At 43.3% G+C, this 72,089-nt stretch overlaps 2 protein-coding genes across 2 annotated transcripts; one reads left to right on the top strand and one right to left on the bottom strand.

The window, feature by feature from the left end:
• The first annotated feature begins 18,811 nt into the window (after positions 1–18,811).
• Positions 18,812–31,481, top strand: LOC139831882 (uncharacterized). The gene is made up of 3 exons (XM_071821240.1): positions 18,812–20,990; positions 27,100–27,860; positions 28,365–31,481. Exons 1-3 carry the CDS (start codon positions 18,812–18,814, stop codon positions 31,479–31,481), a joined length of 6,057 nt encoding a protein of 2,018 aa, XP_071677341.1.
• Positions 31,482–51,730: 20,249 nt separating this feature from the next.
• On the bottom strand, positions 51,731–52,618 carry LOC127329442 (valine--tRNA ligase, mitochondrial 1). Its single transcript, XM_051355961.1, is given in 6 exon segments — positions 51,731–51,734; positions 51,853–51,952; positions 51,955–51,958; positions 52,046–52,515; positions 52,518–52,545; positions 52,595–52,618. Coding segments are annotated over 6 exon segments (630 nt in total).
• Positions 52,619–72,089: the final 19,471 nt, after the last annotated feature.

The raw sequence follows: 72,089 nt of genomic DNA, 5'->3' as shown, positions 1-72,089 counted from the left end.
GAGTAGCATGTCATGGATGTTTGCTTGCATTGTTTTATTCATAAGTAAGTATGGCATTGTGGTATCCTCTTCTGAATAATTCATTTATATTGACTTGGCACATGCTCACGCATGCATATGACTGAACAAAAAGTCAATTAAGCCTCGATGATCTATATTGCTTCAGAGTTCTTGTATCACTTTTATGCCTCCGTTAATTTATTTTGCCGCAAGCATGATTATGACAGATTCTTGCTCTCTTGATTTGTCGCTCCCTAGTCTATTGCTAGCCTTCACTTGTACTGAGCGGGAACGCTGCTCGTGCTTCCAAACACCTGAAAACCAAGTTGTTCCAAAAGTGTCCACTATAAATACCTATGCATGGCATTTCAATCCATTCCAAGTAAATTCTCATGCGCTACCTTTAAAACCTTCAAAATGTTTCTTAATTTGTGTTTATGTTTCATAGCTCATGAGGAAGTATGTGGTGTTTAGCTTTCAACCTTGTCATTTACTTTTTACGGACTCTCATATGGACTAGTGGCACATCCGCTTATCCAATAATTTTGCAAAAAGAGCTGGCAATGGGATTCCCAGTCCCGAATTAATTAACTTAAATAGACACTCCTCCATGGTTTGTGATTGTTGGACGGCACCCGAAGGATTCGGTTAGCCATGACTTGTGTAAGAAAAGGTTGGGGGGAGTGTCATCATCATAATGAAAATAAAATAAAAAGGCACTCCATCATGGTATGAGATTGTTGGCAGGCACCCGAGGATTCGGTTAGCCATGGTTTGTGAAAGAAAGGATGGAAGGAGTGCCAAATAAATATGCAATAATTCATGGGAGCCGCTCTTGAAAGTCCGGTTGGCGAGGTAGTTGGTGTACCCATTACCATTCGTTGACAACAACAAACACCTCTCAAAATAATTTTACTCCTGTCTTTATAAAAATGAAAAACTCTAGCGCATGTTAATCCCTGCTTCCCTCTGCGAAGGGTCAATCTTTTACTTTTATGTTGTGTCTCCATTATTTCTTTGAGCACTATCTTGAGAGCACAACTGTCATTCTTAGTATAATATGCTTGTCTCAAAATATGATTGATTGTGGTATAACTTTGATGCATTTATCTTTTGACAATCACTACTTCTAGTCTTTCTATAAACTCCAGAGGTGCCCGGGCATTTATGTTTTGCCAATCAAATACAGGCAAGCGAGATACCACTTTATCATACTCTCTTATGAACATTGTAATCTTGCTTATATACATGATTCATGATGCTTATTATTAATTGTTGGTACCTCTTCATGATTGACATAGCTGTTAGATGATCTTATTTGCATGTATCTCATTATGAATTGCTTAAGTATTAGCCATAGCATGAGAATATATACATCATATGAGCAACTGTGTTCGTGAAAGTTCTTTTATCGCTCAGTTGTTAACTGAATTGCTTGAGGACAAGCAATAAGCTAAGCTTGGGGGGAGTTGATACGTCCAAAACGTATCTACTTTCCCGAACACTTTTGCTATTGTTTTGCCTCTAGTTTGTGTATTTTGGATGCAACTAACACGGACTAACGCTGTTTTCAGCAGAACTGTTCTGGTGTCTCATTTTTGTGCAGAAATCCAACTTTCGGGAAAATCCTCGGAATTTATGCGGAAGGCCCTATTTTCCCAGAATAATGACGGAGCCAGAAGGACAATTAAGGTGGAGGCCCGAGGGCCCCACACCATAGGGCGGCGCGGCCCAGGGGGGGGCCCGCGCGGCCCTGTGGTGTGGCCCCCTCGGCCGGCCTCCGACGCCCTCCTTCGGACTATTTATCGGCCTCGACCTAAAAACGCATGGGGAGAAGTCGAAGTCGCCAGAAACCCTCCAGAACGCCGCCACATCACGAAACTCCGTCGCGGGAGCCAGAAGTCTCCGTTCTGGCACTCCGCCGGGACGGGGAATTGGAGGAGATCATCACCGCCATCACCGCCAACGCCTCTACATCAACCAGCCATGTTTCCCCCATCCATGTGTGAGTAATTCCCCCGCTGTAGGCCGAAGGGGATGGTAGGGATTGGATGAGATTGGTCATGTAATAGCATAAGATTGTTAGGGCATAGTGCCTAGTGTCCGTAATTGGTACTTTGATGATATTGTTGCAACTTGTTATGCTTAATGCTTGTCACTAGGGCCCGAGTGCCATGATCTCAGATCTGAACATGTTATTGCTTCATCAAGATAATCATTGTTTATGGTCTTACCTATAAGTTGTATACACATGTCGCTGTCCGGAACCAATGGCCCCGAAGTGACAAGAATTGGGACAACCGGAGGGGATGGTAGCGATGTGAGGATCACATGTGTTCACGGAGTGTTAATGCTTTGCTCCGGTACTCTATTAAAAGGAGTACCTTAATATCCAGTAGTTTCCCTTGAGGCCCGGCTGCCACCGGCTGGTAGGACAAAAGATGTTGTGCAAGTTTCTCATTGCGAGCACACACGACTATATATGGAACACATGCCTATTGATTGCTTTGTACTTGGACACCGTTTTATTATTATCTGCAAATGCCCTGCTATGATTGTTACATGAGTTTCTCTCATCCATGCAACGCCCGTCATCCGTCCCCGTGCCTACAGTATTTTAATCCTGCTGTTTACTAAAATCACTACTGCTGTCTTTGTTACTCTGCTGCTGTTATTTCACTACTGCTACTGCTATAAAACTGTTACTACTGATAAACTCTTGCGAGCAAGTCTGTTTCCAAGTGCAGCTGAATTGACAACTCCGTTGTTAAGGCTTCCAAGTGTTCTTTGTCTCCCCTTGTGTCAAATCAATAAATTGGGTTTTACTTCCCTCGAAGACTGTTGCGATCCCCTATACTTGTGGGTCATCAGTGTGTTGGGGACACAAGAGACTTCTTGTATCTTAATTGCAGGGTTGCTTGAGAGGGATATCTTTGACCTCTACCTCCCTGAGTTCGATAAACCTTGGGTGATTCACTTAAGGGAAACTTGCTGCTATTCTACAAACCTCTGCTCTTGGAGGCCCAACACTATCTACAGGAATAGAAGCGTGCGTAGACATCACCGGTGAGAATCTCATATGGTGTCTTCTCTAGACCTTTGCAAAAGTAGAAATGATTAGTAGCATGGCATGCGGTAGAGATAGCTTCCGTCCAAAAATTGTAGTTGGACTTGTACTCCATCATCATGGTTCGAGCGGCTTCGATCAAGGTTCGATTCTTCCTTTCGGCGACCCCATTTTGTTGGGGAGTATATGGCGTGGAGTATTGATGTTTGATTCCTTCTTCGCTGAGGAAGTCATCCAAGGTGTAGTTCTTGAACTCCGTTCCATTGTCGCTCCTTATTGCGAGGATCTTGGTGTCGTACTTGTGTTGAACTTGATTGGCAAACTCCATCATGGTCCGTTGAGTCTCACTCTTGTACTTGAATAAGAATACCCAACAATAGCGTGAATACTCATCAACAATGATGAGGCAATACTTCTTCCCTCCAAGTCTTTCATGAGACGGTGGACCGAAGAGATCAACATGTAGGAGCTCCAAGCATCTTGTGGTAGAGATGATTGTCTTGGCCTTGTGAGGAGCTCCATGCATTTTTCCTTGTACGCAAGCCCTACAAACACGATCTTTGCAAAAGGAAACATCTTCTTTTAGTCCGAGAATGTGGCCACCCTTGTGGAGACTTTGCAAAGTCCTCATGTTGACATGGGCTAGTCGGCGATGCCATAACCAACCCTTGTCACCTTTGGCGAATAGGCAAAGAGCGGAAGATGTTGTCTTTCCGGAGAAATCAACAACAGACAATCCGTTCTCTACATATCCAACAAAGGCTACACGGAGTGTCTTGCTCCACACGAGGACCACCATATGTTCATCAAAGAAAGTACATAGACCCATACGAGCAATTTGATGAACGGAGAGTAAATTGTAACCAAGGGTCTCAACAAGGAGGACATTCACAAGTGAGATGTTGGGTGTTACCACCACCTTGTCAAGACCCAATACCTTAGAGCACGTGTTGTCGCCATATGAAACGGTAGAATGAGATGGCTCGAGGTCGACAACAATATCCTTGCTTCCGGTCATATGACTTGTGGCTCCACTATCAACCACCCATTTAGCGCCACCGAAAGCATAGTCCTACAAGGAATCAAGTCTTGGATTTAGGTATCCATTTTTCAATGGGTCCTATCATGTTAGTAACAAGGGGTTTGGGAACCCAAATAGTCCAATCAACATTGTCCTCTTGAGGACCAATAAAGCGAGCACGAATATGTCCATAGTAATCAACAAAAAGAACATGAGAAGGGTTGTTAGAGTCGGCGAAACCCTTCGAGGCGGAGTTGGGTACTCCATCCCTTCTTGAGCTAGCATCACTTTCCTCATGGTTGATCTCCATGTTCTCCTTGTTCTTCTTCTTCTTGGTCCTCCTATTCCTCTTCCTCTTTGGCTTGGTAGCCACTCCTCCTTCATTGCAAGAGCCCTCTTTGGCTCCATCTTTGGCTTCAATGACTCCTTCCAAGTACTTGGCTTGAACTTGGAGTCTATCAATTTTGGCCTTCAAACGATTGACCTCATCTTCATGCTCCGGGTGAGGGTGAGTGATATCAAACACTTGAACTTCCTTTGCCTTGTTCACCCGGAAATGTTCCATCAAAGCTTCTTCTTGGAGAGAGTTCATCTTCATGAGTAGACGCTTGTCATTCTCCATCTTGGCAATGTCACTTTCATGGTTGCAACACGCACGGTCCTTGCTCAAAGGAAAGTACTCCTTCAATGCTTCATCTTGCATGGAATTGACCTCCATGAGTTTGGCTTCGCTCCTCTTCAAAGCGGCTATTTCTTCCTCATGATCACAACAAGTGACCTTCTCTTTGCTCATGCGGAGGCATTCCACCAAAGACTCTTCTTGCATGCTACTCAAACTCAATAGCTTGGCCTTGGTGGTCTCAAGAGTGGCAATTTCTTCTTCATGATTGCAACATGAGGCCTTCTCCTTGCACAAGCGGTAATACTCATCCAAGGCTTCTTCTTGAAGAGCATTGACCTCCAAGAGAAGAGCATTGTGCTTCCTCAAGGAAGCAACTTGATCAACAAGCTCGTCATGACAAGAGTTGGGGTCTTCCTCATCTTTCTCATTGTTGGCTTCCTCGAGAGAAAGCATCTTCTTCTTGAGCTCACCCATCAAGCCAAGAGCATGGTCTCGGTCCTTGGTGAGTTGAGAGATGATGTCATTGTTGGAGTCTCCGAGGGTGATAACACTAGCTTCAAGAGACATGCACAAATTTTGTTCCTCCTCGAGTGCTTGATTGAGAGAGGCAATCTCATTTGCCACCTCCCTTTCAAGCCTCTCCTTCTCCTCTATAAGGTCTTGAGTCGCACCAAGTTGGGCCAAGAGAGCCCCAACATGAGTCTTGGTATCCCCTTGCATGTTAGTGAGAAAAGAATCCAAACCCACAATCTCACGCTTAATGGTGAGACTAGTGGCATCATCAATAGATAAAGCATTAGTTGAAGATGAGAGTTTGGAAGGGGGTTCTACCTCCGAGGATACCTTTGCCATGAGGCAATGGGCGTTGTTGGTGATGAGGTTCTCATTTGGAGAGTCGAAGAGGGAGATAGAGGGAGTGGTAATGGCGATGGCGGCCACTCCCTCTCCTTCCTTGTTGGAGCTCTTGTCCTCATGTTCTTCATCCTCATCGGAGGAGTACTCTTCTCGAATGATAAAGGCTCTTGGCTTCTTGGTGAAGGAGACCTTGTCGTCATCGGGCTTGGAGGAGAACTTGGAGAATCCTTTGGAGAGTGACTTGAACTTTTCCTTGCGGACAAGCCTTCCACCATTATCTTCTCTTCTCTCAAAGATACAATCCACAACAAAATGACTCTTGTCGCTGCAATTGTAGCATGTTCTCCCCCTTTGCCCCTCTCTTGGGCTCTTGGAGAAGCTTCTTGGAGAATCACGTGATCTTCTTGGTCTTGTGCTTCGGGACTTGTTTCCCTCCCAAAATTTCTTGGCGGCGAGAGCCATGTGCTCATGATAGTTGGTTTTGAGATCATCCGGATCCCACTCAATGGGATCCTCATTGCTTTCACTAGCCTCATGAACCTTCATCTTCAATGCAAGGTTGGGCTTGCGGGTGTTGTGGGCGCGAGCAATAAGATCCTCCGCATTCTTCTTGGAGATGTCCAAAGCGATGACTTCGCTAAGAACTTCATCGGATGTCATAGCACGGAAGGAGGCATTTTGGCGGATGGCTGTCAACTTCACTTCCTCATAAGGTAGGAGAGCGTTGTAGAACTTGCGCTTGATCCAATGATCATCCACAAACGTTGCTCCAAGATCTTGCATTTGTACGGCAAGAGCGATGAGGCGCCGATACATTTCTTCGGGGGTCTCTCCTTCATTCATGACGAAGTTGTCGGCCATTTTGTTCACTTCATCAAAACGAGAGCTTTGGATGCTCTCATTTCCGAGGAAGAGCTTGTCGAGTTTATCCCATGCTTCCTTGGCGGTCTTGAGCGAGCAGATATGAGCATGTTCCTTGGGTGTGACGGCCATGTGGATCATGTTGATGGCGGTGGCGTTGAGTTGGTCATCCACCACTTCCCTTCTTGTCAAGTTCTTTGGGTCTCGTGGTGAGTAGCCCTCCTCAATGATGCGCCAAAGCTCGGTAGAAGCGCTGCGCACATGAGAACACATTAAGAATTGCCAATTTTCAAAGCTATTTGATTCAAGTAACGGTGGTGAACCATGCGACAAGATATGTGGCATAGGTATTGGAACGTTTATGGTGTAATCACTTGGTGGTGGTACCGTATGATTACCCCCTAGACGTCCCGCAACCGGTGTCTCATCCTTCCCCTTATTTGAAGTGCCGGTCTCCCCAAGCCCTTCCTTTTGTGGATCTTTTGTCGATTGCGCGACAAAATCAACAAGAGGAAATTGGTTAGATTTTGGTGGGGGATCCTCGGCACTTTCCTTAGGATCTACGATAGGGGTTGGCTTTTGAGCAACCAACTCCATCATCATTGCCTTCATTTGGTTAACGATGGATGACTCCAATTTCTTGAGGTCATCCAACGTGGCCGTTGTGCTATCGATGGGAGATGATGGAGCGGGTGGCTCAAGGGAAGGTGACCCATTCACAACCGTCTCTTGTTCGGCCATTTCTTAGGCGGTAAAGCCTGAGCAAGAAAACCTTGCTCTGATACCAATTGAATGGATCGTAGCGAACAAGAGGGGGGGGGGGTGAATGGACGCTACATTAAGTTTTAGCCTTTTTCAATTTTAGTGGTGCGGAAGGTAAAGATGATTGCTTTAGCGGTGGCGGTGTTCCTACTATGATCCAAGACAAGTGCAACAAGCAAAGGAACAAGCGATATAGTAAGAGTAAGGAGCGGGACAACCGGATGGCGCGGAGACGAGGCGAGGTTTTTTCCCGCAGTTCCTCTCACAAAAGAGAGTACGTCTGCGTTGAGGAGGTGCTAGCCTCACACAAGAGGTTAGGCGGCTGATACGTCTCAAACGTATCTATAATTTCTTATGTTCCATGCTAGTTTTATGACAATACTCACATGTTTTATATACACTTTATATCATTTTTATGCATTTTCCGGTGGTAACCTATTAACAAGATGCCGAAGCGCCAGTTCCTGTTTTCTGCTGTTTTTGGTTTCAGAAATCCTACACAGGAAATATTCTCGGAATTGGACGAAACAAAAGCCCACGGCCCTATTTTCCACGGAGGATTCCAGAACACCGAAGAAGAGTCGGAGGTGGCCAGCAGGGGGGCCACCCCATAGGGCGGCGCGACCCACCCCCTAGTGTGCCCAGGTGTGGGGAGGGAGCCCCCTGGCTCCCCCGACGCTGCCTCTTCGCCTATATAATCCTTCGTATCGAAAAACCCTAGTACCGAGAGCCACGATACGAGAAAAGTTACTGAGACGCCGCCGCCGTCAACCCCATCTCGGGGGTTCTGAAGATCACCTCCGGCACCCTGCCGGAGAGGGGGAATCATCACCGGAGGGCTCTACATCACCATGCCCGCCTCCGGACTGATGTGTGAGTAGTTCATCCTTGGACTATGGGTCCATAGCAGTAGCTAGATGGTTGTCTTCTCCTATTGTGCCATCATGTTTAGATCTTGTGAGCTTCCTATCATGATCAAGATCATCTATTTGTAATGCTACATGTTGTGTTTGTTGGGATCTGATGAATATGGAATACTATGTCAAGTTGATTATCGATCTATCATATATATGTTGTTTATGATCTTGCATGCTCTCCGTTGCTAGTAGAGGCTCTGGCCAAGTTCATACTTGTAACTCCAAGAGGGGGTATTTATGCTCGATAGTGGGTTCATGCCTCCATTGAATCTGGGACAGTGACAGAAAGTTCTAAGGTTGTGGATGTGTTGTTGCCACTAGGGATAAAACATCAATGCTTTGTCTAAGGATATTTGTATTGTTTACATTACGCACAGTACTTAATGCAACTGTCTGTTGTTTGCAACTTAATACTGGAAGGGGTGCGGATGCTAACCCGAAGGTGGACTTTTTAGGCATAGATGCATGCTGGATAGCGGTCTATGTTCTTTGTCGTAATGCCCTAAGTAAATCTCATAGTAGTCATCATGATATGTATGTGCATTGTTATGCCCTCTCTATTTGTCAATTGCCCAACTGTAATTTGTTCACCCAACATGTTATTTATCTTATTGGAGAGACACCACTAGTGAACTGTGGACCCCGGTCCATTCTTTTACATCTGAAATACAACCTACTACAATCATTGTTCTCTGTTGTTCTTTGCAAGAAAACATCATTCTCCACACCATACGTTTAATCCTTTGTTTACAGCAAGCCGGTGAGATTGACAACCTCACTGTTAAGTTGGGGCAAAGTATTTTGATTGTGTTGTGCAGGTTCCACGTTGGCGCCGGAATCCCTGGTGTTGTGCCACACTACACTCCTTCACCAACAACTTTCACGTGGCCTTCATCTCCTACTGGTTCGATAACCTTGGTTTCTTACTGAGGGAAAACTCGCTGTTGTACACATCACACCTTCCTCTTGGGGTTCCCAACGGACGTGTGCTTCACGCGTCATCAAGCACTTTTTCTGGCGCCGTTGCTGGGGAAATCAAGACACGCTGCAAGGGGAGTCTCTCACACCCAATCTCTTTACTTTGTTTATTGTCTTGCTTTATTTTATTTTCTATCTTGTTTGCTTTCTTTATATCAAAAACACACAAAAAATTAGTTACTTGTTTTACTTTATTTAATTCGGTTTGCTTTACTTATTTTTATTATTGTTAAAATGAATACTCCTGAGAACACTAAGTTGTGTGATTTCACTAGCAACAATAATAATGATTTCATATGCACTCCTATTGCTCCACCGTCTGCTACAGCAGAATTTTATGAAATTAAACCTGCTTTACTAAATCTTGTTATGAGAGAGCAATTTTCTGGTGTTAATACTGATGATGCTGCTGCCCATCTTAATAATTTTGTTGAACTTTGTGAAATGCAAAAGTATAAGGATGTAGATGGGGATATTATAAAACTGAAATTGTTTCCTTTCTCCTTAAGAGGAAGAGCTAAAGATTGGTTGCTATCTTTGCCTAAGAATAGCATTGATTCATGGACTAAATGTAAAGATGCTTTCATTGGAAGATATTATCCTCCTGCTAAAAGTATATCTTTGAGAAGTAGCATTATGAATTTTAAGCAATTGGATAATGAACATGTTGCCCAAGCATGGGAAAGAATGAAATCTTTGGTAAAGAATTGCCCTACCCATGGACTAACTACTTGGATGATCATCCAAACCTTTTATGCAGGATTAAATTTTTCTTCAAGGAACCTATTGGATTCAGCTACTGGAGGTACTTTTATGTCCATCACTTTGGGTGCTGCAACAAAGCTTCTTGATGATATGATGATCAACTACTCTGAATGGCACACTGAAAGGACTCCTCAAGGTAAGAAGGTAAATTCTGAAGAAACCTCCTCCTTGAGTGATAAGATTGATGTTATTATGTCTATGCTTGTTAATGGTAGATCTCATGTTGATCCTAATAGTGTTCCTTTAGCTTCATTGGTTGCTCAAGAAGAGCATGTTGATGTGAACTTCATTAAAAATAATAATTTCAACAACAATGCTTATAGGAATAATTTTGGTAACAACAACTATAGGCCATATCCTTCTAATAGTGGTAATTATTATGGTAATTCTTACAACAATAGTAGGAGTGTACCCTCTGGTCTTGAAGTCATGCTTAAAGAATTTATTAGTACACAAACTGCTTTTAACAAATCTGTTGACGAAAAGCTTGGTAAAATTGATGTTCTTGCTTCTAAGGTTGATAGTCTTGCTGCTGATGTTGATCTTTTAAAACTGAAAGTTATGCCTAATGAAGCTAAAGATATTAAGTCATTTGCTACAGCAAATGCTATCCAAGTTCGAATTAATGAAAATATTAGAATGATGGCTGAATTGCATGCTAGGTGGGAAAGAGAAGAAAAACTTGCTAAAGAGAATAATGTAGCTAAAGTTTGGACTATTACCACCACTAGTAATGTTGATGCTTCACATGTTGCTAAACCTCCTACTATCAATGGTAAAATAATTGGTGTTGGCAATGTTTCTACTTCTAATACAAAGCATGCAAAATTGCCTGAAACTGCTGAAATTGTTTGTGATAAAAGTGCTGAAATTTTTCAGAATATTGGGGACAATGATCCCATTGCTTTAGATCATAATGGTTTTGATTTTGATAATTGTCATATTTCTGAAGTTATTAAGTTCTTGCAAAAACTTGCTAGAAGTCCTAATGCTAGTGCTATAAACTTGGCCTTTACAAAACATATTACAAATGCTCTCATTAAAGCTAGAGAAGAGGAATTAAAACTTGAAGCTTCTATTCCTAGGAAGTTAGAAGATGGTTGGGAGCCCATCATTAAAATGAAGGTCAATGATTTTGATTGTAATGCTTTATGTGATCTTTGTGCAAGTATTTCTGTTATGCCTAAGAAACTTTATGATATGCTTGACTTGCCACCTTTGAAATATTGTTATTTGGATGTTAATCTTGCTGATAATTCTATAAAGAAACCTTTGGGGAGGATTGACAATGTTCACATTACGGTTAACAATAACCTTGTCCCCGTTGATTTTGTTGTCTTGGATATTGAATGCAATGCATCTTGTCCTATTATTTGGGAAGACCCTTTCTTCGAACCGTTGGTGCTATTATTGATATGAAAGTAGGAAATATTAAATATCAATTCCCTCTTAAGAAAAGTATGGAACACTTCCCTAGAAAGAGAATGAAGTTGCCTTTTGATTCTATTATTAGAACAAATTATGATGTTGATGCTTCTTCTCTTGATGTTACTTGATTTACACTTTCTGCGCCTAGCTGAAAGGCGTTAAAGAAAAGCGCTTATGGGAGACAACCCATTATTTTATTTCTGCAATTTTTGTTTTATATTTGAGTCAAGGTGCTTGTTACTACTGTAGCAATACCTTTGTATCTTTACTTTATTGCATTGTTGTGCCAAGTAAAGTCTTTGATAGAAGGTTGATACTAGATTTGGATTTCTGCGCAGAAACAGATTTTTAGCTGTCACGAATTTGAGCTGTTCTCTCTGTAGGAGAATCTAAAAATTCTGAAAAAATTCATGAGTAATCCTCAGATATGTACTCAACTTTCATTCAATTTGAGCTTCTTCATCTGAGCATGTTAAGTACCTCGAAAAAATTCGTCTTTACGGACTGTTCTGTTTTGACAGATTCTGCCTTTTATTTTGCATTGCCTCTTTTACTGTGTTTGAGTGGGTTTCTTTGCTCCATTAAATTTCAGTAGCCTTGGGTAATGTCCAGAAGTGTTGGGAATGATTGTTTCCTCGCTGAACATGTGAATTTTTGATTATGCACTAACCCTCTAATGAGATTGTTTTGAGTTTGGTGTGAAGGAAGTTTTCAAGGATCAAGAGAGGAGGATGATATAATATGATCAAGAAGAGCGAAAAGTCTAAGCTTGGGGATGCCCCCGTGGTTCATCCCTGCATATTTCAAGAAGACTCAAGCATCTAAGCTTGGGGATGCCCAAGGCATCCCCTTCTTCATCAACAACTTATCAGGTCACCTCTAGTGAAACTATATTTTTATTCCGTCACATCTTATGTGCTTTATTTGGAGCATCTGTGTGATTTTATTTTTGTTTGTGTTTGAATAAATTCGGATCCTAGCATTCCTTGTGTGGGAGAAAGACACGCTCCGCTTTTTCATATTGAACACTGGTGTTCTTAGTTTTACTTTTAATGTTCATGACGAAAGTTGAAAGCCGCTTCATTTATTGCTATTTGGTTGGAAACAGAAAATGCTTCATGTGGTAATTGGTATGTTGTCTTGAATAATTTGATACTTGGCAATTGTTTTGAGCTCTCAAGTAGATCATGCTTAAGCTCTTGCATCATGTGGCTTAAACCTATTAGTGGAGAACTACCGTAGAGCTTGTTGAAATTTGGTTTGCATGATTGGTCTCTCTAAAGTCTAGATATTTTCTGGTAAAAGTGTTTGAGCAACAAGGAAGACAGTGTAGAGTCTTATAATGCTTGCAATATGTTCTTATGTAAGTTTTGCTGTACCGGTTCATACTTGTGTTTGCTTCAAACAACCTTGCTAGCCAAAGCCTTGTACTGAGAGGGAATGCTTCTCGTGCATCCAAAACCTTGAGCCAAAACTTATGCCATTTGTGTCCACCATAACTACCTACTATGTGGTATTTTTCTGCCATTCCAAGTAAATTGCTTGCGTGCTACCTTTAAATCCTTTCAAAAAAATTCATTCCTTGTTTTTGCAATACATAGCTCATGGGAAAGTAGCCTAAAAAACTATTGTGGTAAGGAATATGTCGCTTGTGTATCTTAGTTCTTATAAGTTGCTTGTTGAGCGGTAACCATGTTATCTGGGGACGCCATCAACCTGTCACACCTTTGTTGAATATCATGTGAGTTGCTATGCATGTTCGTCTTGTCTGAAGTAAGGGAGATTTTCCATGATTTGAAATGGTTTGAGTATGCATATTGTTAGAGAAGAACATTGGGCCGCCAACCAAAGCCATGTATCATGGTGGAAGTTTCAGCTTGGACATTAATCCTCAAATCTCTTATGAGAATATTATCTGTTGTTGAATGCTTAAAGCATAAAAGAGGAGTTCATTATCTGTTTTCTATGTTGTCCCGGTATGGATGTCCTCAAGTTGAGATCTATCAAAATCGAGAAATCAAATGCGATTTATCTCCTTGGACCTTTGTATAGGTGGCATAGAGGTACCCCTTTGTGACACTTGGTTGAAACATATGTAATGCAATGATAATCCATGGAAATCCGAGCTAATTAGGACAAGGAGCGGGCACTATTAGTATTCGATGCATGAGGCTTGCAACTTATAGGAAGTTTTATACATAACTCATATGAATTATTACTACCGTTGACACAATTGTTTCCATGTTTTCAAAATAAAAAGCTCTAGCACATGAGTAATCCCTGCTTCCCTCTGCGAAGGGCCTTTCTTTTACTTTATGTTGAGTCAGTTTACCTACTTCTTTCTATCTTAGAAGCAAACACTTGTGTCAACTGTGTGCATTAATTCTTACATACTTGCTTATTTTCACTCATCATATTACTTTGTGTTAACAATTATCCATGAGATATACATGTTGAAAGTTGAAAGCAACTGCTGAAACTTAAATCTTCCTTTGTGTTGCTTCAAAACCTTCTATTAAGAATCTATTGCTTTATGAGTTAACTCTTATGCAAGGCTTTTTTATGCTTGTCTTGAAAGTACTATTCATGAAAAGTCTTTGCTATATGATTCAGTTGTTTAGTCATTATCTATTTGTTAGTAAACTATAGACCATTGCTTTGAATCACTTCATTCATCTCATATGCTTTACAATAGTATTGATCAAGATTATGATGGTAGCATGTCACTTCAGAAATTATCCTTTTTATCGTTTACCTACTCGAGGGTGAGTAGGAACTAAGCTTGGGGATGCTTGATATGTCTCAAACGTATCTATAATTTCTTATGTTCCATGCTAGTTTTATGACAATACTCACATGTTTTATATACACTTTATATCATTTTTATGCATTTTCCGGTACTAACCTATTAACAAGATGCCGAAGCGCCAGTTCCTGTTTTCTGCTGTTTTTGGTTTCAGAAATCCTACAAAGGAAATATTCTCGGAATTGGACGAAACAAAAGCCCACGGCCCTATTTTCCACGGAGGATTACAGAACACCGAAGAAGAGTCGGAGGCGGCCAGCAGGGGGGCCACCCCATAGGGCGGCGCGGCCCACCCCCTGGCGCGCCCAGGTGTGGGGAGGGAGCCCCCTGGCTCCCCCGACGCTGCCTCTTCGCCTATATAATCCTTCGTATCGGAAAACCCTAGTACCGAGAGCCACGATACGAGAAAAGTTACTGAGACGCCGCCGCCGTCAACCCCATCTCGGGGGGTTCTGAAGATCACCTCCGGCACCCTGCCGGAGAGGGGAATCATCACCGGAGGGCTTGATACGTCTCAAACATATCTATAATTTCTTATGTTCCATGCTACTTTTATGATGATACTCACATGTTTTATACACATTATATGTCATTATTATGCATTTTCCGGGACTAACCTATTGACGAGATGCCGAAGAGCCAGTTGCTGTTTTCTGCTGTTTTTGGTTTCAGAAATCCTAGTAAGGAAATATTCTCGGAATTGGACGAAATCAACGCCCAGGGGCCTATTTTTACACGAAGCTTCCAGAAGACCGAAGGAGTCACGAAGTGGGGCCACGGGGCGCCGCCACACTAGGGCGGCGCGGCCTAGAGGGGGCCCGTGCGGCCCTAGCGCGTGGGGCCCCCGTGACGCCCCTTGACCTGCCCTTCCGCCTACTTAAAGCCTTCGTCGCGAAACCCCCAGTACCGAGAGCCACGATACGGAAAACCTTCCAGAGACGCCGCCGCCGCCAATCCCATCTTGGGGGATTCAGGAGATCGCCTCCGGCACCCTGCCGGAGAGGGGAATCATCTCCCGGAGGTCTCTTCATCGCCATGATCGCCTCCGGATCGATGTGTGAGTAGTCCACCCCTGGACTATGGGTCCATAGCAGTAGCTAGATGGTTGTCTTCTCCTCATTGTGCTATCATGTTAGATCTTGTGAGCTGCCTATCATGATCAAGATCATCTATTTGTAATCCTACATCTTGTGTTTGTTGGGATCCGATGAATATTGAATACTATGTCAAGTTGATTATCAATCTATCATATATGTTGTTTATGTTCTTGCATGCTCTTCGTTGCTAGTAGAGGCTCTGGCCAAGTTGATACTTGTGACTCCAAGAGGGAGTATTTATGCTCGATAGTGGGTTCATGCCTCCATTGAATCTGGGGGAGTGACAGCAACCTCTAAGGTTGTGGATGTGCTGTTGCCACTAGGGATAAAACATCGATGCTTTGTCTAAGGATATTTGTGTTGATTACATTACGCACCATACTTAATGCAATTGTCTATTGTTTGCAACTTAATACTGGAGGGGGTTCGGATGATAACCTGAAGGTGGACTTTTTAGGCATAAATGCATGCTGGATAGCGGTCTATGTACTTTGTCGTAATGCCCTGATTAAATCTCATAGTACTCATCATGATATATGCATGTGCATTATTATGCCTTCTTTATTTGTCAAATGCCCAACTGTAATTTGTTCACCCAACATCTGTTTATCTTATGGGAGAGACACCACTAGTGAACTGTGGACCCCGGTCCAATTCTTTACATCTGAAATACAATCTACTGCAATTGTTCTTTACTGTTCTTCGCAAACAATCATCATCTTCCACACAATACGTTTAATCCTTTGTTTACAGCAAGCCGGTGAGATTGACAACCTCACTGTTACGTTGGGGCAAAGTACTTTGATTGTGTTGTGCAGGTTCCACGTTGGCGCCGGAATCCCTGGTGTTGCGCCGCACTACACTCCGCCACCATCAACCTTCAACGTGCTTCTTGGCTCCTACTGGTTTGATAAACCTTGGTTTCTTTCTGAGGGAAAACTTGCTACTGTACGCATCACACCTTCCTCTTGGGGTTCCCAACGGACGTGTGTCAACTGCACGCATCAAGCTCTTTTTCTGGCGCCGTTGCCGGGGAGATCAAGACACGCTGCAAGGGGAGTCTTCCACATCCAATCTCTTTACTTTGTTTTTGTCTTGCTTTACTTTACTTTATTTACTGCTTGTTTGCTCTTATATCAAAAACACAAAAAAATTAGTTGCTAGTTTTACTTTATTTACTATCTTGTTCTCCATATTAAAAACACAAAAAAATTAGTTACTTGCATTTACTTTATTTACCTTTTTGTTTATTTCATCATGTTTCCTCCTAAGTACACTCTAAAAGACATACCGATAGGACGAGGGTCTATAATTGGAAGAGATAATATAGAAGACTTTTTCACTCATGTTAGTACCGCTGAAGATTTTGAAGATAGACACTTGGTAGAACTTGCTCCTACTTATGAAATTGTTGTTGCTTCTTTAGTATGCATGTTGGAAACTAAATTTTTTAATCTCAATCCTATAATTCAACACATGTTTCTCACACTCTGTGATATGGAGGAAGGGGAAAAGAAAGATTTTGTCTTAGAAACCCTTCTTAAAGAATTTGGTGGTGTAGCAAGAGGGGCTAGAAAGGTCTTTATTAAATATAAGATGCTTGGCTCTTATACCAACTTTGCTAGTACCCTTGAAAAGATGGACATGGAGAGAATAAGTTACACTAATAATGTTAATGATGGAGGGAAGATTAAAGTACCGATACCTAGTAAGCTCCTAGGAATGCATGACGCTCTAGAAAATAACTATGGTTGGCTTGTTCCTGAAAATTTGTTTGACGAGGATAGCAAGCCTAAGAATAATGAAAAAGGAGCCTCTGAAACTTACATAGATAAGATAAAATGCATAGTTGATGCTTCATCTCTTGACAATACTTGATTCACACTTTCTGCGCCTAGCTGAAAGGCGTTAAAGAAAAGCGCTTATGGGAGACAACCCATTATTTTACTTCTGCACTTTATTTTATATTTGAGTCTTGGAAGTTGTTATTACTGTAGCAACCTCTACTTATCTTTATTTTATTGCATTGTTGTGTCAAGTAAAGTCTTTGATAGTAAAGTCAATACTAGATTTGGATTACTGTGCAGGAACAGATTTCTTGCTGTCACGAATTTGAGCAGTAGTCTCTGTAGAAAATTTATAAAAATCTGCCAATTTACGTGCGTGATCCTAAGATATGTACGCAACTTTCATTCAATTTGGGCATTTTCATCTGAGCAAGTCTGGTGCCTCTTAATAATTCGTCTTTACGGACTGTTCTGTTTTGATAGATTCTGCCTTTTATTTCGCATTGCCTGTTTTGCTATGTTTGATGGATTTCTTTGTTCCATTAACTTTCAGTAGCTTTGTGCAATGTCCAGAAGTGTTAAGAATGATTATTTCACCTCTGAATATATGAATTATGCACTGACCCTCTAATGAGTTTGTTTTGAGTTTGGTGTGGAGGAAGTTTTCAAGGGTCAAGAGAGGAGGATGATACAATATGATCAAGAAGAGTGAAAAGTCTAAGCTTGGGGATGCCCCCGTGGTTCATCCCTGCATATTTTAAGAAGACTCAAGCATCTAAGCTTGGGGATGCCCAAGGCATCCCTTCTTCATCGACAACTTATCAGGTTCCTCTAATGAAACTATATTTTAAGAAGAAACCGTCTGTTGAGAAGACTCAAGCGACTGCTGAGAAACCGTCTGACGACTCTAAATGGCTCATTATCGGTGATTTCAACCTCATCTATCAAGTGGAAGACAAGAACAATGATAACCTAAACTTCCGGCTGATGGGTCTTTTTAGAAGGGCCCTGACTACATGTCAACTCAAGGAGTTGAAGCTTCAGAATAGGAATTTCACTTGGAGTAATGAAAGGGAGAACCCAACTTTGGTGCGTTTAGACCGGGCCTTCTGTAACGCCGATTGGGACTTGGTCTTCGAGAATCATGTGCTTCACGCTCTCTCGTCATCCCTCTCGGACCACTGCCCACTACTCCTCTCCAACCAAAGTGGGCCACGGAGGCCGCCTTCTTTCCGTTTCGAGTCTTTCTGGATCAAAATGCCGGGCTTCAATGAGACCGTCCAACTTGCGTGGTCGACACCCTCTTCTCACACACAGCCGGTACACAACCTTAATCACAAGCTCAAAGCTACTGCGTCTCGGCTAAAATCTTGGAGCAAAGGTCTCTTCTCTGATTGCAAACTCCAACTTCTCATGGCTTTGGATGTCATCTTGCAACTGGATGTTGCCCAGGAGACCCGAACCCTCTCCCCGGAAGAGCGAGGTCTCCGCGCTGACCTCAAAAGAAGGGTTAAAGGTCTAGCAGCTCTAGAACGGTCCCGCAAATGACAAGCTTCCAGGATTAGATACCTTCGTGAAGGCGACGCTAACACAAAGTTTTTTCACCTTCGCGTCAATGCAAGGAAGCGCAAGAACCACATCATTAGACTCAAACTTAATGATGGTTGGGCTACAGCTCATGATGAAAAGGACAAGTTGATCTTCGATCATTTCTCCAGTACCCTGGGCCGACCCCCTCCACGACAGCTGGACTTCAATTGGGACGCTTTAAATCCCACGGTCCATCCCCTTGAAGACTTGGGTCTTCCTTTCTCCGAGTTTGAGATAAAAGAGGCCATAGACGACATGCCAATAGATAAGGCCCCGGGACCTGATGGTTTCTCTATGGATTTCTTCCGCTCCTGCTGGGATATTATAAAGGACGACCTTATGGGTACTATAAATGCCTTTTCTGAGCTCTCGGCGCAGTACTTTCACGTCATCAACACCGCAAATTTGGTGCTTCTACCGAAGAAGGATGGCGCTGATTCCATTACCGACTTTCGGCCAATTAGCCTTATTCATGTGGTCCCAAAGATTATCGCCAAAGCTATGGCACGTCGGCTCAGCCCCAAGATGAATGAGATCATATCCCGCAGCCAAAGTGCTTTCATCAAGAATAGAACTATCCACGACAATTTCATGTACGTCAGAAACACGGCCCGGAAGCTTCACCGCAGCAAAATGCCATCCCTTCTCATCAAGCTGGACATCGCCAAGGCTTTTGATTCTGTTCGATGGGATTACATGCTTGACCTCCTGCAGCGCCTTGGGTTCCCCCAGAGATGGCGTGCCCTTATAACTACTTTGTTCTCCACGGCCTCCTCCATGGTGCTTCTCAATGGGATTCCGGGAAAGAGCATCTCTCATGGACGCGGCCTCAGACAAGGAGACCCCCTCTCGCCTCTTCTGTTTGATATTGCCATTGACCCGCTTCAGAAAATTTTGGATGAGGCAACGAATTCTGGGCTTCTTCATGCTATGCCGGGCGGTTTAGAGGGTCCCCGGGTCTCTCTCTATGCGGATGACGCGGCCATCTTCTTGACCCCTACAGAACTTGACTTATCGGGGCTTGCCAATATCCTTCGCCAGTTTGGAGAAGTCACGGGCATGGTGACTAACGTGATGAAAAGTTCCATTGCTCCTATCCAATGTGCAAATATGGACCTACCGGAAATCCTGACGAACTTCCCAGCGGCGATGGCCTCTTTTCCCATAAAATATTTGGGTTTGCCTCTTTCCCTTGGACGACTCAAGAGGGCCGATCTACAGCCATACATTGACAAAGCGGTGGCATGTCTGAACCCTTGGAAAGGCAGGTTCCTTAATCGTGCTGGCTGCACCGCTCTTGTTAAATCGGTGCTTTCTTCTATGCCTATTTTCCTGCTTACGGCCCTAAAGGCAGACAAGGGCATCTTAAAGGCGTTTGCAAAGATTAGTCGTGGCATGCTATGGGCCTGCAAGGAGGCGGTTAGTGGGGGGAAATGCAAGGTTAACTGGCAAAAAGTTTGTCGCCCCAAGGAGCTAGGCGGTCTTGGAATACTAGACTTGGAAAAATTTTCTCGTGCCCTGAGGCTTCGATGGCTTTGGTATGAATGGACGGCACCGGAAAAACCTTGGGTTGGCTCGGAAACGCCTAATGACGCCTCTGATCTAGATCTCTTCAACGCTGCAACGCGGGTCACCATAGGCGATGGAGAAAAAGCCTCCTTCTGGTCTTCTTCCTGGCTTAACGGCGCCCCACCTAAGGACCTCGCTCCTCTGATTTTTTCGGCGTCCAAAAGGAAGAATCGGACCGTGCGTGATGCCCTTGATAATCAAAATTGGGTGGCTGACATTGCGGTTCAGGCCTTCACCGTGGACCATATGGAGCAATATATCCGCCTCTGGGAGCTTGTCTCGAACGTCAATCTAACTCCTGGAACTGATGACTTCATCGTCTGGACGCTGACTCCCAATGGATGCTATTCGGCCAAATCCGCCTACAAGGCTCAGTTCATGGCAGCTTTACCCTGCCCCTTCGGCAACATCGTCTGGAAGACTTGGGCTCCCCCAAAATATCGTTTCTTCGCATGGCTTGCCGTCCAAAATCGCCTATGGACCGCTGATCGTCTTGCCAAAAGAGGCTGGCCGCACCCTACTACTTGCCAGCTTTGTAGATGTTGCCCGGAAATGGCCTGGCACCTCCTTTTTGAGTGTCGCTTCTCCAAGAGAATATGGAACGCAGCGGCTTCGTGGCTATCTTGCCCGGACCTTATCCACTGTCTCGGCACAGGGAGACCTAAGGTGCTGGAGTACTGGCAAGCCATCGCCAGAACCCCCACCTCCTCTACCAAAGGTCTTCGAACTGCAATCGTGCTGATCGCCTGGGAGATTTGGAAGGAGCGAAACGAGCGTGTTTTCAACAATAAATCCTCCTTACCCTCGGAGATCATGCGTAGAATCAGGGAGGAGGGCAAGGACTGGATCCTTGCCGGTGCCAAAGGTCTAGCAGAGCTCGTGGACTGACCGTGTTGTACTGTTTCGGGGGAGGGGGGTACGTTTCTTTCCCCCTTCCCCCCTCATCTTTTTAATTTTCATGGCTCTTGCCATCCCCTTGTTTGCTTCTCCTATATTAATATAAGGCAAAAGCTTTTTTGCCCGTTTCAAAAAAAAAAAGAACTACATAGAGCTTGTTAAAATTTGGTTTGCATGATTGATCTCTAGAGTCTAGATATTTTCTGGTTAAGGTGTTTGAACAACAAGGAGATGATATAAAGTCTTATAATGCTTACAATATGTTCATATGTGAGTCTTGCTGCACCGTTTTATACTTGAGTTTGCTTCAAACAACCTTGCTAGCCTAGCCTTGTATTGAGATGAATTCTTCTCATGCATCCAAATCCTTGAGCCAATAACCATGCCATTTGTGTCCACCATACCTACCTACTGTAACACCCCAAATTTCAATGAAAAAGAAAGTTAGAGAATTCCAGAAATACAAATTTTCAAACCAACAAAAACTTTTCTTTTGCATATAGTACCATGCATAGGACTTGTGCATTTGAGTGATATGCCATGATGATTGTTATTACTTGTTATTGATATGCTCTAAAACCCTAGAGTGATCATGTGAAGATCACCAACCAAATAAATCAAAAGGGAAGAAATTCCCATAATTGAAAAACCCTAAAAACCCTCACATATGCCCTATGGCATTTTTCGAAATTTTAACCCTAGACCTATTTGGTCTTCACCATTAGTTGAATAATGTTGTGAAACACTTATTACAACTTTTGGAATCAAGGGTTCACCATTCAAATGAATTTCCAACACTTTTCCCACTCACATGTGATGATGACCAAATCTGCCAATTTCAGTCTGATCACCACTTTGAGCCCCTGCAATTCAATTTTCCCAAACCATTCTTTGCTAACTCCTTGCACCATTTCAAAGTCAACATCAAGGTGAACAACTTTGATGAAGACCACCCTGCCAAATTCATCTTTGATCACTAGCTATGCTCACCCAAAGGGGCAACTTTATAATGAGTTCAACAATCTTCACTTAGCCATTTTGGGCCATTTTTGAAATCCAATTTTTCCACCACCACCTCAACTCATCTCTGGTCAAGTACAACTTATCTCAACTTTCACTTTTCAAAAACATTCACCATTTGAATTCTTTCCATTTTTGATATTTTTGTATTTTCCAATTTTGAACCCTATTCACACACTATTGCAAATAGTGATCTACCTCACATAATTCAAACCAAAGCTACACTACATGGTTCCCCTGCCCCCTCTAACCCTAAGGGAAGCATAGTGGAGCTAAGGAGGAGGAGCTAGATTGCATGGCATGGCCATGCCGGCCATGGCATCACCATGCCGAGCCTCCCCCTCTCTCCCTTGCTTGCCAACCTTGGCCCCCTCGCCACAGCACGCCACCACACTGCCTAGCCTCGCCTAGCACAGCCCTGGTCGAGGAGGAGCTCGACAACGCCGAGACCAGCTCGCGTCCATGGCGCCCTGGACGCCGCGCACGTCGCGCGTGTGCACGCCGCGGGCACACACTGGCCACGCGCCGCGCCGTCACCACAAGCACGCCCTGGACTCGCTGACCAGCCGTTGAGCATCGCCGTGTCGCCACGCAACCACCAGACATGCTCTCGACCCCGACCCGTGGCCGCCGTCGCCGGAGATGACAACGCGATCCCGCGACCAGCACGGCAGACACGGAAGCAATGCTTCGCCCACAGACGCCGCCCGACCGTGCCATCGCCACCTACAGATTCGCCTGGACGAGGAGAACACCGTAGCACCCTCGCCTAGCCCAACACCTCGCCGGAACCGCCGCACCTCGGTCGACTTCTTCACGGCCACGCCGCACCCTTGGCCATCTATAAATACCGTGTTCCCTGGACGAAGCTGAGCACACCACCACGTTCACCACCCTCCACTGCTTCTCCTCCACCCAACCACTCGCTCGATTCTTGCCGGAGTTGCTCCAATTTGAAGCCCGGAGCCCGCCAGTACCGCACCTCGCCGCCGTCGATTGGAGCCGATCCAGGAGACGCCGCCGGTGCCAGGAGCTTCGCCGTCGTCCACATCGACATCACGCACATTGCCAGCCACCGCGGGAGCCCTGGTTAGCTCTCCCACCCCCTACCCGAGCCGCCGGCGAACCTCTCTCTCGCCGGCGAGACGATGCACCTCAGCCGTTAGATCCCTCTCTAATCCTACGCTCCACGTCGCCCCGTACCGCTTCGGCGTTTAAACGCCGCTGACATGCGGGACCCCCTGTCAGGCAGCCCACGCGGGCACAGACGCGTGGTGGGCTGGCCTTGGGCCTGTTTAAACCATTTCAGCCCGTTAGCTTTTCCCGCCGGCCTGTTTAATTCAAATTCGTTTTAAACATTTTCCAAACATTTTCAATACTGCCCAAACTTTGAAATTAAATAGTTTCCAATTGGCTAAACCAAATTTAGTGAATTTGATATTGTTGGAAAGCCACTGAAATTCTCTATCCAATGCCACTGGCCTCAGGGTCAAATTCTTGGTAGAATTAATGTGACAAAAATAACAAGCCAGGGACTTTTCCCTATTCAAATAATTCTTAAAAATCAACCAAAATAGATATTAAGTTAATTCCAACTCTAATAGCTCACATTTGACTTACACTAATTGTTTATGCAATAAAATGGTGTGGTCACTTTGCATGATCATGCCATGGTTTAATGAATGGATATTTTGACTAGTTTAACTAGTTGATATTATCCAAAACTATTAAAGTTAAATTGTGTGAAGTCTTACACTTCATTTAAACTTGTCTCACATGAATTCATGGGATGTTTGGACCCCTGGTTCCAAACTCTCTTATATGAATTTCTTGAGATTTAAATCAAATATAGTGTTATTTAAATGGCATGAGGTGTTCCACCTCATTTAAATCATTCTACCAAATGATGATGATGATGAACATTTGATCTAGGTCAAGATGAGTTCATCCATGATTGTTGGAGAAATTAAATCTTAAGAAGATTTCAATGAGAGGAAATTATTTCTCAAGAACCCTATGGAAACTATCATTTACATATAGAATACAAATCCTATTTAAATCCCACCACCCATGCACCCTAGTTTATTTATGTGTGTGCCTAGAGTAGTGGTGTGTTGATTTGTGATGTGTGGAATAGCCCTGGAATTAGTGAGTAATTATACTCGTATTCAAATTTAGACGGTAGCACCGGAGAGTACGCCGAAGAAGAAGGTTGCTACCCGGAGGAGGAAGAGGAACAGTTTGAGAACTACCAAGGCAAGCTAAATTACTATGCAAGCTTTTATTCTTGCCAAGTGCAAAGCCCCTTGGGGCAAGGCACCATGTCTTACCTTTTCTTATGTGAACCCATCCCAAGTTTTTACTTGTTTTCCAAATGATTTCCTTTTATAGTTAACTTTGGTCAAAACACAAGTTGGTTTTAGAGTAGTGAGTTAGCCTTTTCCAAGCAAAGCAAGGTGGCACCTCTCATGAATTAGAGCTAGTGCTAATGAACTAAACTTGACTACTCTAGATGGGAACTTTGTGATTTTGGAAGGATTTTGAAACCTTGGAATGAAGATGCATTCCATTGAATGAGTTTTGAAGGTGAATATGACCAAGAGAAGATGGTGATTTTTGATAAAACATGATGTGGGTTTGAATGCGATACCTTTCCAATTCTCAAGTACCCCCACAATACCTGATTATGGGTAGGGCTTAACTGGAAGTTTATGCGTCTTAGTATGGGTTCCCTCTAAACAAGCGTCATCGGGGTTATGCCGAAAGCTGCCTCTACCACAAAAGAAACGATACGATATGATGCGAAAGGAGGTGAATGTCCGGCCCAAGCCTGTGCGGTTCCCAGGTTGTGAGTTGGTCTTCACCGGGAGGCCAAGCTCATGGGGAGAGGTGCTCATACTAGGATTCGTAAGTGAAAGGTTATGGTTGATGATCCGCGTGCGTGTTACGATTATTCGGGGAAATCCCGACGGATGAAATCAAATGTTGTGGCACAAGTGTGCAACCTCTGCAGAGTGTAAACCTATTCGAATAGCCGCGTCCACGGTTACGGACGGTTGGAAAGGCCATACAGTTTCCGATATCATATCTTTGAAAATGATGTTGAAAGGTGATGGTGAATTGACTTGTGGTGAATTGAATTAAAATCACCACTTGAATGGGGGGAATGACACTAATGTTCTCCCTTGGGTTAGTTAGCACTTAAATAAGTTTTTCTCAAAACTTTGTGAACCAAAACTAGCTTTATGCAAATAAACTAGAGCTTAGCAAACCCTACTAGAATGTCTAGAACTTTTTCTTGAATTAGTTTGAGAGTACTCAACGTACTAACTGCTTTTTCACTGGCTATTCAAATGGCCAGTATGAAGATGAACAAGGAGATGACCAGCAGGCAGCCTACAACAACTAAGCGCTTTCCGACGTCAAGCGTTGGCCTGTGGACTAGAGAGTCCTTGTATCTTACGCTTCCGCTATGTTGAACTATGAACTTGTGTTTGTTCGTTGATCAATAGATCAACTATTCGTGTAATATGGATCATGTGATTCCAATTTGTAAGACTTATGGGTTGTAATGAATGATGACTGTGATACTTAACTATTATGCCTCGCAACAACAATATTCCTGGGATTGCGATGTATGACATAATAGGCATTCGGACTTAAAAATCCGGGTGTTGACAAGTTGGTATCAGAGCCATTGTTTGACCTTAGAAGACCTTAGTTAGAATGGGCGTTCTGAAAAATTTAACTTTGAAATCAAATGAAAGGACTTATTTGTGAAAATTTACTACACTCTTGCCTTCGAGACTTTGCCAAAATTTGATCATGTCTATCTTTTTAAATCAACTTAAAACCTTGCCACACTTTGCACTCTCTAACTTACTCATCCAATTCTCTTTCAGATGGAGCCGAATGAACCCCTCAACACCAAGTTCTATCAGCTTGGAAACGGAGGAAGCTTGATCTTCGAGCATGACCTCGACTCCCTGTCGGATCACCTTGGCCGCCCACACCCCGAGTTTCACGGGATTCAGGTGGACGACCAGCCGGGAGGGGAACTGCAGTGGATTATCACCGCCGACTTGAGGGGCCAGCTGGAGCCTCCCACCTCTGAGAGGATCCTTTTCTCTTTCAGGGACAGCAAGAGGCTCGACGGGCTGGCACGTGCTCTTCAGAAGCACTTGCTCGTGCGTGCGGACAGAATATCGAAGCCCTTCGTGAGGAACGCTTTGCGCATCTCGCACGGCGTAACTCTGACGGAAGACCCATGGATGTGCCACTCCACCCCCAGTTGAGGCACCATGTGGATCACTTGGACTTCATGCTCTACCAGACTCAGAGGGACCTCGACGCCTCTCGCGCTTACGCGAACCAGACCCATGCTCACATCATCGAGCAGGGTGAGGCGATCAAGCTACTCAACAACGACCGCAGGAACCTTCGCCAGCAGCGTGCCAAGAAGGACGCTACGATTCGCCGCCTTCGCGACCGGATCGCGTCACTTGAGGCCACTGTCACGGCCCAGGAGGATCAGATTCGTCACATGGAGGAGGACGATGAAGGCATCGATATTCAGGGAGGAGACGCCTTTCTGAGCGATGACGATGACTTTGAGGAGGACGAGAACACCGAGGAGGAGGACTACGAGTTCCTGGAGGCCGGACAGGATGACTACGTCCCGATTGATATCGACGATGAGGAGTAGTTGCACTAGTTTCACTTATAGTAGGTGTGAGTTGTATCCCGTCCTTTGTATCGTAGCATGAGAATGGTTCTTAAAACCATTGGAGTATGTGTGTAGTTTGTACTATGTGTTGCATGAATGAATGAATGTTATGTTTGTCATGAAAAGATTACAAGTTTTCAAATGTTTTTCAAACTTAAATGAACCATAGAATGTTCCCTCTTATCTCATGATCTTCTATACCTTCAGATGGCCCCTCCGAATCGCACCAACGACGCGATGATGCAGCTTCTGCAAACCCTGCTTGCAGACCGGGAAACCGAGAGAGCCGAGCGCCAAGCCAACATCATCGCCTTGCAGAACATCGCCCAAGGCCATGGAAATCATGACCACCCCGGATCCAAGCTCAAGAACTTCCAGAACACCAACCCTCCGGTGTTTAGCAAGACCGAGGAGCCCCTCGACGCCGACGATTGGCTCCAGACTATGGAGAACAATCTGGAAGTAGCTGGAGTGGAAGCCAACGAGAAAGTGTTGTTCGCCACTCACTACCTCGCTGGACCAGCTCGCGCTTGGTGGACAAGTACCCGTGCCATGAACGGAGGTCAATTCATGACTTGGGAGGATTTCAAACTCAAGTTCAGCAAGTACCATGTACCCCCGGGTCTTATCAAGAAGATGAGGGATGAGTTCCGTGAACTGAAACAAGGTCGCATGACGGTGGTTGAGTACCGCGACAAGTTTCTCACCTTGTCAAGGTATGCCCCTGATGAGACGGACACCGTTGAAAAGAGGAAGGAGAGATTCCTGAACGGGCTGCATGATGAGATGCAGACTGTCCTCGTCAACATCCCCTTCGCCGACCTCGAAGCCCTTGTTGACTCCGCCATCCAGATGGAGGGCAAGTTGAACCAAGCCAATGAGAACCGCAAGCGCCGCATGGCAAATCAGAGTGGATCAAGCCACCCCCAAAAGTTTCGCCCTAGCTCAAGCGGAGGTTTCAATCCGAGACATAACAAACCCCCGATGCAGAACTCTCGCCCCGGTTATCAGAACCGAAGTGGAGGAAACTCCAAGCCAGGAGGCTACAACCCCAACTACAACAACAACAACTACAACCGCGCTCCACCTCGAGCCCCGAACACCAACAACACCCACACCAACACCAACCCCAGAACCGGGAGCAATGCCATTCCCGTGGCGAACAAGCAGGACAAGAGCACTATCACTTGTTATGAGTGTGGTGTAGTGGGGCACTACTCCAACGAGTGTCCCAAGCGTCTTGCCAAGCTCGCCGGCAACACCGCTGCTCCTGCTCAGCAGCAACGCCGTGTCTCCACCGGCAAGAAGTTCGCCCCCAACAACCCCAACAACCGCAACGGCCGCCTCTACCACATGAACGCCGAAGAAGCCCAGAAGCCCCGGATGTGGTGCGGGTATGTTTTCATCAACCACACCCCTGCTAGAGTGTTGTTTGATTCCGGAGCATCGCATTCCTTTGTCACCGAAGATTTTGCATCAACAAGTAAAATTCAACCCCTCAGTTTGAAGCATGTGATGATAGTTCAAATCCCCGGATCAACCACCAAAGCCAGAAAATTTTGTAAAAATGTGCCAATCAAAATCCATGATGTTGATTTCTTTGCAAATCTCATCATACTTGGAACCAAAGGTTTGGAAGTTGTCCTAGGAATGGACTGGATGTCCAAACACAATGGATTGATAGACTGCGCCAAGAAAGCCATAACCATGACTAGCAGTACCGGAATCGTAGTTGAGCACGTCTCTGAAAAACTACCCAGAAAATTTACCTGCAACCAAAGTGTATCCAAGCCTACTCTGGATCAAATCAGGGTCGTTTGTCGCTACCCTGATGTGTTTCCGGATGATCTACCCGGTATGCCCCCGGACCGGGATATCGAGTTTATCATCGAGTTAATCCCCGGAACTGGACCCATCGCCCAGAGAGCCTACAGCATGAACGCAGCCGAGCTTGTGGAGCTGAAGAAGCAAATAGATGACATGTTAGCCAAAGGTTTGATCAGACCAAGTGCATCCCCCTGGAGATCCCCCGTCTTGTTTGTCGACAAGAAGGATGGTGCAAATCGTTTATGCACCGACTATCGTAAGCTTAACGATGTCACCATCAAAAACAAATACCCCTTACCCAAGATCGAAGACTTGTTCGACCAACTCACCGGATCCCGAGTTTTCTCGAAAATTGATCTTAGAACTGGATACCACCAACTGAAAATCCGAGCCACCGATATTCCAAAAACTGCCTTTACCACCAGATATGGGTTGTATGAGTACAACGTCATGTCATTTGGACTGACCAATGCTCCCGCTTATTTCATGAATCTCATGAATAAGATCTTCATGAACTTCTTGGACAAATTTGTCGTTGTTTTCATCGACGACATTTTGGTCTACTCCAAGTCCGAAGAAGAACATGAACAGCATCTGGAGATTGTTCTAGAAACCCTGAGACAGCACCAGTTGTACGCCAAGTTTAGCAAGTGTGAGTTTTGGCTGGAAGAAGTTGGATTCCTCGGACACATCTTGTCTGCAGGAGGAATTGCCGTAGATCCCGCCAAGATCAAAACTGTTATGGAATGGAAAGCTCCGACCACACAAACTGAGGTCCGTGCTTTTCTTGGATTAGCCGGATATTACCGCAGATTTGTAGAAGGTTTTTCGAGCATCGCTCGACCAATGACCCAACTGCTGAAAAAGGACAGAAAGTTTGAGTGGACCGACAAGTGTGAAGAGAGCTTTCAACAGCTCAAGAGTAGACTGACAACAGCCCCAATCCTGATCATGCCAGATATCGCAAAGCCCTTTGACGTATATTGCGACGCCTCCAAGACTGGACTTGGATGCGTGCTTATGCAAGAAGGAAAGGTTGTATCCTACCTTTCTAGACAACTCAAGCAACATGAGCAGAACTACCCAACCCACGATCTCGAGCTTGCAGCCGTGGTCTTAGCCTTGAAAGTTTGGCGTCATTACCTCATGGGTAATCGATGCGAGATTTACTCCGACCACAAAAGCCTCAAATACATTTTCACCCAGAAGGAGTTAAACATGAGACAACGCCGATGGATCGAATTGATCAAGGATTACGACATGGAGATTCACTACCACCCCGGCAAGGCCAATGTGGTAGCGGATGCCTTGAGTCGACTGCCGTGCCAGTTGAACTCCATGCTCGCAACCGAACAGCCCAGCTTGCATCAAGAGTTTGAACAGTTCAGACTTGAACTTGTAAGTGAAGGATTCCTAGCCAGCATCGAACTGCAACCCACCTTGATTGGTCAGATCAAGGAAGCCCAGAAGGATAACGCTAGCATTGATGGAATCAAGAAACAGATAGCCGCAGGAAAAGCCCCCGGATTCACCATTGACGAAGCCGGAGTGCTTTGGTACAAAGAACGCCTCTGCGTACCATCGGACTACGACACGAAACAAGTCATCCTGCAAGAAGCCCATGACACCCTTTACTCAATCCACCCCGGAGGTACCAAGATGTACCAGGACCTGAAAGAACAATTTTGGTGGCACGGAATGAAGAGAGAGATCGGTAGCTATATCGCTAAGTGTGACATCTGCCAGCGAGTTAAGGCAGAACACCAGAGACCCGCCGGACTGTTGCAACCCCTTCAGATTCCAGAATGGAAATGGGACTCCGTAGGAATGGACTTTATCACCGGACTGCCCAAATCCAGCAAAGGCAATGATTCCATATGGGTAGTGGTCGATAGATTGACCAAAGTCGCCCATTTCATCGCCGTCAAAACCACCTATCAAGGCCCCAAGTTAGCTGAACTCTACATCTCCAGAATAGTCGCTTTGCATGGAACCCCCAAATCGATAGTGTCAGATAGAGGATCACAGTTCACCTCAAGGTTCTGGCAGAAAGTGCATGAAGGACTAGGCACTCGCCTAAATTTCAGCACCGCCTATCATCCTCAGACCGACGGACAGACTGAGAGAGTAAACCAGATACTGGAAGACATGCTTAGAGCATGCGTACTGGAATACGGATCCAAGTGGGAAGACTGCCTACCTTACGCAGAATTCTCATACAACAATAGTTATCAAGCCAGCCTACAGATGGCCCCCTTTGAAGCCTTGTACGGAAGGAAGTGCCGTACCCCCCTGAACTGGTCAGAAGTCGGAGAGAGTCAAGTTTTCGGCCCAGACGTTCTTCGTGAAGCCGAAGAGAAGGTTCACAAGATCCGTGAGTACCTCAAGACTGCGCAATCCAGACAGAAGAGCTACGCCGACAAGAGACGTCGGGAGATGACCTTTGAGATCGGAGATTTTGTCTATCTCAAAGTATCCCCCTTGAAAGGGATGCAAAGGTTTCAGCTGAAAGGAAAGCTTGCACCTCGCTACGTGGGACCTTTCCAAGTCCTCAGCCGCCGAGGTGAAGTATCTTATCAACTGGAGTTGCCTGAAGAAATGTCGGCTGTGCACGACGTTTTTCACATCTCACTTCTCCGGAAATGTCTGGAAGTCCCTGAGAAGACCGAAGTGTTCAAGAACATCGATCACCGATCGGTGGATATCAACAAGGATCTGACTTACCGCGAAGTGCCGATTCGCATCCTAGAAGAAGCATACAGAACCACCCGCACCCGAAGCATCAAGTTTCTAAAGATCCAATGGAGCAATCATACCAAGGATGAAGCCACCTGGGAACGCGAAGACTTCATGAAGAAGGAGTACCCAGATCTCTTTAGTACCTAACTTTCTTTTTGATCTCGGACGAGATCTTTTGTAAGGGGAAGGGTTTGTAACACCCCAAATTTCAATGAAAAAGAAAGTTAGAGAATTCCAGAAATACAAATTTTCAAACCAACAAAAACTTTTCTTTTGCATATAGTACCATGCATAGGACTTGTGCATTTGAGTGATATGCCATGATGATTGTTATTACTTGTTATTGATATGCTCTAAAACCCTAGAGTGATCATGTGAAGATCACCAACCAAATAAATCAAAAGGGAAGAAATTCCCATAATTGAAAAACCCTAAAAACCCTCACATATGCCCTATGGCATTTTTCGAAATTTTAACCCTAGACCTATTTGGTCTTCACCATTAGTTGAATAATGTTGTGAAACACTTATTACAACTTTTGGAATCAAGGGTTCACCATTCAAATGAATTTCCAACACTTTTCCCACTCACATGTGATGATGACCAAATCTGCCAATTTCAGTCTGATCACCACTTTGAGCCCCTGCAATTCAATTTTCCCAAACCATTCTTTGCTAACTCCTTGCACCATTTCAAAGTCAACATCAAGGTGAACAACTTTGATGAAGACCACCCTGCCAAATTCATCTTTGATCACTAGCTATGCTCACCCAAAGGGGCAACTTTATAATGAGTTCAACAATCTTCACTTAGCCATTTTGGGCCATTTTTGAAATCCAATTTTTCCACCACCACCTCAACTCATCTCTGGTCAAGTACAACTTATCTCAACTTTCACTTTTCAAAAACATTCACCATTTGAATTCTTTCCATTTTTGATATTTTTGTATTTTCCAATTTTGAACCCTATTCACACACTATTGCAAATAGTGATCTACCTCACATAATTCAAACCAAAGCTACACTACATGGTTCCCCTGCCCCCTCTAACCCTAAGGGAAGCATAGTGGAGCTAAGGAGGAGGAGCTAGATTGCATGGCATGGCCATGCCGGCCATGGCATCACCATGCCGAGCCTCCCCCTCTCTCCCTTGCTTGCCAACCTTGGCCCCTCGCCACAGCACGCCACCACACTGCCTAGCCTCGCCTAGCACAGCCCTGGTCGAGGAGGAGCTCGACAACGCCGAGACCAGCTCGCGTCCATGGCGCCCTGGACGCCGCGCACGTCGCGCGTGTGCACGCCGCGGGCACACACTGGCCACGCGCCGCGCCGTCACCACAAGCACGCCCTGGACTCGCTGACCAGCCGTTGAGCATCGCCGTGTCGCCACGCAACCACCAGACATGCTCTCGACCCCGACCCGTGGCCGCCGTCGCCGGAGATGACAACGCGATCCCGCGACCAGCACGGCAGACACGGAAGCAATGCTTCGCCCACAGACGCCGCCCGACCGTGCCATCGCCACCTACAGATTCGCCTGGACGAGGAGAACACCGTAGCACCCTCGCCTAGCCCAACACCTCGCCGGAACCGCCGCACCTCGGTCGACTTCTTCACGGCCACGCCGCACCCTTGGCCATCTATAAATACCGTGTTCCCTGGACGAAGCTGAGCACACCACCACGTTCACCACCCTCCACTGCTTCTCCTCCACCCAACCACTCGCTCGATTCTTGCCGGAGTTGCTCCAATTTGAAGCCCGGAGCCCGCCAGTACCGCACCTCGCCGCCGTCGATTGGAGCCGATCCAGGAGACGCCGCCGGTGCCAGGAGCTTCGCCGTCGTCCACATCGACATCACGCACATTGCCAGCCACCGCGGGAGCCCTGGTTAGCTCTCCCACCCCTACCCGAGCCGCCGGCGAACCTCACGCGCCGGCGAGACGATGCACCTCAGCCGTTAGATCCCTCTCTAATCCTACGCTCCACGTCGCCCCGTACCGCTTCGGCGTTTAAACGCCGCTGACATGCGGGACCCCCTGTCAGGCAGCCCACGCGGGCACAGACGCGTGGTGGGCTGGCCTTGGGCCTGTTTAAACCATTTCAGCCCGTTAGCTTTTCCCGCCGGCCTGTTTAATTCAAATTCGTTTTAAACATTTTCCAAACATTTTCAATACTGCCCAAACTTTGAAATTAAATAGTTTCCAATTGGCTAAACCAAATTTAGTGAATTTGATATTGTTGGAAAGCCACTGAAATTCTCTATCCAATGCCACTGGCCTCAGGGTCAAATTCTTGGTAGAATTAATGTGACAAAAATAACAAGCCAGGGACTTTTCCCTATTCAAATAATTCTTAAAAATCAACCAAAATAGATATTAAGTTAATTCCAACTCTAATAGCTCACATTTGACTTACACTAATTGTTTATGCAATAAAATGGTGTGGTCACTTTGCATGATCATGCCATGGTTTAATGAATGGATATTTTGACTAGTTTAACTAGTTGATATTATCCAAAACTATTAAAGTTAAATTGTGTGAAGTCTTACACTTCATTTAAACTTGTCTCACATGAATTCATGGGATGTTTGGACCCCTGGTTCCAAACTCTCTTATATGAATTTCTTGAGATTTAAATCAAATATAGTGTTATTTAAATGGCATGAGGTGTTCCACCTCATTTAAATCATTCTACCAAATGATGATGATGATGAACATTTGATCTAGGTCAAGATGAGTTCATCCATGATTGTTGGAGAAATTAAATCTTAAGAAGATTTCAATGAGAGGAAATTATTTCTCAAGAACCCTATGGAAACTATCATTTACATATAGAATACAAATCCTATTTAAATCCCACCACCCATGCACCCTAGTTTATTTATGTGTGTGCCTAGAGTAGTGGTGTGTTGATTTGTGATGTGTGGAATAGCCCTGGAATTAGTGAGTAATTATACTCGTATTCAAATTTAGACGGTAGCACCGGAGAGTACGCCGAAGAAGAAGGTTGCTACCAGGAGGAGGAAGAGGAACAGTTTGAGAACTACCAAGGCAAGCTAAATTACTATGCAAGCTTTTATTCTTGCCAAGTGCAAAGCCCCTTGGGGCAAGGCACCATGTCTTACCTTTTCTTATGTGAACCCATCCCAAGTTTTTACTTGTTTTCCAAATGATTTCCTTTTATAGTTAACTTTGGTCAAAACACAAGTTGGTTTTTAGAGTAGTGAGTTAGCCTTTTCCAAGCAAAGCAAGGTGGCACCTCTCATGAATTAGAGCTAGTGCTAATGAACTAAACTTGACTACTCTAGATGGGAACTTTGTGATTTTGGAAGGATTTTGAAACCTTGGAATGAAGATGCATTCCATTGAATGAGTTTTGAAGGTGAATATGACCAAGAGAAGATGGTGATTTTTGATAAAACATGATGTGGGTTTGAATGCGATACCTTTCCAATTCTCAAGTACCCCCACAATACCTGATTATGGGTAGGGCTTAACTGGAAGTTTATGCGTCTTAGTATGGGTTCCCTCTAAACAAGCGTCATCGGGGTTATGCCGAAAGCTGCCTCTACCACAAAAGAAACGATACGATATGATGCGAAAGGAGGTGAATGTCCGGCCCAAGCCCTGTGCAGTTCCCAGGTTGACAGTTGGTCTTCACTGGGAGGCCAAGCTCATGGGGAGAGGTGCTCATACTAGGATTCGTAAGTGAAAGGTTATGGTTGATGATCCGCGTACTGTGTTACGATTATTCGGGGAAATCCCGACGGATGAAATCAAATGTTGTGGCACAAGTGTGCAACCTCTGCAGAGTGTAAACCTATTCGAATAGCCGCGTCCACGGTTACGGACGGTTGGAAAGGCCATACAGTTTCCGATATCATATCTTTGAAAATGATGTTGAAAGGTGATGGTGAATTGACTTGTGGTGAATTGAATTAAAATCACCACTTGAATGGGGGGAATGACACTAATGTTCTCCCTTGGGTTAGTTAGCACTTAAATAAGTTTTTCTCAAAACTTTGTGAACCAAAACTAGCTTTATGCAAATAAACTAGAGCTTAGCAAACCCTACTAGAATGTCTAGCACTTTTTCTTGAATTAGTTTGCGAGTACTCAACGTACTCACGGCTTTGTCCCTGGCTATTCAAATGGCCAGAGTATGAAGATGAACAAGGAGATGACCAGCAGGACGCCTACAACAACTAAGCGCTTTCCGACGTCAAGCGTTGGCCTGTGGACTAGAGAGTCCTTGTATCTTACGCTTCCGCTATGTTGAACTATGAACTTGTGTTTGTTCGTTGATCAATAGATCAACTATTCGTGTAATATGGATCATGTGATTCCAATTTGTAAGACTTATGGGTTGTAATGAATGATGACTGTGATACTTAACTATTATGCCTCGCAACAACAATATTCCTGGGATTGCGATGTATGACATAATAGGCATTCGGACTTAAAAATCCGGGTGTTGACACCTACCACATGGTATTTCTCCGCCATTCCAAAGTAAATTACTTGAGTGCTACCTTTAAAAATTCTATTCTTTGCCTTTGCAATATATAGCTCATGGGAAAATAGCCTTCAAAACTATTGTGGTGAAGAATATGTACTTATGTGTCTTATTTCTTAATAAGTTGCTTGTTGAGCGGTAACCATGTTTCTGGGGACGCCATCAACTCTTTTACCTTTGTTGAATATCATGTGAGTTGCTATGCATTTTTGTCTTGTCTGAAGTAAGGGCGATTTTCATGATCAAATGGTTTGAGTATGCATATTGTTAGAGAAGAACATTGGGCCGCTAACTAAAGCCATGATCCATGGTGGAAGTTTCAGTTTGGACAATCAATCCTCAATCTCTTATGAGAATATTAACTGTTGTTGAATGCTTATGCATTAAAGAGGAGTCCATTATCTGTTGTCTATGTTGTCCCGGTATGGATGTCTAAGTTGAGAATAACCCAAAGCGAGAAATCCAATGCGAGCTTTCTCCTTAGACCTTTGTACAGGCGGCATAGAGGTACCCCTTTGTGACACTTGGTTGAAACATATGCTATGCAATAATAATCCATGTTAATCCAAGCTAATTAGGACAAGGTGCGAGCACTATTGGTATACTATGCATGAGGCTTGCAACTTATAGGATATCTTATACATAACACATATGGTTTATTACTACCGTTGACAAAATTGTTTCTTGTTTTCAAAATGAAAAGCTCTAGCACAAATGTAGTAATCAATGCTTCCCTCTGCGAAGGGCCAATCTTCTACTTTATGTTGAGTCAGTTTACCTACTTCTTTCTATCTTAGAAGCAAACACTTGTATCAACTGTGTGCATTGATTCTTACATGTTTACCTATTGCACTTGTTATATTACTTTGTGTTGACAATTATCCATGAGATATACATGTTGAAGTTGAAAGCAATTGCTGAAACTTATATCTTCCTTTGTGTTGCTTCAATGCTTTTACTTTGAATTTATTGCTTTATGAGTAACTCTTATGCAAGTCTTATTGATGCTTGTCTTGAAAGTATTATTCATGAAAAGTCTTTGCTATATGATTCATTTGTTTACTCCTTATCTTCATCATTGCTTCGAATCGCTGCATTCATCTCATATGCTTTACAATAGTATGATCAAGATTATGATAGCATGTCACTTCAGAAATTATCTTTGTTATCGTTTACCTACTCGAGGGCGAGTTGGAACTAAGCTTGGGGATGCTTGATACGTCTCAAACGTATCTATAATTTCTTATGTTCCATGCTAATTTTATGATGATACTCACATGTTTTATACACATTATATGTTATTATTATGCATTTTCCGGCACTAACCTATTGACGAGATGCCGAAGAGCCAGTTATTGTTTTCTGCTGTTTTTGGTTTCAGAAATCCTAGTAAGGAAATATTCTCGAAATTGGACGAAATCAACGCCCAGGGGCCGGAGGAGTCACGAAGTGGGGCCAGAAGTGGGGCCGCCACACTAGGGCGGCGCGGCCTAGAGGGGGCCCGCGCGGCCCTAGCGTGTGGGGCCCCCGTGACGCCCCTTGACCTGCCCTTCCGCCTACTTAAAGCCTTCGTCGCGAAACCCCCAGTACCGAGAGCCACGATACGGAAAACCTTCCAGAGACGCCGCCGCCAATCCCATCTCGGGGGATTCAGGAGATCGCCTCCGGCACCCTGTCGGAGAGGGGAATCATCTCCCGGAGGTCTCTTCATCGCCATGATCGCCTCCGGATCGATGTGTGAGTAGTCCACCCCTGGACTATGGGTCCATAGCAGTAGCTAGATGGTTGTCTTCTCCTCATTGTGCTATCATGTTAGATCTTGTGAGCTGCCTATCATGATCAAGATCATCTATTTGTAATCCTACATGTTGTGTTTGTTGGGATTCGATGAATATTGAATACTATGTCAAGTTGATTATCAATCTATCATATATGTTGTTTATGTTCTTGCATGCTCTCCGTTGCTAGTAGAGGCTCTGACCAAGTTGATACTTGTGACTCCAAGAGGGAGTATTTATGCTCGATAGTGGGTTCATGCCTCCATTGAATCTGGGGGAGTGACAGCAACCTCTAAGGTTGTGGATGTGCTGTTGCCACTAGGGATAAAACATCGATGCTTTGTCTAAGGATATTTGTGTTGATTACATTACGCACCATACTTAATGCAATTGTCTGTTGTTTGCAACTTAATACTGGAGGGGGTTCGGATGATAACCTGAAGGTGGACTTTTTAGGCATAGATGCATGCTGGATAGCGATCTATGTACTTTGTCGTAATGCCCTGATTAAATCTCATAGTACTCATCATGATATATGTATGTGCATTGTTATGCCTTCTTTATTTGTCAATTGCCCAACTGTAATTTGTTCACCCAACATCTGTTTATCTTATGGGAGAGACACCACTAGTGAACTGTGGACCCCGGTCCAATTCTTTACATCTGAAATACAATCTACTGCAATTGTTCTTTACTGTTCTTCGCAAACAATCATCATCTTCCACACAATACGTTTAATCCTTTGTTTACAGCAAGCCGGTGAGATTGACAACCTCACTGTTACGTTGGGGTAAAGTACTTTGATTGTGTTGTGCAGGTTCCACGTTGGCGCCGGAATCCCTGGTGTTGCGCCGCACTACACTCCGCCACCATCAACCTTCAACGTGCTTCTTGGCTCCTACTGGTTCGATAAACCTTGGTTTCTTTCTGAGGGAAAACTTGCTACTGTATGCATCACACATTCCTCTTGGGGTTCCCAACGGACGTGTGTCAACTGCATGCATCAGGGCTCTACATCACCATGCCCGCCTCCGGACTGATGCGTGAGTAGTTCATCCTTGGACTATGGGTCCATAGCAGTAGCTAGATGGTTGCCTTCTCCTATTGTGTCATCATGTTTAGATCTTGTGAGCTGCCTATCATGATCAAGATCATCTATTTGTAATGCTACATGTTGTGTTTGTTGGGATCTGATGAATATGGAATACTATGTCAAGTTGATTATCGATCTATCATATATGTGTTGTTTATGATCTTGCATGCTCTCCGTTGCTAGTAGAGGCTCTGGCCAAGTTGATACTTGTAACTCCAAGAGAGGGTATTTATGCTCGATAGTGGGTTCATGCCTCCATTGAATCTGGGACAGTGACAGAAAGTTCTAAGGTTGTGGATGTGCTGTTGCCACTAGGGATAAAACATCAATGCTTTGTCTAAGGATATTTGTATTGTTTACATTACGCACAGTACTTAATGCAATTGTCTGTTGTTTGCAACTTAATACTGGAAGGGGTGCGGATGCTAACCCGAAGGTGGACTTTTTAGGCATAGATGCATGCTGAATAGCGGTCTATGTTCTTTGTCGTAATGCCCTAAGTAAATCTCATAGTAGTCATCATGATATGTATGTGCATTGTTATGCCCTCTCTATTTGTCAATTGCCCAACTGTAATTTATTCACCCAACATGTTATTTATCTTATTGGAGAGACACCACTAGTGAACTGTGGACCCTGGTCCATTCTTTTACATCTGAAATACAACCCACTGCAATCATTGTTCTCTGTTGTTCTTTGCAAGCAAACATCATTCTCCACACCATACGTTTAATCCTTTGTTTACAGCAAGCCGGTGAGATTCACAACCTCACTGTTAAGTTGGGGCAAAGTATTTTGATTGTGTTGTGCAGGTTCCACGTTGGCGCCGGAATCCCTGGTGTTGCGCCGCACTACACTCCTTCACCAACAACCTTCACGTGGCCTTCATCTCCTACTGGTTCGATAACCTTGGTTTCTTACTGAGGGAAAACTCGCTGTTGTACGCATCACACCTTCCTCTTGGGGTTCCCAATGGACGTGTGCTTCACGCGTCATCAGCGGCCACACCACGAAGGAAGGCCTCACCTTCTTCCTCGAGAGAGCTCCACAAAGGGGCTCCCCCTTCTCCACTATGGCACCGGTCGAGGCGGTGGTTCCTTCACAAGGTTGGGGCGAGCTCCACACCACAAGGAGGCTCCCAACAACCTATGGAGCTAGCACAACACCAAGCTAGCCTCCATAGGTGCACTTTCTCCAAGATCCCACCATAGGAACCCTAACTCCAAGATCCACTAAGGACTAGCAAGTATTGGTGAAATTTCTCTTGGTAGAACTATAGATCGGGGTCTCCTCCACCACTCCTCAAAATTTGGGCAAGATTGGTTGGATGGTTGGGGAGATCTTCAAGGTTTAAGCTCAGCAACAATGGAGGAGAGAGAGAGGAGAGATAAAATCGTGTTGGGGAAGAAGGGCCCTTTAAATAGGCCCCCCGAAATCCAACCGTTATCTGCAGTTTTTGCCTAAGTGGTACTACCGCTTTGGGAAGCGGTACTACCGCTCTGGATTCAAAATCCCACAGAACTTATCCACGTGGACACATAGCGGTACTACTGCTCACGGTACCGCTCAAGGTACCGCAATGGGCTCCAAACCTTACTGGATCCCAAGCGGTACCGAAGCGGTACCAGAGCGGTACGGCCGTAACTCCGTTACGGTACTTAAGCGGTACCTCGGGCGGTACTACCGCTCTCAAGCGGTACTACCGCTCAAGGTACCGCAACCTATTCTGTGGGACAAATCCAGCGCAGAACTCCAGAGCGGTACCATGGGGCGGTACTAGTAGGGGTAGCTGTACTACCGCTACTACTACCGGTAGTACCGGCCTGACAAAAACTGCTTTCTCCTCTTTTCCTCTTCAACCATGTTACCTCGCGATACACACACAAAACCAGAAAACCTATAAGCTATGCTTCAGTCCTCCGATCTTGACGTGTCCAGCGAGGTCACCGTGCACTTGCAAATCTAACAAGGATACTCAATGCACACGGTGAGATTGTTCAAGTGTTGTCATCAAACACACAAAACCCGGGGTTTAGACTTTGCTCTTTCAACTATGCTACTATGAATCACTCTCCGGTTGGATAACAAACACCAATTCACCACGTAGGATGCAAAAGCACTCCTTAAAGTTCGCGTTCCAAACCTAGGGACACCCCACTCTGTCACTTTGAGCATCCAAAGATAGTACTAACAAACACCACAATTTCATAGAGACATCCAAATCAAATTATAACTCATGATAAGTATTTCTGTAAACTTTAGCCTAAGTGATACACACGGTGTGCACACTGTCACGTTCACACCGTGGGACAAGGTGTCTCCGGAGATCACATAATAAAACAATTTGAGTAGCATAGTGCTGGGCGCGGAGTTGATGAAGGAGAATTTATGCGCAACGTTGAGTGGAACCCCAAGAGGAAGGTATGATGAGCACAGCAGGAAGTTTTCCCTCGGTAAGAAACCAAGGTTTATCGACCAGTAGGAGAAAAACGTTCTCTCCCGAGGTATTGCGAACCAACTCGTGGCAGGGCGCACTGCCGGCGTCAGTAGCAACGTGGAGACCTGCACACAAACAACCAAGTACTTTGTACCCAACTTTCAGCGAGGTTGTCAAGCTCACTGGTTTTGCTGAAAACAAATGATTAAATGAACCGTGTGGAAGAAGAATTGTTTGCAGAGAACAGAACAGGAAAAATGATGTAGAAGATTGCAATTAAAAGAAGAAGGACCGGGGTCCACAGTTCACTAGAGGCGCCTCCCCAATAAAATAAATATGCTGGGTAAACAAATTACAGATGGGCAATTGACAAACAGAGATTCTACGCTAATGGTTGGTGCATAATACATGCTATGAAAGTATGCGGGCATTACAACAATATACATAGACCGTAATCCAACTACATCTATGACTAATAATCCACCTTCAGGATTGCATCTGCGACACCCTCCAGTATTAAGTTGCAAGCAACGGACTATCGCTTTAAGCAATGTGTGTAAAGTAAACGATGAAACTACCCTTGAATAGAACACCGCTGTTTTCTCCCTAGTAGCAACAGCACATCTACAACCGTAGAGAACAAGGTCACTTCCCATGGTTAAATAGAGGCATGAACCCACTATCGAGCACATCTACTTGGCCAGAGCATCTACTAGAAACGGAGAGCATGCAAGATCATAATAACATAATACATAATCTCAACCAAAGCAATCTCTCTATAAATCGGATCCACATCAAACCAACATGTAGCAATTACAAATAGATGATCTTGATTATGTTAGGAAGCTCACAAGATCTATACATGAAGCACAACAAGGAGAGGACAGCCATCTAGCTACTGCTATGGACCCATGGTCCCGTGGAGAACTACTCACGCATCACCTCGGATGAAAACATGGCGATGTAGAGGCCTCCGGTGGTGATTTCCCTCTCCGGCAGGGTGCCGGGATGGACTGCAGAACCCTCCCGAACTAGGGTTTGGGTTGACGGTGGCGTCGGAACTTTTCGTGGATGGAGGCTCGGGTCCCTGGGGTTTTCCCAATACGAGGAATAAGTAGGCGGAAGGGCGGAGCAAACGAGGCGACGAGACGCTAGTACATGGGCCAGGCACGACCAAGGGTGGGGCCGCTCCTGCCCTATGTACTGCCACGTGGCAATTCTCCTGCGCGTGTCCTCTTCTGGCTCCGTCTTCGTCCCGGAAAAATAAGACTCTGGGCTTTTGTTTCGTCCAATTTCGAGAAACTTTCATGTACAACTTTTCTGAAACACAAAAACAGCAGAAAACAGGAACTGGCACTGCGGCACTGCGTTAATAGGTTAGTCCCAGAAAATGCTAAAAAGTGTGGAAAAGTGCACATAAAACATATAAGAATTGTAACAAAACAAACATGGGGCATCAAAAATTATAGATACGTTTGAGACGTATCACATAGTAGATGAAGAGTAACATCTACTTATTCAACTAGATTACAAAGCTCATGATAACATAAAGATCATACAATGGAAAAGAGAGATAAACCACATAGCTACTGGTAAAGCCCTCAGCCTCGGGGGAGAACTACTCCCTCCTCATCATGGGAGTCAGCAACAACGAAGAAGATGGTGGTGGAGTCGATGGAGATGGCTTTGGGGGCCAATTCCCCGTCCCGGCAGGGTGCCGGAAGAGAGCTTTCCGTCCCCCAAAACTTGTCTTCAATAGCGGCGAAGCTACATAACTTTTCATGGATGCGGGCTGATTGATTTAGGGTTTTCGCGTCGAGAGGCAATTTATAGGCGGAAGGGCGAGGTCGGTGGGCGCCCAAGGGGTGGTGTGGCCACCTCCTGGCTCTTCTCCGTCTCTGCTTTGGACTCCGTCCTCGGGTCGGGGAAAATATGAGGTTTATCTTTTGTTTCGTCCAATTTCGAGAATATTTCCTGTACAACTTTTCTGAAATACAAAAATAGCAGAAAACAGAAATTGGCACTGTCGCATCTTGTTAATAGGTTAGTTCCATAAAATGCATAAAAATGCCACGAAGTGTGAACAGAACATATAGCAATTGGTGTAAAACAAGCATGGATCATCAAAAATTATAGATACGTTTGCAACGTATCAGCATCCCCAAGCTTAAATCCTGCTCGTCCTCGAGTAGGTAAGTGATAACAAAATAATATTTGAGGTGACATGCAACCAACACAATCTTGATCAAGTTATTGTAAAAGCATTGCAAGCTGAGATCAAAGTACTCTAAACATAGACATGATGGATAAAATTTTAATAATGTAACTTAGCAACTATGTTGCAACATGAAAAGTAACACAAACAAAAGATCATGAATAATGATGCATTGAAAGATATTTGTTTGTTTCGAGCATAGAGAAAACATAGCAAAGTGGTATTCAGCTTGTCATTCATGGAATAGCAAAACATAAATGCCAGGACACCTTTAAAGTTCAAAGGGTGACTAGATACAAATACTTTGAGAGCAAGAAATAACATAATCATGAATCAATCAATAATAAATTTTGGGACTATGCACATTATACTCAGAATGACAACTATGCTATCTGAATTGGTGCATAAAGTTAGAAGATGAAGACTCATCATAAAACTAAAAGAAATGCTCTTCGCAGAGGGAAGCAAGATTACTCATGTGCTAGAGCTTTTTATTTTGAATAAAACAAATGTGTTTAAAATGAATTTAAAGAGGTATGTATTTCTATGTCAACGAATGATATCAAATGGTTTATCATCCTTTCATATAGTGCCTTCAAGAGAGGCTCCCATATAGTTCTCCATTTGCACATTATTTAGGATATCTCTAGTACATAGTGTGCGGAGCTTTATTTGTTTATTTTATATTTTTTGTGGGCTGGGCACCCAGTTGCCTTGCTCTTTTTGAAATATTAAGGACTATCACATTATTCATGCTAGTCAAGGTATGAAGTCATGAAAATACAATAAAGCATTCAATACTTCCTCATGAGCTAAAACAGGAACACAAAACAGGTAATAATTTTTGAAGGTTTTAAAGATAGCACACAAGTAATTTACTTTAGAGTGGCAGTGAAATACCACATATAGGTAGGTATGGTGGACAAAATTGGCAAACTTTGGTTTTTGGGAGTTGGATGCACGAGTAGAGCTCATACTCAGTACAGGTGAAGGCTTGGAAAAGACTAGGAGCGACCAACTAAGAGAGCAATATATAATGGCCATAATCATGCTTAGCGACAAAACATTATTAATCAAAGCATAAAGTGATATTACAAGTCAAAAATTAAGTGATCATAGAGGCTTGAGGTGACTGGTATGCAGTCATAACATGGTGTAACCATGTGCCAAGTCAACCCAATTAAAGCATCAAAGGAGAATACCACAATATTATGCTTTTGTATGATGGAACAAACACATGATTATTTCAATGGCACATTAAGCACTCTCAGCTATTTGAGACAAGTCATGCTATAACAATAATTACTAAGCATATAATTAAAATAACATCTAACATGACATGCTAAAGTCTAAGCCACAGTCTAAACAAGCTTCCTTTTGTACCACTATAAGCATGAAATGTTTTACTTTTCTCCAACATCAATCAATTTATTTGAAACAACTCTCATAGACAATTTATCAATGAAGACCAGAGAGCTAATCATACCTAACTAAAGAAAACTAACAAGCTCTGAACAAGAGATGCATGAAAAATAGGAGCTAAAAGCATTGCAGTAGCTAGACAAGAATACTCAAGAAATATAAGTGCAGAATACGAGTATTCACATGAAAAAATAGAGCGTGTCTCTCTCCCACACAAGAATGCTAGGATCCAAACAAGTTTATTACAACAAACAAAACAAAATAAAAATAAAAATAAAAATAAATACGCTCCAAGAACAATAGATAGTATATGAAGCAATAAAAATATAGTGTCTTGAAAGATGACCTGATATTTTTGTTGATGAAGAAGGGGATGCCCGTGCATCCCCAAGCTTTGACGCTTGTACCTCTTGAATATTTCTTGGGGTGACATTCCAAAATGAAGCTCGTGGGAGGTTTTTGAAATTTCCATGTTTGAAACTCAAAACCACTTCTCTTCATGCTTGACTTCATAAGATAGAGTTTAGGGTTAGGGGTAGATACATGATTTTTCTGGTTTGAATATGTCTAGACCATGTTTATAAACTTGAATGCTTATTATATGACAAGACTGTGTGCTTCTTTTGTTTTTCTTGTTTTTTTTTGAATTTTTATGCCCATTTGTATTTTGGTCAAATCCTTGGTTTGACCAAGAGTTAAACAAGTTTAAAACATGAATATGAAAAAGTAAGCATGTATCCTTCTTAGTCACTCCAAAATGAATCTCTTGGGAGGTTTTTAAAATTTCTATGTTTGAAACCAAATGCCACTTCCCTTCATGCTTGACTTCATAAGACAAAGTTTAGGGTTAGGGGTAGATACACGATTTTTCTGGTTCAAATATGTCTAGATGTTGTTTATCAACTTGAATGCTTACTGTATGACATAAGAAGATTATGTGCTTTGGTTTTTCATTTTTTGATTTTTAAAAAAAATTTATGCCCATTTGAATTTTGGTCAAATCCTAGGGTTGACCAAGATTGAAACAAGTTAAAAACATGAATATGAAAAAGTAAGCATGTATCGATCCTTCTTAGTCACTCCAAAATGAAGCTCGTGGGAGTATTTTGAAATTTCCATATTTGAAACCCAATACCATTTCTCTTCATGCTTGACTTCATAAGATAGAGTTTAGGGTTAGGGTATACATGATTTTTCTGGTTTGAATATATCTAGACTTTGTTTATCAACTTGAATGCTTAATATATGACATAAGAAGACTATTTGCTAACGGAGGGAGTAAGCACTCTAGCTATGAAAAGTACCAAACAATGCATACCAAAATGATTTTTTTGAGGAATACTAGTTTAGATTATTTAATTTTATATTAGCAGGCCAAAATCGAACCCCGTAGTTGGATTTTTTGAAATTGATCCGTAGTACTGGGCAAAACCCTAGTTTAACTTATTTAATCATAGATTTGTAGGCCCATTTTTTACGTTTTTATTATTATTACTAGGAAGCACATGTGTTTGCCCGTCCAGTGAAACTCGGAGGAAGAGAGATCGCACGGGAGGAGACGAAGGGAGAGCAGTCACGGGGCCCCTCTTATTTATGGTGTCTCCCCTTTTTCCGGTGATGATGTTGATTGTTATGCAGGGTTTGTCAGTGTGTAGGAGGTGCGAGCGAGCGAGGCCGAGAATGAGAGAGATGTTTTTTTTTGGTGAGAGGGACAACCGAACGATCCTAAAGGACCCAGATTTCCAATACGCATCAGAGCACAGTTTACAACATGACATAAAATAAATAAGAATCTGCTGATATGTGAAACTCGGAGGAAGAGAGATCGCACGGAAGGAGACGAAGGGAGAGCAGTCACGGGGCCCCTCTTATTTATGGTGTCTCCCCTTTTTCCGGTGATGATGTTGATTGTTATGCAGGGTTTGTCAGTGCGTAGGAGGTGCGAGCGAGCGAGCGAGGCCGAGAATGAGAGAGATGTTTTTTTTTTTTTGTGAGAGGGACAACCGAACGATCCTAAAGAACTCAGATTTCCAATACGCATCAGAGCACAGTTTACAACATGACATAAAATAAATAAGAATCTGCTGATATGTGTACTTGCCTCTGTAACAATCTAAGCATTTGATGTAGCAAAAAATTGACAGAATCACATCTTCTTCTGTGAATATATAGAGTTGCCACCTTTCCGACAGATGGATCTGTAGTAAGATTTTTTGCACTTGCTTTCCAACAGATGGATATGAAGTAAGATATTTTGCACTGCTTAATTGGCAGATATGAACGTTTGCAGTCATAGGGATTACAAAGATGCCAGTAGTCATAGTAGCTCAAGGTCTCGCTGAACCTTAACTGAAGTGAAGTCAGTTTTAAAAGAAATGATCATCTTTATTGATTCACTTGGTGCTTAGCTAAATCATTTGCAGTTGTTCACGGTAAATCCTCTAGGCCACAATCGACTCCAGAGACTTCTACCTTTGTGACTCAAAGAAGAAGGTCAACACTATTTTTACATGTATTTCATTGTACACCTATTGACTGCAGGAAGGGCTGGTGATCTCAGATTTGAGCAGTGCTGAGTTATCGTGAAGATTGGACCTAAGGTCAAACTCTAGCTTCCAAACAGGTTCAGTCCCTAACTCCCTATGGAAGGGCAACAGGTTGCCAGCCACCATATGCCTGAAGAGACAGCCACTCTAGCTTGACCACTTGCATCGAAGGACGGAAAACAATGGGACCAATTACAACGTTCTCCAAAGGACCAAAAGAGGCATCAGTAATTGTTGAACTGCCTAATGAGAAACCATATCTAGCCTATATCGAGTGAATTTCCAGAGATTTGCTTGAGAAAGAGTGTCCGCATGTGCATCTTTTACTGTTCTGCACTTGTCAATGATTTCCTCGGATTTCAAAATCAGCTGCCGCCCAATTTTCTATCGCTGAAAACAGTAGGCGTGTTGAAACCCAAAATTAAGAGGCTGAAAATGCATTTCTTTCACATAGAAGAACAAAAATGATAGTTGAGATGCAATTACTGTGTGAGACACACATTCAATCAAAAAAAATCCCTTTATCCATTAATGGCTCTTTTGTAACAACTATACTTGCGTGGTCAAGAACATACGTTCCATGTGATGTGAATCATACAACGGACAATATGAGCGGACTCTAACTTTCTTAATTGGCTGAACAACCTATTTGAGTAGGCAAAAAAATCTGAACAACTAAAAGCAAACCCAGTTTACATGTGTGTTGCAGTTCTACAGATTTCATGATAATGAACAAAACCTCATCTCTATGCAAAAGGAAATTGCAAGAATAAATAGAAGATTTTCTGATGATTCAATCCAAAGCACCAGGAAATAAATTGCATCTGGCCTCCTTGCTACAGAACTAGGTATTTGATCTTTTCCAATGTAGTCATATATGTAGATCTGAGAAAGTTCAAAAAAAAAAAAAATCAAATACTTGGTTGCACACACACACACACACACACACACACAAAAAAAGCAAACCATCACTTGTCTAGTCTACCAATTTTCTGTCAGTGGCAATGTTTAATGACCACTACTTACACCAATGCATGACCTATTGATCCACACAAAAAAAATTATAGCATTGTTTACCATTACCTGCAATGTTTCATGACCTACTGAAACATGCCAGAAATTCAGAGAACTGGTTTTTTAGGAGAAGACCGTAATATGCAGTTTCACGACTTATTGATCCACGATAGAAATTCAAAGCATGATCTAATTAGGAGCAGATCAATACAATATGTATATCAAAAGAAATCAAAAGTGTATAACTACTGGGTCAGATCTAGCAGCTGAATGTGTTATAATGAAATAAACCAACTGACGCGGCGACAATTTGAAGGTGAGGATGACATTGAAACTATGGGTTGAGCTGGCGGGGGCACTCTTCCCTAGCTAGAATTATCAATCATCACATCTCTAGATTATTGCCCCTCGTTTCTTTGTACAAATTTATGGATCTAAGCCTGACCAAGCCCACATATATCATAAATATGAGTGAGAAAATTGCACAAACATAGCAGATGGACGGACGATGTTACGGAGGTAATGATGCTATGGCCAGATCAAGAACTTCCTTGTGAGGCTTCAGATCAGAGTACTGGGCTCTCAACCGGTCAACCTAAAGTACTCATCCACCGGTACCATCTTCACTGAGACTACTTCACCAAGCTTAACTGAGAGATTTGAATATCTGCTCCTAAGCAGTGCCATATTTCCTTCTCACTGTGTCAATCTTCCAAAAAAAGTGACGGAGTTAATCTCTAATGAATTGGCAGACCGACCGCCGCTTTCCATACGAAGGAATAAGCAAGGCTATATCTACTTTAGTGGCAACTCAGTAATAAACATGGCATCTACTGTATTTCAAACTTACAAATCTGATTAAATTCTAAATTTTCCGAGCCAGCCAATGTGTAAAATAATCTTCAATACGATGTTTCTTTCCTTCGCAGCTCTACTCCAATTGCTTTCAGGAAACTACATTTAACCAGAAAGAAGAAAACGGCGTGCATGCGTAGTAGAAAAGTCGCCTGATATAGATGCAAATATCAGGGTCATTCGCCTAGTGATACTTAAAGTGAATACATCGACCAAACTGAGTAATACCCACCTGCAAAAATTCAGAGCAGAAGAAGACACGAAGGGAGGGAAGAAACCTGTAGTCTGGTAACTTGGGTTAGATTTCAGTGCAAATTGATATCAGTGTAGTAAATAGTCAACAGAGCTGTGTCATTCTGCAGTAATGATTTTGACGACAAATGCAACTCTTTTTTAATAGAATAGCATCATCCATTCATTCCACTGTAACAATTGCCTATGCTAAAACATTTACACCACCGGTTCTCTCCTTTTTGAGAGAGAACTTAGTTTGACAAAAAATTGAATGATGTTTACACAGGTACACCACAAGTATGATAGTACCTCAAAGCCTTTCAGTACAGGAAATGTAATTATGTGAACAACCATCCAAATAAATTGGTCACTAACACCAGCACATCTAGGAAAAAATGCTACAAACTTCAAACTACAGGATAAGAGAACTAACATGTGCGGCATCCTCTCTAAATCACCAGACCGAGGGCATAAATGCAACACCGAGTATTGTAGAATTCAAGGTTAAGAAAAATGCTAGAAATATTTGCACTTGCTGCATTAATTTGAACATATGCCCCGATAAGTTCAAAGCTTTCTATAATTTCTAAGCCGGAGTTTAATAAAATAAATAGAAATTGGAGAGCAATAAATGAAGTTCGATTCAATGCAAAGCAAGGGAAAATGACCAAGTACCCAATAAGTCTAGGTTCCAGTGCACCTTGCTACTTCTTCTTTATAATGAGGATCATGTTGTGCCTGCTAAGACACATGTGTAAAGAAGAGAAAGGGGCACTGATACATTACAGGGTCATCGCTGCATAATGTAAATAATAGTAAATCAGAAATTGAATTCAGAAGCCTCATTAAGCGTAGAACAATAAATTGTACACTACAAAAGAAAATTGAGAAACAGATCATTGACATGGAAATTACCACTAAGCCTTGCCTGCATTATCATAGTGATAGGTGTTTAACAGTTTAAGTTGTTCTAAGTATCCAACTTCTTTTGACACGACACCAACATTTCCTGAAGAATTGCAAAACCTTCTCTACAATGACTTCACAATATCGTGAGAAATTATCCATTTCCATATCTGCCCTGACAAAGGAAATGAAATACTCCACAATTTTATAGTAAAATAGGAAAATACCACGCAAGAGTATTCAATTACTAAACTGTAGCAAGAACAGAAATATTTTGGCAGCTCAAAGAAAAGCATAGGCCAGGCATTCGACAGACTATCAGACCAAAGGGGCATGGAGTCACAACTTTTAGAAAATGTGAGAAAAACAAAATTTTCTATCCACAACAGTGAATCTTATTCCCCTGTCATGTTCATGCCCATGATGAGCCTACGCTAAAACCAAAGTAGACCACATCGATCTGAGTTACCTAGCATGAAGATATGAAACTTACCATTTTTTTCTTAATCCTACAGTTGTCTATCGAGTAAGAAGTACCCTGGCTGCCTGCTACTCTAAGTGCACTATTCATGAGAATCTGATTCTGATGGCAATGTCACGCCTTAAACTAGGTTCCATGGGATAGAACCTGACCAGGTATGCTTACGTATTCTGATAAATGACAGAACTCTTTGTAGTTATACATTCAAGTTTTTCTTGTACATCTAATCATCTCCCATGAATGTTCATGGTTAATGACCACGGTCCATTTACACAAGTACTCAGAATAATGACAAATAGCTAAATAATAGTTTTCCCAATGTGTCAAGAACGGCCGCGGTTCATTTACACAAGTACACTTAAAAATGAAACATAATAAATAACTTAAGAATATAATATGCATTTTCAGTCTCTACATACAACATAAGCAGAATGAGACAGTCGTAGCACACTGTCACAAATCAGCCATTCCATCTATTATTTGGAGGATCAAATGTATAATTAAACAACATACTTAGGAGCATTATCTTATTTACATCACCAAGGCATTCCATTCTCCTAAACTTCAGCTGGATGCTAATCAAACTATAACTAATAGACACCCAACGTTGTGACTGAGGCATGGATTGGTATCCCCTCTTATTTATCTTCAATCAAGCTTATGTTCTGAATATATGGAGAACTGAACATATTTCCATGATGACAGTTAGTATACCTAGCAAATTACTTACAAAAGGGAATGATGTAATCATTCTTCCTCTCTTTGACAGCAAGTAAAAACTAAACAGTAATTAACAAAAGACCTTGAACGTTGATATGGAAGAGAGAGATTAGGCTAGACACTGATAGCATTCAACATGAGCAGCAATATCGTGTCCCCAGCAAAGTGCAAAAGCAGGTCACCTGTTCATGAGAAAATAAGCAATATGACATTGTGTTCGCAAGCCAACAAGAAACAACAAGGCATATATCATGCATAGTATAGAATAGAGAAAAAGCCCAGTTAGATGACCATATATACACACCTTTCATTTGTGTTGTATCTGTTGGTGGCTTCAGAGATCTAAATTTGTTCACAGTATCCAAGACGGTATAAATTTCAGTTTCAAGTTTATCATCTGCCATTCCTGTCATAAACAACAATAGTTTTCCACTGGTAAATAGGTATTCAAATGTGACCTCGTCTCTATTTACAGTAAGACATGAAAAATTACCGTAACAACAGATGGATATTCTTCTATCATAATGGAATTTTTCCTGCAAGAGTCTTTGGGCTGAGTAAGACGCTGCCAGAGTTCTTCTGTTACATAAGGCATGAATGGGTGGAGCAAGCGCAAACCAGTGTCGAGGCAAACGCATAGGGCATCTCTACAACCAGCTCTTGCTGAATTGAACTCTTGAGACTCATTGAAGAAGTAAGGTTTTACAGCTTCTACAAATACATAACATAGCTGGTACTGCCACCATGAGTACATAGGAGACGTTGCATCAGAGAACTTGTATGCTTCTAGTGAGGTTATAGTCTTGCCAATTGCCTTATTAAGTACTGATAGTATCCATTTGCAGATTGGAGGCATTACAGACACAACAATAGTTGACGGTGGAGTGTAATGATCAGCAAGCTTGCCCATTGCAAATTGAATGCCATTCCACAATTTATTGCACTACTGCTGATATCTAACAACCTCTTTATATCGAGATTTATCTTGTCAGGCTGCAAAACAAAAGAGATTCGATATAAAGATGAATCAGAAGCTTAATACAACAGAAACAAGCAAATTGGACATTTTGCGGCCATGTGCATCACATATCATAGGATGCAAATAACCTGTGAAAGAGGGTGCAATCATAACCAAGGAGGCAAGAATGTAAGGCAATCATAATTGGAGTGACCTGTAGATACAAATGACAGTCCACAGAATAGCTCAAAATGGGTAAGTTTTTTAGCCCATCCAACAAGTACCTGGGGAACTTATAGTGCACTATATGTTATGCAATTACAGACCACAGTTTTTGCTCCCTTGGTTATCACATCCACATACTCATATTGCCAAGATCAAAGGTAAATTACCTTGAGTAACATATGTTCATTTTTTATAAGCTACAGAGCTTAGTCAAAATCAAACTAGACTAACCCGTAGAGACAAATGACAGAGCACCGAAAAATGCAAAATGGGCTGGTCCATTAATCCATTTGACAAAATATTTGGATTTTTTTTTTTTTGAGAACCGGCAGGAGAACTGCGTGTATTGTATATTAAGTTTAAAATAGAAAACCCCGATCCAGTTTATAAGGTAAACCAGACCCAAAACTCTTACACATGAAGCCTTTTTGCCTACCACACCCACAACACTTGACAAGCACACACGCCTAGCCAACCACCGGCCAAGAAGGCGCGGCTTGGGACACGGAGCACCGAGGCCGCATCACACCTGGAGCAGAACACCTCAAAGAAGACCCTTACTCAGTAAGGCACACGTCAACGTAAAGCCCACCCAAAGTGCCTAGAGGTTGGCAAGTGGACTGCAGGACATTACCGGGCCTGAGGAAGGAGACGCCAAAGAGCTGTCAGCAGCACAGCAGTGTACATTGCGCCCTAGACTCCCTCGCTCCGAGTAGCTGCCAACCTTTCCTCCAGTTACCGACATGGGGCTCCAAAAGCAATCCAGACAACGCCTCCAACGAGGGTACGACGCCATAGGGCTGCCACTGCCTGAACCAACAAACTTGATCAAGGGTTTCCCCCATTGCTTAGGACGGGGCATGGTGGAGTGGCCTAGACAGCGCCTTCAAGAAGGTGAAGGTGACGATGCCCGCGGGCGTCGCCGTCATCCTGCGACAGCATAAGGATTTCTCCAGCCCCACAGACCACCAAAGGCAACCGGAACCAGAGCCAGACACACTACCAAGAGGCAAGAGAGGCCAGCACTAGGCACCTGAGAGGGCGGGCGGCCGCCTCAAGCTTCACCCCCACAGCTCCAACTCGCTGCCGGCCCTCCAACCACATCCCCTGACAGGCATGCAACACAGGCCCCCCTGGAAAATATATATTCCGCAAATTTGTCAAGCAATGATGCCTATGAATACACAGATGCACGCAACACCAGCAAACTCCAGTAAACGAAAATGCAGCCACCACACATCAAATTTCTCCAGTGAACCGTTTGACTGACAGCTGCGGCACCATTCCTAATACGGTTAAATGCAAAATCCACACGCTATTTAAGTCTACACTATCTAGCATACACCATGTTCAATTCGATTCCAGCACAAGACGTGACTGATGCCATACAAACTAGCAAGGTTTTGGTTTGGAATTGCCATATCGACAGTAGCCAGGCAAACGACGAGGCTTCCCGGCGGCGGCACAACTCCGTGCCCGACCGCCTCCAGCAACCAAATGAAACAAACATTCGAACGCAGTGCACATCAGAAGAATGCCGGGTCGAATTCAAGCAGTTAATTCGAATTTGAATAGCAGAATCACAAATTCGAACGGATTCCAGCGAACCCGGTAGCACGTGACTCGACGCGGACGTCACTTACCACGCACAGCCTCGCCGCGCCGCGCCGCGCCCCCACTCCCCGCACCGAGCGACGGCCCCCAATCCCTGCACGGCTCGCCCCCAGCGCCGCCGCCAGCTAGACCTAGATTTAGATTTAGACTCTCAGACCCAAATACCCAAAGCTGCTCGAGAACCGCACAAATCTTAAAGCACCCACCGTTACCGTTATAACCCAAAGCAAAGCAGCAACGAAATCTCCCCTCCCGCCTCTCCTTCTCCCCATCAGACTCTTCTCGCACAATACCGCCTCGCCTCGCCGCACCGCGCCGCCGCCTCAAGAACAAGAAGCGCCGCCGCCGTAAAAACCCACCCCGACACAGATTTGGCCTGCCGCCTCGCGAGGACTCCTTCTTGCCCCCTCCCAATAGGTTCTCGTGGACTACTTGCTCTTCTTGTTGCTCCCTCGCCCGCAGGCAGGCAGGCAGACGCGCGCCATGGAGGAGGGAGACGGCGCCGGGGGCCCTGTACTCATCTCTTCCGGACGGATTATGGACGAGGTCGTCTGGTACATACCGGTTATCAGCCACTCGAACGACGCTGGAGAGGTGATCGGGTACGGGGAGGTAAGCCGATTGAACAAGAATAATCTTGTCTTGCCAAGAACGAACTCGATCGAAAGCAAGATTCTGATACTATGTTCTTTTCCAAGGTTTTGTCATACTACACCGTCGCTCTCTCCGTAGAGTTGCCAGTAGTCGACACCAACCGGATGGTCACCCACGTCCCAGAACAGGGATGGATTTGGGCGCGGTCGTTACTCCGTGAGTTGGCGCTAGATGCAGCGACAGCTCGAGCGGATGCAACGCTCGACCAGTTCCTGTACTTCTTTCTTGTTGAGGATAGGGGAACACCCGATCCCGGATCCCTTGGACGCAACACGATACGGGTTTGTTCAAGAAAATATGTTCATTTTTCATGTTCATTCAAAGATCTGTTCTTTTCTCTTTTTCTTTTCTTCAAATTCATTGGAATACTTTGTTTCTTGCAGCCTTTTCCTGATCCTTCCCTCCTAGTGGTCGACCCTGGATACTTGGAGCCCCCAGGCCTTCCGGCAGACGAGGTTAGATCATGCTCGGGCCCACTAGTCCAGGTCGCCTGGTGTTTTTCGGTACACATCTTCGCCTCCACGAGGCGGACATGGATGCCGACCCCTGCTAGGCTGAGGGTCATTCGGCCTCCACCCCAGGTAACTGCGCAGCTTCCAATCTCACCTTTTTACGCCCGATCGATAGCTTACTAGGGACAAGTTCTAATGGCCATTATTTGTTCATTCATGCAATTCCAGCTCGGGGTTACCGATGACGTGGTACAGTGCGGCCAGTGCGGCCGGGGCAATTGGTTCCGGCCATGTTGCCGGATCATGTTTTGCCGGCATTGCTCGGCCTCGACGCCTCACGGGGATGGATGTGCCGGCGCGGCGCAGTCGGTACCAATTCCACCAGTCTTCAGGACGGCAGCCGGAGGGCCCGTGCCCAGGATCTTCGTCGATCTGCCACATCCTACCTGGCAAATGTACCGATTTGTCTCCGGCGATCGGTATGTCCTCTCGTCATACTATCACACCGTGGACGCATACTTCTACGATGCCCGGAGGGGGATCCGGTTCCAGGTTCACCTCTACAGGAGGGAGGGTCAGGGTGGGTGGGCCTACCGAGTGGATTTCATCTTCCGGTGCAGGACTACCGGTGTCATCGATATACGGTGGAACTTGTATGTCGCGTCACATTATGCCAACCTCTGGCCATAGGTTAGATATATATGCATACCGAATGCGCTAGCTAATTCAGACATGTAGGCAATTTATGTTACGAGTTGATTAGATATAGGTTTGAATCTGAGTTTCAACCTATTTCAGTCCAAACTTACTGACTTTTTTCAGACTTGTCCCCTTATGTTCCACTTTCAACTTGTAAAGACTTGCCCTCTTTGGTCTATTTGTTGTGATCAGAAATGGTGAATGGGGTTCTCTTTCTATGAGATTGCAAGCTCGCAATTTTTAATGCATTATATACCTGCAAACAAAGATGCATTGTATGGTATTGGATGTGAAATACTTATGTAGCTTTTTCTCGGATAATCAAGAAACGGAATGTTAAAGATGCAAGTGAAAGCTACTTGATGAACCCGTAAGGACATATATCCATGATGAATGCTTTTATTTATGTTGGCAACAAAAAAAAAATATGTGACCGAGTAAACAGTCAAACAACCATCCTATATCTATTCCATCCGTCCCACAATATAAAAAAATGTCGTATATTATGGGACGGCGGATAAATATTAATACACGGCATCCATTAGTCGGCGACGATCTATGTTCGCGCACAAAGTGCAAAGCATACTTACAATGAAGTAGTAAAACGGAAACCCCAAATGGAGGTTGTCAATGATGTATACTGCAAGCATGTAAAATCTCAACGTGAAATACTTAGCATCCTAGACTACGCAAAAATGATAAAAACGTGAATCTAAGTATAATGAATAGTGCAACTATAAGAATTATCAGATTTTGACATTTTTGTGTAGCAGAAAGTACAAAGAATTTCATATTGAGAGTTTAGACGTTTTTAAGATACATCATTGACTACATCCCTAAAACTTCAGAATCATTTTAAACTTCTAAATATTATTTTTAATTTTGTGAAGTAAAGGACTTTGTGGATCTCGACCTCCATTAGTCTCTCCCAAGGGCATTTTCAAGCTTGTATATGTATACGTACATAATTTTATCAAGGAAAACACCCACAGAAAATTTTGAAGACAGTCGGACACTACAGGAGAGACGGTATGTTCCGACGGCCAGCCGATGTGCCGACGGCCAAATGTCGGGGCCGTCGGCACAGAGGCCCTCGTCGACCGGCGACGGAGCTGACCGTCGGCACAGGTCGGCCGTCGGCACACTGCTGGCTACACCGACGGTCACCGTCGGCGCAAATCGGACTGTCGGCACAGGAAGGTGGCGCCCGAAGGTCACCGTTGGCACAGCGTCGACCGTCGGTACACGCACTGACAGGTGGGCCCAACCGTTAGGCTGTCACGGTGCCGTCTATACTGTGCCGACGGTGGCCCACAGCGCAACAGCGGCCGTCGGCACAGGAACTGACTGCTGGGTTCCCTCTCCTGCTGTGCCGATGGTGGCCCACGGCACAACCACGGCCGTCGGCACAGCCAATTATGCACATTTTTTATTTTTACATTTTTTTACTACAAAGATAATTATTACCCATATAATTGTTAATCCCAATCATTTTTTTTTGTTTATTTCTTTCTCACTGCTATTTTGGCGAACCCCTTTGCGGGAAACCTATATATATGTATAAGGGCGGTATAGATCCCCCGTCGGGACCCCGGTCTAGAGTTTTCTCAGAAATCGAGGATCGGAGAGTGATTTGAGATGGTTTTATATCCTAGGCTACCCCCAGGTGTGTCCGGCTTCTCGGACGTGGGGTTCCTACACTTAGGCAGATTCTGGATGTATAGGGGGAACTCCCTCGGAGGTGAACCGGAGAGAACCTTGAGATCATATGGGACGATCCTTGTTACCACATGTACCTATGACCTAACCAAGCTCAAATGGAGGCATATGCCCACCGGGGAACCCCCGATGGGATGCAGTCAAAGGGGTAGACCTCGCGGTCAACTGAACTAGGGTTTCGTCAGAAATCGAGCATCGGATTTAGGGAATGGCCCCAAAACTTGTGTGTGTCCACATGGCATGCACAAAAGTGATTTGAGAAGGTTTTGTATCCAATGCTACCCCCCAGGTGTGTCCGGCTTCTCGGACATGGGGTTCTACACTTAGGCAGATTCTGGATGTATAGGGGGGAACTCCCTCGGAGGTGAACCGGAGAGAACCTTGGGATCATATGGGATGATCCTTGTTACCACATGTACCTATGACCTAACCAAGCTCAAATGGAGGCATATGCCCACCGGGGGACCCCCGATGGGATGCAGCCAAAGGGGTAGACCGCGCGGTCAACAGAACTAGGGTTTCGTCAGAAATTGAGCCTCGGAGGGGGGTGAATGGCCCCAAAACTTGTGTGTGTCCACATGGCATGCACAAAAGTGATATACTTAAGAACTTAAGACCCAGACACGATACAAAATACTTAAATAACTAGACCCACACACATACCAAAGCGCTTAAAGAACTAGACCCACACACGAACCTAAACACTTAAAGAACTACACCCACACAGGAACCACAGGAACCAAAACACTTAAAGAACTACACCCACACACGAACCAAAACATTTAAAGAACTACACCCACACACGAACAAAGCACTTAACACTGGGTCGACACATGACCCGCTAGACACACGGACTCGACACACACACATATTAATCAGTTGTCGAAATCTTCGTCCTCGCTGGGGGTGTCCTCTGAAGCGGTACTAGCTTGAGAGGTGCCGCAACCGCCGTTCATCATCCTCCTCCCATGTCGACGCCTCTCCTTTGGCGTACTCTGCTTCATATTCGGCCCTCCTCTGCCGCTTTCCCGCCCTCCTCTCTCTCCTGTACGTCTGCTCATCCTTCCAGAATGCGCGCGTGGCCTCGACGTCTCCGGGATGGTCTCTGCGCCACTGTGCCATGAACTGCTCGTCCGCCTCGGTGGTATCAATCCGCCGCTGGCCAGACCTGTACCGTCGCGCTTCACCCTGTGAGCGAAGTAGCGGCTCAGTAGAGAGACTCTGAGCTTCCGTCAGAGACCTGACCTCCGGGAAGTTCATTTCGTGGCGCGGTGATAACCCACAAGTATAGGGGATCGCGTGTAGCCTTTTCGATAAGTAAGAGTGTCGAACCCAACGAGGAGCTAAAGGTAGGATAAGTACTCTCTCAAGTTCTATCAACCACTGATACAACTCTACGCGCACTAAGCGTTTGCTTCATCTAGGAAATAAAACTACAGTGACAATACGGGTATGAGAGATAGCTTTGCAAGATAATAAATACAAGAAAGTAAATGTTAGTGCTGCTGCAATAAAGTACACTAAGTAACCATATACTAACAGTACCATGAGTGTGGAAAAGTGGTGGTAATTGTGGTGGCTTTGTCCAAGATTAATTAGTGAAGACATTTAGTTCATTGTCTTTGATGTAGTTTTCTATGTGGGAGAGGCTAAATATACAAGCGTTCCACTACTTGGGATTACAAGTACTATATGATTGGATTGTTAGCAAACATCCGTAAATACTAACAATGCATTAAGGTTTCCCCAACCATAGCCTTAAGTTTATGGTCCTCTTACTCCCATACATGCAACTAACCGGTTTGAGCCCTCAGGTTTCTGTCACTCCGGCAGGACTACCCCCTTCCTTTGCACATACTACTAAGTTGATCCATGCGCGCACAAGTATAATGGACACCAAAGGACAGTACCATATCAACATACAACTCTAATGAACCATAGACATTCAACAAAGCAATCAAGACAAATATACTACATAAACATGACATAGATCATAGGATAAATATTATAGCATCAAACACCATGTTTACATAGGACGGTACAGAGGTTTATGAGAGGATGAACCACTGAATACAAGGAGGAGATGGTGATGGAGATGGCGGTGAAGACGTCCGAGAGGGCAGCGCGGTGGCACAGGACGGCGCGGGGAACTCCTTTCCCCGCCGCCGGCAAGGTTGGGGAGCGCCGCCCCTTAGCCTCTCTCCTTCATGGCTTCAAGGGAGCCCTCCCCCATGGAGATGGGATCCATGGGGGAGGCAAAAACGTGGCTTTTGGTGGCTGAAATTCGTGGGTGGAGGTGTCCTCCACGAGTTAGGTTTCCTCCCTTTATATAGCTTCTCGGATTTCCGTCACCCCTTTTTAGGGTTCCACAAAAAAGGCCTACAGGCCGCATACGGATTCCGATTGGACCGAATTTTAACTCTAGAACGTTCAGCCGAAAATTATCTACAACTTCCTCTTCAGGCCCAACTCCGTTGGAGGTCATCTTCGAGGGTCAAACAGACAATCTCCGAAAACAGTTCTGGGACAGATTTCAGCAAAGTTCCAATTCGACTCCAACAAGGTTTCCTCTTTTATTCTTGATAATTTCTACACATCAAAGTGTAAAACAAGAACATTGTGCACTTTTGCAACTATTAATAGGTTAGTCCAAATAAATCATAAACTAAATATAAAAACAAGTGCCAAAGGCATAATATTAACATTAAATAATCAAAAATTATAGATACGTGTTGGACGTATCAACATTCCCAAGCTTAATTCCTGCTCGCCCTCGAGTAGGTAAATGATAACAAAATAATTTTTGATTGTAAATGTTGTGATCAGGTCTTTAACAATTGCATGATGTATGGATAATAAAACTTAGCAATCATGTTACCTAATGAAAAGTATCGACCAACTAAGAGTTCATAATATAAAATTTATAAACATCAACAAGATTGTAATGATCATAGTAAAGCATGGTAGAGCGGTATCTCGCTTGCCCTTAATTGTGGAGCAAAACATAAATGCCAAGGCACCTCTGAAGTTCAAGTGAAGACTAGAAGTAAGAATATCAAAGATAAAAGCATCAAAGTTATACCGCAGTTAACCGCATTCTGGGACAAGCACATTACACTAAGAATGACAGTTATGCTCTCAAAAAGGTGCTCAAAGAAAGGATGGTGACTCAACATAAAAGTAAAAGATAGGCCCTTCGTAGAGGGAAGCAGTGATTAACATGTGCTAGAGCTTTTCATTTTTAAAACAGAAGTAAAATTGTTTTGGGAAGTGTTCGTTGTTGTCAACGAATGGTAGTGTGCACTCTAACCCCCTTGTCAACCAGACTTTCAAGAGCGGCTCCCATGAAGGACATTATTTCTACCCAAGGGTAGATCATCCCTCTTCTCTTTTGTTTACACATGCAGTTAAAAAAACTGGTATCATTGCTTGACTGATTGGATCAGGGCAAAAATGTGAAGAGAATTAAGCGGTTAAAGTTGTAATTAATTGGGACTGGGCACCCCATTTGCCAGCTCTTTTTGCAAAATTATTGGATAAGCGGATGTCTATGTCACTAGTCCATTGGTGAAAGTCTGTCAGGAGTAAATGACAAGGTTGAAAGATAAAACACCACATACTTCCTCATGAGCTATAAAACATTGACACAAATTGAGAAGTAATTTGAAGGTTTTAAAGGTAGCACATGAAAATTTACTTGGAATGGTTGAAAATGCCATGCATAGGAATTTATAGTGGACTCTTTGGAATAACTTGGTTTTAAGGGATATGGAAGCACGAGCAGCATTCCCGCTTAGTACAAGTGAAGGCTAGCAGTAGACTGGAAAGCGACAATCAAGAGAGCAATAGCCGTCATAATCATGCTTGCGACAGAACAAAATTAACGGAGGCATAAAAGTGATACTAGAACTCTGAGGCAAAGTAAATCATCAAGGGTTAATTGACTTTTTGTTTTTCAGTCATGAGCATGCGTGAGCATGTGCCAAGTCAATTCGAGTGAATCATTCAGAGGAGGATACCACAATACCATACCATCTTATGAACAAGACAATACATGTTAACATCATAATATACACTATTAGCTAGTTGAGACTATCCATAAGAAATCATAACCACTAAACAATATCATTCACACATCATTTTTAAGTTCAATCAAATAATCCATTAACCAAGTAAACGTTGAAAACAGAAGATAAGTAATATATGTGACGATCCACTTATTAATGTAACCGGTGTTTGATGCTAAGATAAATAGATAATAAAATACAGCCGCTTCAAGTTTAGTGAAATTCATATGTTGCTCAAAAAACAAAGTTTGAAGGTTCGCAAACCGAGGGGTTATTGATGAAGAGGGATGCGGGGACATCCCCAAGCTTATGAATTTGGCCATTCTTCAATATTTCAGAGTTTGGTGTTCCTTCATTCTCTGTGAAAAACTTCAACACAAAAACTTTCCCATTCTTTTCTGCGGTTAGACATTAGTGCAATAGATAATATTTCCAAAGTGCTGCTATTAAACCAAATCAAATTTTGTTTTTCAGTTACATAAAGGTTGCTTAAATGTCCAAATTATAAATGAAAGGTAAGAACCCATAAAAATCAAATGAAAACGAAAAGAGGCCACTCTTGCAACAAAAGTCAAAATCTGTCCAGAAAAACAGCAGCTGGAAAACGTAATTATTAGTTGCACTTAAACATGTCAGAAATTTTAGCCAATTTTTGTGCATGCATATAATTAGGTGATATATAATCAGTAATTTTTTCGTGATTTTTAGAACTACCAGTAAAACATGAAAAATCGCGCAATGAGCAGTAGATCCTGAAAACAGAAAATCACTTTTTACAAATGTATCAACTAAGCTAAATGGGCAAAATTTGGTACTTAATTTTTGATAAACTAATAGATCAGAGGCTAAACAAGACCTAAACATGCTAGCTACAGCAAGGAAAACTCTAAAAGAAAACCAAAAGTAACAACCAAATAAAGAATCCAACAAAGAAGCAAAACAAAAGAAAATATTTTTGTTGTTTTAAAATTATAAGTGAAAGCAAATAAGCAATAAATACCAAATAAGAAGCCTAAGAAAACTAAAGAAGGTAAAACCAATACATATAAAAGCAATTATAATACACATTAAGACGATTCATATCATGTGGACGGGTAATATAGAGTATGAACGAGATAACCTCATGTTTGTTGATGAATAGGGGATGACTCGGGCATCCCCAAGCTTAGATGATTGTATGTTCTTGAATATGTGATACGTCTCCAACGTATCTATAATTTCGTATGTTCCATGCTACTTTTATGATGATACTCACATGTTTTATACACATTATATGTCATTATTATGCATTTTCCGGAACTAACCTATTGACGAGATGCCGAAGTGCCAGTTCCTGTTTTCTGCTGTTTTTGGTTTCAGAAATCCTAGTAACGAAATATTCTCGGAATTGGACGAAATCAACGCCCAGAACCTTATTTTTCCACGAAGCTTCCAGAACACCGGAGAGAGACCAGAGGGGAGCCAGGGGGGCCCACATGCTAGGGCGGCGCGGCCAAGGGGTGGGGCGCGCCCCCCTATTGTGTGGACCCACCAGGGCCCCTCCGAGGCTACCCTTCCGCCTACTTAAGGACTCCGTCGCGAAAACCCTAAAGAAATAAGCCACGGGACGAGAAAAGTTACGCAGCCGCCACCATCGCGAAGCCAAGATTCGGGGGACAGAAGTCTCTGTTCCGGCATGCCGCCGGGACGGGGAATTGCCCCCGGAAGGCATCTCCATCGACACCACCGCCATCTCCATCAACGCTGCTGTCTCCCATGATGAGGAGGGAGTAGTTCTCCCTCGAGGCTAAGGGCTGTACCGATAGCTATGTGGTTCATCTCTCTCTCCCATGTGATCTTTATATGATCATGAGCTTTGTGATCAAGTTGAATATCATCTATGTGCTACTCTAGTGATGTTATTAAAGTAGTCTATTCCTCCTTCATGATGTAATGGTGACAGTGTGTGCATCATGTAGTACTTGGTATAAGCTATGATTGTGATCTCTTGTAGATTATGGAGTTAACTATTACTATGATAGTATTGATGTGATCTATTCCCCCTTTCATAGTGTAATGGTGACAGTGTGTGTTCTATGTTAGTTCTCGGTCTAAATTGCAATGATCTATTATGCACTCTAAGGTTATTTAAATATGAACATCGAATGTTGTGGAGCTTGTTAACTCCGGCATTGAGGTGCTCTTGTAGCCCTACACAATGAATGGTGTTTGTCATCCAACAAGAGAGTGTAGAGAAAGTAGTATTTGTTTATTCAGTTATGTGATCAATGTTGAGAGTGTCCACTAGTGAAAGTATGATCCCTAGGCCTTGTTTCCGAATAGAAAGTTACACCATGATGACCCACAAGTATAGGGGATCGCAACAGTCTTCGAGGGAAGTAAAACCCAATTTATTGATTCGACACAAGGGGAGACAAAGAACACTTGGAAGCCTTAACAGCGGAGTTGTCAATTCAGCTGCACCTGGAAACAGACTTGCTCGCAAGAGTTTATCAGTAGTAACAGTTTTATAGCAAGAGTGATAGTGAAATAACAGCAGCAGAGTAACAAAGACAGCAGTAGTGATTCTAGTAAACAGCAGGATTAAAATACTGTAGGCACGGGGACGGATGAACGGGCGTTGCATGGATGAGAGAAACTCATGTAACAATCATAGCAGGGCATTTGCAGATAATAATAAAACGGTGTCCAAATACAAAGGAATCAATAGGCATGTGTTCCAATTATAGTCGTACGTGCTCGCAATGAGAAACTTGCACAACATCTTTTGTCCTACCAGCCGGTGGCAGCCGGGCCTCAAGGGAAACTACTGGATATTAAGGTACTCCTTTTAATAGAGTACCGGAGCAAAGCATTAACACTCCGTGACACACATGTGATCCTCACATCACTACCATCCCCTCCGGTTGTCCCGATTTCTGTCACTTCGGGGCCATCGGTTCCGGACAGCGACATGTGTATACAACTTGCAGGTAAGATCAATAAACAATGAATATCATGATGAAACAATAACATGTTCAGATCTGAGATCATGGCACTCGGGCCCTAGTGACAAGCATTAAGCATAACAAGTTGCAACAATATCATCAAAGTACCAATTACGGACACTAGGCACTATGCCCTAACAATCTTATGCTATTACATGACCAATCTCATCCAATCCCTACCATCCCCTTCGGCCTACAGCGGGGGAATTACTCACACATGGATGGGGGAAACATGGCTGGTTGATGTAGAGGCGTTGGCGGTGATGATGGCGATGATCTCCTCCGATTCCCCATCCCGGCGGAGTGCCAGAACGGAGACTTCTGGCTCCCGCGACGGAGTTTCGCGATGTGGCGGCGTTCTGGAGGGTTTCTGGCGACTTCGACTTCTCCCCCGTGCGTTTTTAGGTCGAGGCCGATAAATAGTCCGAAGGAGGGCATCGGAGGCCGGCCGAGGGGGCCACACCATAGGGCCGCGCGGGCCCCCCCTAGGCCGCGCCGCCTTATGGTGTGGGGCCCTCGGGCCTCCACCTTAATTGTCCTTACGGCTCCGTCGCATTCAGGAAAATAGGGCCTTCTCGCATAAATTCCGAGGATTTTCCCGAAAGTTGGATTTCTGCACAAAAACGAGACACTGTAACGATTCTGCTGAAAACAGCTTTAGTCCGTGTTAGTTGTATCCAAAATACACAAATTAGAGGCAAAACAATAGCAAAAGTGTTCGGGAAAGTAGATACGTTTTGGACGTATCAACTCCCCCCAAGCTTAGCTTATTGCTTGTCCTCAAGCAATTCAGTTAACAACTGAGCGATAAAAGAACTTTCATGAACACATTTGCTCATATGATGTATATATTCTCATGCTATGGCTAATACTTAAGTAGTTCATAATGAGATATATGCAAATAGGATCATCTAACAGCTATGTCAATCATGGAGAGGTACCAACAATTAATAATAAGCATCATGAATCATGTATATAAGCAGGATTAAAATGTTCATAAGGGAGTATGATAAAGTGGTATCTCGCTTGCCTGTATTTGATTGGCTAAACATAAATGCCCGGGCACCTCTGGAGTTCATAGAAAGACTAGAAGTAGTGATTGTCAAAGATAAAAGCATCAAAGTTATACCACAATCAATCATATTTTGAGACAAGCATATTATACTAAGATAGTGCTCAAACAAATAATGGAGACACAACATAGAAGTAAAAGATTGACCCTTCGCAGAGGGAAGCAGGGATTAACATGCGCTAGAGCTTTTCATTTTTGAAATCAGGAGTAAAATCATTTTGAGAGGTGTTTGTTGTTGTCAACGAATGGTAATGGGTACACTAACTACCTCGCCAACCGGACTCTCAAGAGCGGCTCCCATGAATTATTTGCATATTTATGTGACACTCCTTCCAACCTTTCTTACACAAACCATGGCTAACCGAATCCTCGGGTGCCTGCCAACAATCTCATACCATGAAGGAGTGCCTTTTTATTTTAGTTTTATTATGATGATGACACTCCCCCCAACCTTTGCTTACACAAGCCATGGCTAACCGAATCTTCGGGTGCCGTCCAACAATCACAAACCATGGAGGAGTGTCTATTTAAGTTAATTAATTCGGGACTGGGAATCCCATTGCCAGCTCTTTTTGCAAAATTATTGGATAAGAGGATGTGCCACTAGTCCATATGAGAGTCCGTCAAAAGTAAATGACAAGGTTGAAAGCTAAACACCACATACTTCCTCATGAGCTATGAAACATAAACACAAATTGAGAAGCATTTTGAAGGTTTTAAAGGTAGCGCATGAGAATTTACTTGGAATGGTTTGAAATGCCATGCATAGGTATTTATGGTGGACACTCTGGAATAACTTGGTTTTCAGGTATTTGGAAGCACGAGCAGCGTTCCCGCTCAGTACAAGTGAAGGCTAGCAAAAGACTAGGGAGCGACAAATCAAGAGAGCAGTAACTGTTATAATCATGCTTGCGGCAAAATAAATTAACGGAGGCATAAAAGTGATACAAGAACTCTGAAGCAATATAAATCATCGAGGCTTAATTGACTTTGGTTCAGTCATAAGCATGCGTGAGCATGTGCCAAGTCGATATAGATGAATTATTCAGAGGAGGACACCACAATGCCATACTTACTTATGAATAAAACAATGCAAGCAAACATCCATGACATGCTACTCATATTAATAAATTGGAGCTAAACATGAGAGATCATAAACTACTAGACTTTCTAAAATAACATATACCTCACATGAACCAACTAAGCATGCTCACATGGATGAGTATATGTACAAAAATGAAAACAGATAGAGTTCATACCAGCCTCTCACCACAATCAGATTGTCGTAGATCGTCATTATTGCCTTTTCACTTGTGTAGCTTGGATAATATGAAATGAAAACCACGCTCCAGCCACCGAAGACCATTGAACTCAAGATGAACTTAACAAACCAAAGAAGAACAACAAATATTTTTGGTGTTTTCGAATTAGAGACAAGAACAAAAGGAAACAAGCAAACAAAGCAAAATCTTTTTGGGTTTTCTTGTAGCAAACTAGCAATAGCAAATAAAGCGAAACAAATGCAAGAAACCAAAGCAAACAAATGGTGAAGAGAAACAACAGAAATATTTTTGGTCTTTTTGTGTTTTGGAAAGGAAACAAAGCAAAAACAAGAAATAGCAAACTAGAAGAAACACAGAAAAGCGAGATGGCAGAAATCTGCCAAAACCTGACAGCAGTATAGAAATCGATTTTTACAAAAATCTTACGTTGCTCAGCTCGAAAAGTGTTCAACTAATGAAAGTTAGATAACAACCTGGGAAACCTGCACAAAAATTGGCAACTCAAAATAACGTTCTGACTGTGCGCACGAATTTTTCTAGTAACAGTCCAGAATCTGTTTTCAGGCAGCACTTCCCCAAATATCATCTCCCTCTCATTAGAAAACCACTCAAAGAGACTAAACAAGTATGTACAAGTATCCAGCAATCATAATATGCAAAGAATAAGTGATGCCGGTATACCTCCCCCCAAGCTTAGGCTTTTGGCCTAAGTGGAGTTCAACCCCAACGAGGGTCGCTGTTCCTCGCCGGTGCATAATTCATGGCGTAGTCATAGTGAAGTTCCTGTGCAGAAGAAAAGCGTGGAGGCTCCACATGCCCAACATGTTGATGCGAGGAACTTGCTGCATCGGATGATGAGTCGAGGTGCTCCTCGACCTCCGTGTCGTCTCTTGCATGATGGCCTCCTCTCTCTATGTGTGCATCCAGTGCACCTTCTGTGACCGACCAATCTTCCCTGGAATCAAGGTTAGACAGAACAGGCGCAGGCAATCTTACTAGTTTCTCAGTTTTCTTAGTTATTCTCCAGACTTTCTTATAAAATGTCATCTTGTAAAACAGGTTACCCAAGTTGGAGGAATCAGAAACAAATTCATGTTTAATCATAGAGGCTATGTCAAGTTTTTCTATGGAGAATGGAATATCAAAATGATGAGGTTCTACATTATGAAAAGCTAGTAAACGAGAGGCGATGAGACCTCCACAAATTCCACCTTTCTCACGGTTAGTAGCAAGTCTATAAGCTATCAATGCCCCCAAATTATAAGTCCTACTACCTTGCAGTGCCGCAGCTAGAAAAGCTAAATCCGGGATAGATAGTTTACCGCCAATCTTTTTAGCAAGAACGCATTTAGTAATGAAATAGGCAAAGTAGCGGATAGCCGGGAGCTGAATGCTAGTGATTTTACCACTATCCTCTGAGAAACTCCTTCCATAGCAAATCATCTTGAAGAGGTTTAAGAGTTCTTGCGGCGATCCCCTTATCTTCTCGCATGATCCCCATTGCGGTACTCTAATTGCTGCACAAAAATCACTGAATAGCAAGTTGACAGCTTTATTGTAAATTTTATACTGGACCGTGGGGTTAGATCGTGACCAATTGAACTTAAAGTCCTGCACAAAAGACATAGTTAATTTTGCATACTGTCTTGGCTCTCCCTCAACAAAATTACTCAGCCCTGCACGAGAAATTAGACTTTGAACATCTTCAAATATTCCCGCGCTTCTCATGAAATCTGCGCATGGGTAGTAGGAGGGGTATACTCCCTCTTCACGGTTCACTCTCATAACTTGTTGGACCTCCAATTCTTGTTGGTTCAATTGATATCTATTCCACTCCATTTTCTGAAATTTTCAACAAACAATATAAAAATTTGATTTGGTGACATATAATCAAGGGGAACTACTATAGGAACTTGCTAGAGTACTAATCATGCATCAAAACTAGTTTATACAACTTAGAACAAGCATGCAAGCTCACTAAACATGTTACCTACAGCAGCAAAATATTCAAGATATACTCAACCAAACAAAATTCTACTTGGATAGGTGGAGGAGTCACATACCGGAGAGCAAATGTGCCAAATTTCAGACAGAAATCTGGGCTGAGCAAAGAGATCGAAAAATCTGGAGTTCTTGAGCAAAAACTCGAGTGAGAGGAACCTGATGCGAGTTTTTTCGGGAGAGAAAAGATGCTGGGAGAAAGAGATGAGATAGTGGGGCAAGGAGGGGCCCACACCACAGGGTGGCGCGCCCCCCTCCTTGGCCGCGCCGGCCTGTGGTGTGGCACCCTGTGGTGCCCCACAGGTCATCCTCTGGTGCTCCCAGATGCCTCGTCGAAAAATAGGACAACGGTATAATTTTTGTGAATTTTTGAAAACTTTGAAAAATGCACATTTCTGGGTATTTAGTTTATTATTACTGGCCAGGAAAATTTTTCAAATCTCCAACTAACTAAGGAACTTTGCAAATTAAAAGTGCTACAGCAACTAGAGAAAGTGGAGGAAGAAAAGAGATGTTGTTTACCTCCTCTATGCATATAAAAAGTATTTGTTAACAAGGTTGATCAGGTCTTGCCACCAAATAAATTTAACATAGCATAAGAAGAAATAAACCTCAAATCAATCATGTTACCTTGAATTGTATTGATATGGATCCAATCACGAGGGTTTGATATTCTTCTTTAGGCTCATATATAGGACAATCAATAGTTCCCACTTTGATAGTTCTCACATTAGAAATAGTATTAACTCCACAAGCTTTCTCAATCCTCTTGGGAAAATAAACGGTATGCTCCCTATCATCAACATTGAAAGTAACCTTTCCTTTATTGCAATCAATAACAGCCCCTGCGGTGTTAAGAAAAGGTCTCCCAAGAATAATAGACATATTATCATCTTTAGGCATTTCCAACACAACAAAATCAGTTAATATCAAGCAGTTAGTAGTAACTTGAACAGGAACATCCTCACATATACCAACAGGAATAGCAGTAGATTTATCAGCCATTTGCAAAGATATATCAGTAGGTATCAACTTATCTAAGTAAAGTCTCTTATAAAGAGAAAAAGGCATAACACTAACACCGGCTCCCAAGTCACATAGAGCAGTTTTAACATAATTATTCTTAATAGAACAAGGAATAGTAGGTATACCTGGGTCGCCCAACTTCTTTGGAACTTTGCCATTGAAAGAGTAATTAGCAAGCATAGTGGAAATTTCCTCATTAGGAATTTTCCTTTTGTTAGTAACAATATCTTTCATATACTTTGAATAAGGAGGCAATTTAATAGCATCAGTCAAAGGGATTTGCAAGAATAAAGGTTTCATCCAATCACAAAATTTATTATAGTGTTCTTCTTCCTTTGATTTCAGTTTCTTAGCAGGAAAAGGCATTTGCTTTTGAACCCAAGGTTCTCTTTCATTACCATGTTTCTCAGCAATAAAATCTTCTTTAGTATACTTTTTATTTTTAGCATGCTTTTCGGGTTCATCTTCTACCTCTTCTTTATCAGAAGCATCCTTCTTATCATTATCTTTATCATGTTCATTACCACTTTCAGTTTCAGCATCAGAACTAGAAATACTATTAGGATCATTAGCAGGTTCAGAGGATTCTACAACATTTTTATGTTTCTTCTTCTTTTTCTTCTTAGAAGGGGCACTAGGTTCAATGCGTTGAGAATCTTGTTCAATTCTTTTGGGATGCCCTTCAGGATATAGAGGATCCTGGGTAGAGACACCACCTCTAGTTGTTACTTCATAAGCATGTTTCTCTTTAGAATTATTCCCCAACAAGTCATTTTGCACTTTAGTGAGTTGATCAATTTGAGTTTGAACCATATGAAAATGTTTAACAAGCATCTTAACATCATTGGAGGTTCTTTCTACAATATCATGCAATTCACTAATAGCTCGAGAATTTTCCATTAAATGATTCTCTACTCTCATATTAAAATTTTCTTGCTTAACAATATAATTATCAAACTCATCTAAGCATTGTGCAGGAGGTTTCGAATACGGAATATCTTCCCTAGTAAAGCGTTGAAGGGAGTTTACCTCAATCATGGATGAAGGGGGAATTATCTCACATATATCTTCTATGGGAGGAAGATTCTTCACATCTTCAGATTTAATACCTTTCTCCTTGAGAGACTTCTTGGCTTCCCTCATATCTTCATCATTTAATTTAATCATACCCCTCTTCTTCAATATTGGCGTTGGAGTTGGTTCAGGCGTAGTCCAATCATCATGATTCCGGCCTATTTTAGCCAATAATTCTTCAGCGTCGTCTGGAGTTCTTTTCCTGAAAACACAACCAGCACAACTATCCAGGTATGCCCTAGACTCAATGGTTAGTCCACTATAAAATATATCAAGTAAATCATGCTTTTCCAAATCATGGTCAGGCCGAGCTCTAATAAGAGAGCAAAATCTCGCCCAAGCCTCAGGCAATTTCTCTCCATCTCCCTGGTCAAAATTATAGATTCTCTGCAAAGCAATATGTTGAGCACTAGCAGGAAAGTATTTACAGAAGAAAACATCAAGCAATTCTTTTGGACTTTTAATAGAATTAGGTGGCAAACTATTATACCAAGTTTTAGCGTCATCCTTTAATGAGAATGGAAAGATTTTAGCAACAAAGTAAGTACGCATCTTGACATCATCAGAAAACAAGCTACTTAGAGTAGATAACTCAATCATGTGTTCAACAGCACTTTCTTTTTCAGTACCACAAAAGGGTGTTTTCTCAACAATAGCTATATGAGATAGATCAAGAGAAAAATCATAATCTTTATCCTTAATGTTT

The sequence above is a fragment of the Lolium perenne genome, chromosome 1 (genome assembly GCF_019359855.2).
Source record: "Lolium perenne isolate Kyuss_39 chromosome 1, Kyuss_2.0, whole genome shotgun sequence".
Taxonomy (NCBI): Eukaryota; Viridiplantae; Streptophyta; class Magnoliopsida; order Poales; family Poaceae; genus Lolium; species Lolium perenne.
Note: the sequence above shows the minus strand (reverse complement) of the source record. Positions and strands in the feature narration are given on the sequence as shown.

Bases quoted from the DNA above. Each gene is read 5' to 3' on its own strand.
- LOC139831882 (XM_071821240.1), top strand. From the start codon at position 18,812: ATGCCAATAGATAAGGCCCCGGGACCTGATGGTTTCTCTATGGATTTC. The intron at 20,991-27,099 runs GTCTAGCAGAGC...ACATCGCCCAAG, and splicing joins GATCCTTGCCGGTGCCAAAG to GCCATGGAAATCATGACCAC. The intron at 27,861-28,364 runs GCCCCGAACACC...CATGATGTTGAT, and splicing joins ACAACCGCGCTCCACCTCGA to TTCTTTGCAAATCTCATCAT.